This window comes from Ziziphus jujuba, chromosome 5 (assembly GCF_031755915.1).
Source record: "Ziziphus jujuba cultivar Dongzao chromosome 5, ASM3175591v1".
Taxonomy (NCBI): Eukaryota; Viridiplantae; Streptophyta; class Magnoliopsida; order Rosales; family Rhamnaceae; genus Ziziphus; species Ziziphus jujuba.
In genome coordinates, this window is record NC_083383.1 from 11,612,471 (window position 1) to 11,673,955 (window position 61,485).

Genomic DNA, 61,485 nt, shown 5'->3' on the forward strand with positions numbered 1-61,485 from the left:
CACATTGTATACCATTATATATAATTGATTTTATAACTAGTTCTAATAGAGAAATTATTGGATTCCTCTATCAATATGTATCCAGTAAGTTCTGTATCAATGGGTACTCAATAGATCACCATCAGGATTTAAAAAGTCTATTATAACTACTAAATTCCTTCGCTGATGAATAAAAAATAAAATGTGCTGAAAAAATGAGAATGAAATCAATATATATATTGCAAATTTGAAGATGATTGCAATTAAATAATAGATGGCGTGGAAAGAAAATTCTCCAATGTGTACTCAATAGATCACCATCAGGACTTATAAAGTCTATTTTTATTTATTTATTTATTTTGATAAAGGACTTATAAAGTCTATTATAACTACTAAATTCCTACGCTGATTAATAAAAAATAAAATGTGCTGAAAAAATGAGAATGAAATCAATATATATATTGCAAATTTGAAGATGATTGCAATTAAATAATAGATGGCGTGTAAAGAAAATTCTCCAATGATGATGATGATAATGATAACAACAACAACAACAGTAATAATAATAATAACAATAAAATTAGAGTAAAAAGATAATGGTCCTTTTTGTTATTTTTTAGATAAAAATGGCAAAAGTTTGACTAGTTCTTAGTTAAAAACTTCTTAAAATTGTATCCATTTTGCTTTATAATAAAATTCCGGTTGAAAACACCTTCTTTAGATTAGGACAGAATAAAAAATAAAAATAAAAACTTCCAAGAGTACATACACAAGAGTGGCGCCAGAGCTCTCAACATGAAAACTTAAATTTCATACTTGATTAGCATTTGAAAAGTAGGTATGAGAATTTTCAGCTAGGTGGCTTCTGCCTTATTATATTGTGTTATTAGTCCTGATCAAGAAGTTGTCAGACCATTCATTTATTATTATTTTTCAATGCACAGAAGACATGGAAATCTTGACTTTTACGTAATTAATTTTAAAGTTTTAAAAACAAAGAAGAACGCGTGTAAATCAGATCCACTTTTGTGTATTTATTTATTTTTTTCATACACATATAAATTGATTATTAATTGAATGATGCAAATAGTACTAACATACAGTTTGTATGAATAGCAACCAACCATTTCCATAATAACAATCCAAAGTCATGGTTTCCTTGTTAGCTAATCCATTCCTCAATAAACAACCATTGTTGATTTTGATAATGGTTCATATGTGTCTAACAGTCTATCTCTCTTATGTTTTTGCAACAAACAATATTGAGAAAACATTAGAAGAGACTGAAGCAACAGAGGCACTTATAAAATGGAAACTCAGCTTTGACAACCAAAGCAATGCAATGGCTTCATGGGTTGCGGGAGAAACAAGTCCGTGCAATTGGTTTGGAGTTGCTTGTGATGAATCCGGAAGAGTCGCCCATCTTAACCTTTCGCGCTCTGCTTTGAATGGTACGCTTCGAAATCTCAGTTTCTCGTCCTTTCCTAATCTTATTAGTATTGATTTGTCAAACAATGTCAACCTTTACGGAGATATTCCGCTTGACCTTTACAAGCTCTCCAAACTCACTTATCTTGATTTGGCCGGTAACCGTTTCTCTGGATTTCTTTCTCCGACCGTCGCAAATCTTTCCAATCTTTCTTTTCTTCGGTTATCTGCTAATCAGCTTTCTGGAACAATTCCAAGAGAGATTGGCTTATTGACAGGTCTTCATGATTTTAAGATTGCTATCAATCATTTCAATGGTTCCATACCTCAAGAAATTGGAATGATGAAGTCTCTTATAAAGCTTGGTTTAGATACTAACGACCTCACAGGCCTAATTCCTGCTTCTCTAGGAAACTTGACCAATTTAGCAGAGATTTACCTTTTTGGTAATAATCTTTCTGGTCATATTCCTCCAGAGATTGGAAACATGGTCAACTTAAGCATTCTTCTCCTTTATGGCAACCAACTTTCTGGACATATTCCACAAGAAATTGGAAAATTGGAGAAGTTAACCAAGCTTGAACTTTCTAGCAACCAACTTTCCGGTAATATTCCTAGAGCTATGGGAAATTTGAGTAACTTAGAAGAACTTGATCTTGGTGCCAATAATCTCTCCGGTTCACTTCCTTCTTCTCTAGGAAACTTGAGCAATATTTATTTTATGTACCTTTATGGCAATAACCTTTATGGACATATTCCGCCAGAAATTGAAAACTTGGGAAGGTTAACCGATCTCCAGCTCTCTGAGAACCAACTTTCAGGAAATATTCCTAGAGAAATTGGGAAACTGAGCAACTTAGAAATTCTTAGCATTGAAATGAACAATTTCTCAGGTGCACTCCCTAGTTCCCTAGGAAATTTAACAAAACTCAATAGCCTAATTTTGCACTCAAACGAACTCAGTGGTTCTCTTCCTGTGGAAATGAATAATCTCACTAGCCTGAAAAATATGCAATTGGCTTTTAATAACTTCATTGGCCATTTGCCGCATGAAATATGTGGGGGTGGATTACTGGAGCGTTTTAGCTCCAATGAGAACCATTTCACAGGCCCTGTCCCAAGAAGCTTGAGAAATTGCAGCAGCCTTATTAGATTAAGATTTGATGGAAACCAACTGACAGGAGATATAGCAGAAGCATTTGGGATTTACCCAAATTTGATATACATAGATTTAAGTGGTAATAAATTCCATGGTGAGCTTTCACCAAACTGGGGGTTGTGCCACAATTTGACAAGCTTGAACATCTCGGACAACAAAGTTTCAGGCTCCATACCACCTGCACTTGGACAAGCGATTCAGCTACAAGGGCTCGACCTCTCCAGAAATAATCTTTCAGGAACGATTCCAGAGGAGCTGGGAAGCTTGAAGCCATTGCTCAAGCTTATGCTAAGTGGTAATAAACTATATGGACAGATTCCTAACAGCGTTGGAATGCTAGCTAATCTAGCGAATTTAGACCTTTCAGGAAACAATCTAACTGGTACAATTCCAAAAGAGCTTGGGGGATGCTTCAACTTATTATTGTTGAATTTGGCAGATAATAAATTTGAGGGAACAGTTCCAATTGACATAGCGAGTATGTACTATCTTCAAAATCTTGATCTTAGTTCAAATTCACTGAACAGAGAGATACCACCGCAGCTTGGACAAATGAAACGGTTAGAAACCTTGAATCTCTCTCACAATTCTCTATCCGGTTCCATTCCATCCACTTTCGATGAAATGTCAAGTTTGATATGGGTGAATATGTCCTACAACCAGTTGGAGGGTCCCATTCCTGATTCCAAAGCCTTCCGAGAGGCTCCAATTGGCGCATTCAAAAATAACAAAGGCTTGTGTGGTAAGGCCACTGGTCTGAAGCTTTGCCCAATCACCTCCCAAAAACCAAAAGCCAAATAGAGCAACAAAGTCAACATATTGACTATACTTGTCTCTCTTTTCTGTACCCTGTTTCTTCTGTCCATCATTTTTGGAATCCTCTACATTCGTCACAGAAGAGGGAGGGGAGAAGACAACTTGCCCACTCATGAAACACAAAACAATAATCTTTTTGAAATATGGAGCTACGATGGGAAACTAGTCTACGAGAATATCATCGAAGCGACAGAGGAATTTGACTCCAAACATTGCATTGGAGAGGGAGGAAGTGGAAGCGTTTACAAGGCAGAGTTAAGAAGTGGTCAGGTTGTTGCCGTGAAGAAGCTTCATGCAAATGCCAACAGTGAGATATCTCATCACAAAGCTTTTACGAGTGAGATCAATACGCTCACACAAATAAAACATCGTAACATCGTAAAGCTTTATGGATACTGTTCGCATCCACGACACTCATTCTTGGTTTACGAGTTCTTGGAAGGAGGAAGTCTGCGAAGTGTACTACATAATGAGGAAAAGGCAAGAGCTTTTGATTGGAGTAAAAGGGTAAATGTTGTCAAAGGTGTTGCAAATGCCCTATTGTATTTGCATTTTGACAACTCACCGCCTATTATCCACCGAGATATATCAAGCCAGAATATTCTACTAAATGAAGAACACAATGAGGCTCATGTCTCCGACTTCGGAACTGCTAGATTTCTCAAACCCTACTCATCAAACTGGACTTCATTTGCAGGAACTTTTGGATATGCTGCTCCAGGTCACTTTTATCTTGGGCATTAATTTAATTTCATGGTTTTCAATATTAACATATAGTTTTAATGTATTTAAACCATTATGTTATTGATTAATTAATGCTGTTGATATGAGCTTCTTTTAAACAGAACTTGCCTATACTATGGAAGTGAATGAGAAATGCGATGTTTATAGTTTTGGAGTAGTGATCTTGGAAATACTTATGGGGAAGCATCCCGGAGATCTGATATCATCAATATCATCATCCTCATCATATGCATTAGGCCATGATGATGAAGCGGCACTAAAACTCAAGGATAGTTTGGACCAACGGATCTCAGCTCCAACAGCTGATAAAGAAGTTGCCAGGGAAGTGGTTTGCCTTGCCAAGATTGGACTCGCATGCTTAAATGGCAATCCAAGATGCCGTCCAACAATGAAAGAAATTTCCCATGAGATGTCGACTCAACTCAAAGGCTGTATTATTCAAAGTCATTCCCTCAAATTACATTAGGAGACCTACTTGGTGATCATCATCCCAGTGCTTCCACTTCCTGAGTGCCTGTGTCTTCTGTTTTATCATGTATTTCATGCCCATTTTGTATGTTTCTAGAAACTAGTTTTTGGTTACAATATTGTTTTTGCGGTAAGAAAAACTTACATATCTGTAATGTGTCCTTAATATTGTTGATTAATATTGCAATTGAGTACATTAGTGGTTTTTGGATTAACTAGATGCAATGGAAGCCTTTGGATTTGGGTTTTGTGTGTCATTTCTAAACTTCTTTTATAACTAACAATGGTTATCAACTCCTTACAAAAAAACAGTAGTTATCAACCGATACAATATACTTTATTAACTTAAAGTAAGTGATATATATATATGTATAAAGCTGTACAGCAATGTACAAAGCACAATTTATAAAAAAAAAAAAAAAAAAAAAAAAAGCGCTCTACAGCAATGTACAAAGCACAATATCTTAATAACTCATAATGTAACTTTCTTTATCGAATTTTTTTTTTTTTCAAGCAATGCATTGCTAAACAGCTAAGATAAATGGATAAAGAATTTGCTATTTCCTTGAAAGAAAAGTTAAAATGGTTAGTGCATCAAATTAATTTTTGAAACTAACCTTTACCGGCCCCTTGCTGGTTGTTGTATTTTAGGCTTTGAAGATCATCTTTTAAGCCGAAACTAACAATAATAAAAATTAAAAAAAAAAAATAATAATGAACAAAATAAAAACCCTTTATAATCCGATCCCAATATTGAACAATATAAGCCTGCCTATTACCGGACCAAATGGATGCAGGAATCGAAAACAGTCTATTGCCAAGCAGGTCCAAACTTCTCTTTTTTTGGATCAAAGCTTAACCGTAATTAAAAATTTTAAAGTGGTGTGACACTCCAGCATTTTTGGCATTTAGTTGCGGCAACAAATTAAGGACTTTGATTTACTTTTTCTTTTTCTTTTTAAATTTAAAAAATAAAAAGGGCACTAAAATTTGTTTTTATTTCACTTCTCGACAAAATTTATTTATTTATTTTTTTTTTCATCAAGAGCCAATCTTGGAGGCCAAATATAGAGGAAAGTAATAGAAGAGTTGACGGCGGAAAGAAAATCAGAGAGGCAGTATTAATTGTGAAGTCCAGCCGCACCACCACTGCACCGACAGTGTGAAGATTGCACAGCCACCATTTTTGACACCACTGCACCGACAGCCACCATTTTTGATAATGGCCATTGCTGCACCGAAAAAGGATTGCTCAACAATTGTGGGCTACTGTCAGAAGCTGTTGAAGATTGTGGCCATGCAACCGACTTTGTAAGCCTATAAATAGGCTCCATCCCGTTGCATGCAGGCAAGCCAAGAGAGCAAGCTCAATATTATCCCAAGTGAGGAATATTGAGAGAAAACTCCGAGAGAGAGAGTGTTTAAGTTCCAGAGAGAGCTTGAGAGAAGAGTGAGCAATTCCAGAGAGAATTTGAGAGTGTAGAGAGAGGTTCCACGTGAGAATCCTCCATGAGAGAAGTTTTTATTTTTGTATTCTATTTCTAAGAGAGTAATAGAATTTTTTTTATTTTTCTTCTCATATTTCTTCTCTAAAGTGGTCAGAGAACCACAACAAGTGGTATCAGAGGTCCAGGTCGAGAGCTTGGGTTCAAAATTTGAAGAAACAAAGCTACTGTTCTTCAAGTTGGTGTTTCGAAAAGTTGCTCAAATAATTAATTTAACAATACCAGGTGAAAGTACCCGACGCGAAGAGAATAACGAAGTTCGCCGGAGAGAAAGACAGCATCTCACGCGCCCGCACGCGCCGCCTGAAGTTTTCTGCAACAGTTCACGCGCCTCACGCGCCGTCTGGAGGTTGAAGACGACCACGTCAGCAGACACGTCAGCGCACCATGCCACGTCATCAGCCATGCCAGCCGACACGTCGTCAGCCACGCCAGTCGACAGGTCATCTGCCACGTGTTGACACGTCAGCATAGTCTGCCACGTCATCAGAAGTTTCTGAAATTACGGTACAGCCCCTGAACTATTAGAAATTACAGAAAGACCCATGTAGTTTCTGTATTTGCAGGTTGACCCAGAAATTTTGTGAAATTACATATTGGCCCTAAAATTTCTGGTAATTATATTTTGACCCTGGAAGAGTCAAGTCCACCATTTTCGGCCGTTCCAGACGCAACGGTTAACTCCGTTTTGCCAAATTCAGCTTCATTTTTGGTCAAGCCATAATGTAAATGGAAGAATCATCTTCGGGAGCTATGGTTAAGCTCACTGCCACAAATTATACACTTTGGAGACCTCGGATGGAAGATCTCCTCAATTGTAAGGATCTGTTTGATCCTATAGAAGCTAAAGGAGAAAACCTCGATCCCAGCAAAGTAGCAGAATGGAAGAAATTAAACAAGAAAACGATCGGTCAAATCAGGCAATGGATCGATCATAGTGTCTTCCATCATGTAGCGAAGGAAACGGATGCATATGCCCTCTGGACAAAATTGGAGGACATGTACCAGGCTAAGACTGCTCGGAACAAAGCCCTGTTGCTTAAGCGATTGGTAAATTTAAAATTACAGAGTGGAACTTCTGTAGCCGAGCATACCAGTGAGTTCCAGAGCTTGGTAAATCAACTATCTGCTGTGGATTATCAACTAGGGGATGAGGATCAAGCCCTCCTACTTCTAAGCTCTCTTCCAGACAGTTGGGAGACATTGGTAGTCTCTCTCAGCAATTCGGCCCCGAATGGCAAACTTACTATGTCTATGGTTAAGGATGCCCTATTTAATGAAGAGGCCAGGAGAAAGGACATTGGCATGGATCAGTCACATGCCCTCGTCACAGAGAGAGGAAGACAGCAAAGAGGTAGTCGAGATAGGGGGAGAGGCAGGAGCAAGAGCAGAGGCAGATCTACAGACGGTAGAAAATCATCATATAAGTGCTATCATTGTGGCCTGGAGGGTCACATGAAGAAGAACTGCAGAAAGTTGTTGAGAGAGCAGAGACTCCAAGGTAATCAGCCGAAGAAGGATGGAGAGACACTAGTCACTGTTACAGGAGAAGTGGCGCTCTGCTCCACCGAAGAAGAGACATGCCTTCATATATCAACCCAAGATGTTGAGTGGGTAGTCGATACTGCAGCATCCTACCATGTCACTCCACACAGAGATTTCTTCAAAATGCACAAAGCAGGAGACTTTGGTACGGTAAAGATGGAAAATTCCAGTTTCGCAAAGATTATGGGAACTGGTGATATTAGGTAAAAACGAATGCTGGTTGTACAATCACTTTGAAGGATGTCCGTCATGTTCCAGATCTTCGGCTTAATCTACTTTCGGGAGCAGCCTTAGACAAGCAAGGCTATGACAACTACTTCAGCAAAGGCACATGGAAAATGACGAAATGTGCCATAGTTGTCGCCCGAGGACATATTTGTGGAATGCTGTATAAGACTCATGTGAAGATATGTGCAGATAGCCTCAATATTGCAGAAGGAGAGGCGTCTCAAAATCTGTGGCACCAGAGACTCGGTCACATGAGTGAAAAAGGATTGTCCACTTTGGCAAGGAAGAAGCTTATCACTGTTTGCAAGGATGCTGCACTAGATCCTTGTAGTCACTGCTTATTTGGTAAGCAATATAGAGTCTCCTTCAATTCCTCTGCATTGAGAAGATCAGAGTTGCTTAGTCTGGTGCACTCTGATGTTTGTGGTCCCATGGAGGTGGAATCATTAGGTGGCAACAAGTATTTCCTAACATTCATTGATGATGCTTCTCGGAAGGTGTGGGTATATTTCTTGAAGACAAAGGACCAGGTATTGGATTACTTCAAACTGTTTCATACTATGGTAGAGCGTGAAACAGGAAAGAAGCTGAAATGTCTCCGCTCAGATAATGGAGGCGAGTGTACTTCCAAGGAGTTCGATGCCTACTGCAGAAGACACGGCATTCGACATGAGAAGACGGTCCCTCGCACCCCACAACATAATGGAATAGCCGAAAGAATGAACCGAACCATTATGGAAAAGGTCAGAAGTATGATTAGTATGGCTAAGCTGCCAAAGCCATTCTGGGGAGAAGCTGTTCGTGCCGCCTGCTATTTAATCAACAGATCACCGTCAGTACCGTTGAATTTTGAAATTCCGGAGAAAGTGTGGTCGGGTAAGATTCCCTCCTACTCTCATTTAAGAGTGTTTGGTTGTTTAGCTTATGTACATGTATCCAAGGAGCTCAGACAGAAGCTCGATGCAAGATCTACTCCATGCATCTTTATAGGATATGGAGATGAAGAATTCGGATACAGGTTATGGGACCCGAAAACAAAGAAGGTTATTAGAAGCAGGGATGTAGTATTCCATGAAAACCAGAAAATGGAAGACATTGAAAAGCCCAGAATGTCTCCTAATTGTAGTTCTAGTGCCGAGAATTTTTGTCCTAATCCAGCACCAGCACAAATAGCCACAGAAGATAATGAGGTGCATGAAGATATACCAGAAGCAGACCAGGAGGAAGAAGGGGATATTGAGCAGGGGGAGACTCAATCCTCTCAAGCAGCTGCAGGGCCATCACAGCGGTCAGATGATGGTACATCTCCTGAAACCAGTGGTTTACAAGTTCGGAGATCTAAGCGAGGCCGAATTCCATCAAAGAGATTTCCAGAATCTGAGTATATTTTGCTTACTAAAGAGGGGGAGCCAGAGAGTTTCTAGGAAGTTGTTTCTCATCAAGAGAAGGAAAAGTGGCTGCAAGCAATGCAAGATGAGATGGAATCCTTGCAGAAAAATCATACTTATGAGTTGGTTGAGCTTCCAACAGGAAAGAAGGCACTAAAGAATAAATGGGTGTTCAAGCTCAAGAAAGATGGCAGCGGAAAGGTGGTGAAACACAAAGCCCGATTGGTGGTCAAATGATTTCTTCAGAAGAAAGGAATTGACTTTGATGAGATTTTTTCACCAGTGGTAAAAATGACTTCAATTCGAGTCATTTTTGGTTTAGTAGCAAGTCTAAACCTAGAGCTTGAACAGATGAATGTGAAGACAGCATTTCTTCACGGTGATTTACATGAAGAAATCTACATGGAGCAGCCAGAAGGATTTGAGGTTTCAGGGAAAGAAAACCTCGTATGCAAGCTAAAGAAGAGCTTGTATGGCCTCAAACAAGCACCAAGACAATGGTACAAGAAGTTTGACTCGCTTATGGTGAGTCAAGGCTATAAAAGGACTGCAGCAGACCAGTGTGTTTATATTCAAAAATTTTCAGGTGGAAACTTCATTGCACTTTTGCTATATGTGGACGACATGTTGATCGTTGGACAAGATGCAATGAAGATTAGTCAGCTGAAGAAAGAATTATCTAAGTCCTTTGATATGAAAGACTTAGGACCAGCTCAACAAATTTTGGGAATGCAAATAATCCGAGACAGGAAGAATAGAAGGTTATGGCTATCTCAAGAGAAGTATGTTGAACGGGTGATAAAGAGATTCAACATGGATAAAGCCAAACCGGTCAGCATTCCACTTGCAAATCATTTCAAGTTGAGTAAGAGATTGTGCCCCTCATCCAAAGAAGAGATAGAGGAGATGGCTTCAGTACCATATTCTTCAGCGGTAGGAAGTCTGATGTATGCAATGGTGAGTACCAGACCAGACATTGCTCATGCAGTAGGTGTTGTGAGCAGATTTCTTTCAAATCCTGGAAAGAAACACTGGGAAGCAGTCAAATGGATTCTCAGGTATCTTAAAGGTACATCGAAGCTGTGCTTGTGTTACGGGGGAGGTGATCCAATCTTAGAAGGCTATACAGATGCAAATATGGCCCGAGACCCTGATAATAGAAAGTCTACATCAGGTTATCTCTACACTTTTGCAGGGGGAGCTGTGTCATGGCAGTCAAGATTGCAGAAGTGTTTTGCTTTATCCACTACTGAAGCAGAGTACATTGCCGCAGCGGAAGCGGGTAAGGAAATGTTGTGGTTAAAACGTTTTCTCACAGAATTGGGCATCAAGCAAGAAGACTACAAGATACATTGTGATAACCAAAGTGCCATGGATTTGAGCAAAAACTCAATGTATCATTCCCGTACAAAGCACATTGACATCCGCTATCATTGGATACGCGAAGTAATAGATCAACAGTTGCTGAAACTGATGAAGATCCACACAAAAGAGAATCCAGCAGATATGCTAACAAAAGTTGTTGCTCAAGAGAAGCTGAAACTATGCAAAGACATAGCTGGAATAGATGGCAGATGACCATCAGTTTTTAAATGCGGCTGGAGGGGGAGAATTGTGAAGTCCAGCCGCACCACCACTGCACCGACAGTGTGAAGATTGCACAGCCACCATTTTTGACACCACTGCACCGACATGCACCATTTTTGACAATGGCCATTGCTGCACCGAAAACGGATTGCTCAACAATTGTGGGCTACTGTCAGAAGCTGTTGAAGATTGTGGCCATGCAACCGACTTTGTAAGCCTATAAATAGGCTCCATCCCGTTGCATGCAGGCAAGCCAAGAGAGCAAGCTCAATATTATCCCAAGTGAGGAATATTGAGAGAAAACTCCGAGAGAGAGAGTGTTTAAGTTCCAGAGAGAGCTTGAGAGAAGAGTGAGCAATTCTAGAGAGAATTTGAGAGTGTAGAGAGAGATTCCACGTGAGAATCCTCCATGAGAGAAGTTTTTATTTTTGTATTCTATTTCTAAGAGAGTAATAGAATTTTTTTTATTTTTCTTCTCATATTTCTTCTCTAAAGTGGTCAGAGAACCACAACATTAATAAACAGTTTTGTTAATAGCTTGCAAGGGAGAGAACAAACAATTACTGTAGATAACCACTAACGTTGATCGAAGCCATGGCTTCCTTGTTAGATAACAATCCACTGCCTAATAGACCACCACCAATGTTGTTGCTGTGAATGTTAATGTTAACGGTTTTTATGTATCTGTTCCATCTTCCTTTTGCTAATGCTGCTAACGATAACCAAACAGCAGCAGAACAACAGGGGAAGGAAGCAGAGGCTTTTATAAAATGGAAACAGAGCCTTGATAGCCAAAGCCAGTCTCTCCTGTCTTCATGGGTGATTGGTGTTGGAGGCAGCAGCCATTGCAATTGTGTTGGAGTTGCCTGCGACGAGTCGTGAAGTAGAGTGGTCTATCTCAACCTTTGGAGCTCTGGTTTGAGTGGTACGCCTTTTTCGTAATAGTTTTTCTGGACATATTCCACCAGAAATTGGGAACTTGGGAAACTTGAGCTTTCTTCAGCTTCGTGACAACCAACATTCTGGAAGTACTCCTAGTCCTAGAGACATTGGAAAAGAGAGACAATTACAATTTATGTACCTTAACACCAACAATTTCTGATGCACTTCCTACTTCTCTAGGAAACTTGACGATGCTCAGAGAACTAACGTTACACATGAACAGATTAAGTGGTTCTCTTCTTCTAGGAATGAATAACCTCACAGGCTTAACAAATTTGCAATTGCCTTATAATAATTTAACTGGTCAATTGCCGCAGCAAATATGTGGTGCCGGATTACTTTAGAAATTTAGCATTGGCGGTAACATTTTTCAGGCCCAATCCCAAAAAAGTTTGAAATTAGAGTTAGGCTTGAGGGAAACCAAATGACAGGGAATTTCACGGAGGCTTTTGGTATATACCCACACTTGATCTACGTTTATTTGAGTGGTAATAAATTTGATGGTGAGGTTTCAGCAAAGTGGGGGACGTGCCAAAATTTGACATGTCTCAACATCTCCAAAGATAGAGTTTCAGGCTGCATATCCGCTGCATTTGGGGAGATTCCTTCTGGTATTGTAATGCTAGCTGATCTGGAGCAATTACACCTTGCAGCCAACAATCTAGGGGGGCCCGATTCCAAAAGAAGTTGTAAAGTGCTTCAAATTATAACAATTGAATTTGCAAGATAATAAACTTGAAGGAAGTGTTCCTTTTGAGATAGCTACCATTAACTCTCTTCAAATCCTTGATTTGAGCCTTTTGAGATAGCTACCATTAACTCTCTTCAAATCCTTGACTTGAGTTCAAACTTCCTAAACAGAGAGATACCCTCACAGCCTGGACAAAAGAAACGTTTAGAAACTTTGAATCTCTCTCACAATTATCTTTACGGTTCCATTCCATCCTCTTTTGATGAAATGTCAAGCCCGATGTTAGTTGACATGTCCTACAACCAGCTGGAGGGTCCAATTCCCAATTCCAAAGCTTTTTGCGAGGCTCCATTCGATGCATTCAAAAATAACAGAGGCTTGTGTGGTAGTGTAACTGGTTTAAAGCGTTGTGTAAAGATGACTAAAAATCCCCATGAAAGAAAGGGCAACAAAGTCAACATATTGATTGTGTTGATCACTATTTTCTGTAGCCTATTTCTTTTGTCCACCTTTTTTGCAATCTTATACATTCTTCGCAGAAGAGTGAGGAAAACAAAAAATATGCCTGATCCAGAAACACAGTATGAGAATCTGTTCGCAATATGGAGCTATGATGGAAAAATGGTTTATGAGAACATCATCCAAACGACAGAGGAATTTGGTTCCAACACTGCTTGGGTGATGGAGGGTATGGGAGTGTTTATGAGGCTGTGTTAAGCTCAGGTAAGCTTATTGTCTTTTTTTTTTTTTGGGTAGATGAGAATTATTGTCTTTTCACAGCAAGGGATGTCCCCTCCATCAACAATAAGTAGATCCCATCAGTAGTAGCAGCCTTTGATTGACTTATTGCATGCTTTACGTAGTTTTTTCTTCTTTTTTTTAAAATTTTTTTGGTTATGGATTATTGCTGTTGTTTCTTAACAAAATAAACAATTGGGCGTGTTGATGTGATGCCTTAGATAGGTGTTAAAATGACGCAATATTTGCATGTTGGAAAGTATGAAAATGATAGGGGGGCAAAAAATATCTGAAGGATGATTTGTACCAACTGTTGGACAAATATGAGGTAGCTAAAGGGTTTTAACACTTTACCTGACTTGAAAAAACAAAAACTGCTAGGAGCCGTGAGCCCCTCCCCATTCCTTTTGCTAGTAATTATCATAGTACAACAAATAAGCGTTGAAATAAAATTGACAAACGATTTTGGACCGTTCATCTCGAAATTTGGAAAGGAAGAAATTGATTTGGATCGTTGGATTTCTAGATTTTTTCATTTAAAAAACATTTTTTTTTATTTTTTTATTTTTATTTTGTTAAGATCATCCGAGTTTTTGAACCGCAAAGCCGAATGTATTTTCCCACCTTCTTCAATGTTTTTTCTTTTAAGGCCTCTAGGCCCAAAAAATCCACAACCCAAACCAATCTGTTAAATTGGGCTAAACAAGTACACTGGTTTTATGACAAGCACAATGGTCCCAAGTTTTTGACTTGTTATCTAGCAATTTTTATTTTTTATTTTACTAACAGATTACAGATCATCTAGCAATTTTAATTATGCGGTGGAGTTCAAATCAATTCTTAATTCTATAATAAAAGACTAATTAAACACACATAAACATATTTATAGTTATAAATTAAACCGATCAAAATAAACATAGTTGTAAACTATAAGTAGTAATAAATATAATATATATATATATATATATATATTTGACAAAATCATGCTATTAACTTCTAAACAAAGAAAACAAAAAATAAATAAATAAATAAACATTAAAAACAATTTACATGATTTTCTTGTGTATATGGAATTGACAAGAGAAAATAACAATAATAAAAAGACAAACCTGTAAGTATTGATATACCAAGAACTAAGAGAAGAACTACTTTGATTTTTTGTTTTTATTTTATTGTAGATTGTAGAGTATAAATAGGATAAAATATGTATTGCTTATCTAGAATTAAATTAAACCCACAATTACAAATGCTTTAATATAATATTCTATGAAAATAATTAATAGGGGAAACTATTCTGACATGATTTGAAAGTTTAAAATCTAGATAATATAAGAAGATAAATCAATATTTTATAAGGGGGCATATAGAGAAATAGCCTAAAAAAAAGTTTATATTTATAGATAAATTTAAAAAAAAAAAAAAAAAAAAAGACAATTGGGCTGGGAGCCATGGCTCCTTCAGGCCTAAACGTGATCGTTGATGCAATTATCCGGCAAGGGATATGGCCCAAAACCAACCTCATCATCTACTCGTAAACACAATTGCCGCTAGAGACATTTGCTTTGCATGAACGAATGTCAAGTTTGAAAGAAGAATGACTCATACAGGCACCAAACTGAAAAACATGTCAAAGTATAAAGAACAGATGAGCCAAATCAGAGAGTTTATACAGCAATATATGGTACAGAACTCTTGCTCTAATAACGGTACATCTTTTAGTAGGTTTCATTTTCCTCCACCACATCCATCAGTTGCTTGTTGACATTATTTATTATTGTTTTAATGTAGTAGATGTTATAAATTTTAGTAGCATGTATGTTCACATTTATTATTAATGTTGTAGTATGAATTATCTATTTTGTTTTATTATTTTTATATAGAATGAATTTTTAGATAGAGAGCCCCGGCTCTGAGGGGAGCGCTCCAATTGTCTAGGTAGAGAACCCCAGGTCTTGAGGTTCTATCTTTTAAGCTTTGATCAACTCCTTCCAATGCTTTCCAACTCCTTTTGCTTCCTCCTTCAATTCTACCTCTTCAAATACCATTGTACATCTCATAGCATCCATCAAGCTTGTATCCATGAATTTAGAGTCACAAACAACAAATTGAATGGATAATTGACTAGGCAGTTACCGAGGAAATATTTAGATATACCATTGTACATCTCTATGCTAACTTCAGTTTACATATAAAAAAACTTCAATTTACATATACTGAACAGAGTATGGGAGGCCATATCAATTGTACTAGCCACTCAATAAAATTGATTGATATTATTATTTACAATTTGTTATCTATGACAAATTTTCTCATATAGAGACTTAGAGATTAAGAATTATCCAAAAAAAATTGTAAATTTCCTTATGCAATTTCTTTTGAAACATATATTTTGTTTTGCACTAAGAAAATTTACTCTTTTAACTTATCTTTTTGGATTTGGTTACTAAGATCAAAAGCGTACCAAAAATACTATTTAATAAGGTTTTAACTTGTTAAGTTAGATTGGTTTAGTTAGTAAGCTATTCATAAAATTTTTGAAACACCAAAATGTAAATTTTTCGCTTTTCGTTATTTTTAAATATATATATATATATATATATATATTTAATATATTTAACAAAGTTTTGACGGATAAGATTGATCTATGGTATATGTCTCTCACATCCAAACCAAAAAATAAAAATATTTAAGAAACTTTTGGCCCTTTTTTTTCTTCCTTGTTCCTAATAAAATTGTGTTAAGTAACGCTTATGTTAAGCTATCCTTTTTGATAGAAGAGGTAGACTAGATGTCTTATATATAGGTGAAGAATATTAGGTATTTGTCCGGCTATTAGTTATTTAATGCTTTAATTAATTTATCTAAGTGTGAATTTCTCCTTATAAAACTCAATAGTTGCTTAATTTGCTTAATATACGTTTTTGAGATTGCGACAACCCAAATGTAAGAAATTAGGATTATTGAATTTATTAATTCCTAAATTATGTCCATAATTGCACTTTGATGCTTTTAACCTTTTAATTTTTTTAAATAACATTTTGGCCATAAACTGCATTTTTTATGCACTTTGGTTGTTATTTGATTTTTAACATAATTTTTAGTAATTTTGAAGCATGCAGTTTATTTACTGTAACAAGTAAATAACTAAATTACAATATCATGTTACATTAAATACATGCATGTTTAGAAGGGGAAAAAAAAAACCAAAAAAAAAACAAAAAAACAAAAAAACAAAGAAACAAAAAACAAAACAAAACAAAAACAAAAGAGAAAGAGACGAAAGGGATTTCATCCAAGCTTGATCAAACGCAGGACATGAATACCAAAATTAACTGTTGTTAAATAATATGAAATTAAATATAGATAAATGAACTTTCAAGTTGAAAAAATAAAATTCAAAGCCGGCCATAAAAAAAAAATTAAAAAAAAAAAAAACCGATACTTAATCTTTCATGCTATCACATCACCCAGTAAACAAGTTATAAACAACTTGGTCCATAGCATTATTGTTGTTGACCAAAGTCACTTACATCAGTCCATACATTTAAATCCAATGATGATAGAGGAAATGTCCTTGTATAACCAAAAACATGAACATCATTCACACACACAAAAATAAATAAATAAATAAAAATAAAAACCATGAACATCAGTTTGACCCAGTATTATATAGGTCAATTTTTTACTTTAGTCAAGCAACGATTTATAAGAGACAGCCAATTAAGTTGAAACGTGAAAAGCCAATTATGTCATCATGTGGAAAAACTATACCACTGCTGAGTACCCATTTGCTTCTAGACAAAACACATGCAGGACGGCAGAAGAGAAGAACACATTATTATGTTTGGATTCTTCTTATCCATTAATAAATCAATTTTCCTCATAGTGAATCTACTTTTAGTGATAGAGATTGCTCAAATTTTCTCATATATAAATTCCACTTTAGTTCAACTATATATGCACCATTAATAGTTTGTAATAGCCTGGAAAAAAGAAACAAATAGTCATTGCACACATGGTTTTATTGTTAGACAATCCTCTGTCCAATAGACAACCATTATTGTTAATGTTGTTAATGTTTTATATCTGTGTATTCTATCTTCCTCCTGCAGCTACTAACAATCACCAATAGCCAGAACAGGGGAAGGAAGCAGGGGCTCTTATTAAATGGAAACACAGCCTTGAAAGCAAAACCCAGTCTTTCCTATCTTCATGGGTTGAAGGGAGCAACCATTGCAAATGGGTTGGAATTGCTTGCGACAACTCAACCAGTATGACACGACTCAGTCTTCCCAGATCTGGTTTGAGTGGTACGCTTCAAAATCTCAGTTTCTCATCCTTTACCAACCTCATTACCATCGATTTAGTAGAAAATGACCTTCACGGAGAGATTCCCTTTAGCCTTTATAACCTTTCCAAATTGGTTCATCTTCACTTGGCATTCAATCATTTTTCTGGAGTTGTCTCTCCAGCACTTGCAAATCTTTCCAGACTCTCTTTTCGCAGCTTAATTTTTAGTGAACTCTCTAGCTTCATTCCTCATGAAATAGGAAAGTTGAAATCTTTGACAGTGCTTGCTTTACACACTAACAAGTTCACATGTCTCATTCCTACTTCTATAGGAAACTTGACCAATTTAATTCAACTTTTCCTTCATGATAATCATCTTTCTGGACCAATTCCGACAGAAATCGTAAACTTGAGAAAGTTGACCAATCTTGAGCTTTCATTCAACAAACTTTCTGAAAATATTCCTAGAGAAATTGGACAATTGACAAACGTAGCATATTTGGTCCTCAGTGACAACAATCTCTCTGGTGCAATTCCTGCTTTCCTAGGAAATTTGACCAATTTAATTCGCCTTTATCTTTCTCATAATTATCTTTCTGGAAATATTCCCCCAGAAATTGGAAACTTGGGAAAGTTACTTGATCTTGTTGAAGTGTGGCAATTTTGCCACTTGATGGTGCATGTCACCGGCTAGCATGCACACCTTGGTATCAAATCCTTTCCTTTTATGAGTTTATATTTTTTGTTTGTTTTTAATTTATGCAAGGTATATTTTGATAATGTTTTGTGCCTAAGTTATGTATGCAAAAGTATAGGCAAAATTATGCACAAAAGAGTAGGAATGTTATGCTTGAAATGCCTATGGTGCTGGATTCATAATTTCCAGCAACATAGTTCCACTATTTATCTTATATCTCAGGTTGCAAATGGAGTTTTGGGCTGAAATTTTGAGGGATGTATACAGACATATATAGAAGACTATGGTTCAAATTTCAGGTCCAAATGACATGGGAAAGTCCATTTTCTATTCCAAACAGATTGCTGTATCTGATGGGCCCAGTATGCAGAGTATGGGTCAGCTTTGGAGCTGTTTGGCCCATGATCCGGTTCCAGAACTTTCCTAGCTCTTGGAACAATATTTATTGATGACCAAGGATGCTTCAAACCAAGTTTCATAAGCAGATACAAAGGGGAACTAAGTAGGTGAAGCTAGTTTGGTTGTTTACCCAAACTAGTTAAACAATAGGAACTTAGTTCAAAACCATGTGCCACTTTTTACTATATTTGGAATAGACATGTTGCAGCTGGTTTTTGACTCTTTTGTGTATGAAAAGTTAGGTGTTGACCATTTTACTTTTTTAAATTTCAAATACTTTACTCATTTTGTAAGCTCACATGCTTGGCATGTGTGAACTAGTTGTAATTTCAAGCTTATATTGTAAAATGAATGAAATGGCTAGACATCTAAGCCTCATTTTCAAAACCCAACGTGGTCCCCTTCTTCTCATCTCTTCTTCAACACCTTAGAACACTCTAGGAACCCTAAAAACCAGAAAACACCATAACCAAAACCTAAAAACACAACTCACACACAACCATTCCCAAGAGCATCACCAAAAGCTTGCTTGTTGCTAACACTTCAAGCTAGCTTGCTCTTGGTCATAACCTTTTCACCCCAACAGATCTTGGGCTTTCTACCAACCAACTTTCTGGAAACATTCCTAGAGAAATTGAAAAAATGAGAAAGTTAAATTATCTTTCCCTTGATACCAACAATCTTTCTGGTGCACTTCCTACTTCCCTAGGAAACTTAACCAATTTAGTTGGTATTTACCTTTTTAAAAATAATTTTACCGGACATATTCCACTAAAAATTGGAAACTTAAGAAAGTTAAGCAATCTACAGCTTAATGAGAACCAAATTTTTGGAAGTATTCCTATAGAAATTGGAAAAGCGCAACAATTACAAGTTATTTCACTTGATACCAACAATTTTTGCGGTTCACTTCCTATTTCTCTACGAAACTTCACAAAGCTCTCAGTACTATCTTTACACAGAAACAAGCTAAGTGGTTCCCTGCCTTTGGAAATGAATAAACTTATTAACTTAACAAATTTGCAGTTGTCTTATAATAATTTTACTGGCCAATTGCCGCAACAAATATGTGGTAATGGATTACTTGAGAATTTTGCCATCATCGGTAACCATTTTAGAGTTAGGCTTGAGGGAAACCAACTGACAGGGAATTTAATAGAAGCTTTTGGTATATACCCATACTTGAACTACATCGATTTGAGTAATAATAAATTTAATGGTGAGCTTTCATCAAAGTGGTGGCAGTGCCATAATTTGACATATCTCAACATCTCCAACAACAATGTTTCAAGCTCCATTCCACCTGCTCTGGGGGGGCAAGTTGTAACAGCCCGTCCTGAACCATGTCGGAATTTTTGCACGTTAACCGAGGTTGACTGTTGACCGTTGACTTTGACCGTTGACCAAGGGGTCAAAAGTTGACTTTGTTTCGGTTGGAATTCTAGGTTGACTGAGGTACCGTTACGAAATACACATTGGCACGAGTTCATAGACTAGTAGCACGTTGAAAACGGAGCTACGGTTTGAAAGTTATGGGCAAAACAAGTTGAGGTCCAAACTGTCCAAGGGATGCCGGAGTTGACTTTTTATTCATGCAAAGTTGAGCTTTAACTCATGCATGGTTGTGAAATACTAGTTGATACGAGTCCGTAGACTAGCGGCACGTCCGATTTGGACATGTGATTTGGAAGTTATGGACCTGTAGAGTTTTAAATACTGTATTATTTTAATATTATTTTTAAACGCGTAACGATGTGCCACGTGTGACTTAATGAAGGTGACCATGTATCACCATGTTGAGAAGCCACATGTCAACCATGCTTATTACCAAATTATTTTATTGTTATTTTATGTAATAATATTATTTTTAATATTATTTAATTATTTAATTTTATTTTATTATCTTTTTTTCTTTTTCTTTTCTTCTCCCCACGTGGGGAAAAAAAGAGAGGGGGGGGGGGGGGGGGGGACACGGGGAGAAATTTCCCTTTTCTTTCTTCTTCTTCTTCTTCTTCTTCTTCCTTTCCTTTCCTTTCTCCCTCTCGACCTCACCGTGTTTATCTTTTCCGGCCACCCATTGCCCACACGTGCCGGCCACCGTCCAAGCCCACACGCCGGTGAGCTCACCAGCCAAATTTGGCTGCTGGCCAGCCGACGACGCGCCCAGATCGGGCCGGTGAAGTCGCGGTGGCGGGTTGAAATTTTTCCGGCGATTCTCGCCATTTCCGGCCAACCCAGTCCGAATTGCCACCCCTCTCCCCCTATTTTGGGTCCTCTAAGTCCAAATATGGCCTCCAATCTCCAAAATTCGAAGCGATTTGCGAGATACGAGGAGATCAAAACCTGCCAAAACTTTCCGGCCACCTCCGGCGGAATTGGAGTCGATGGAGACCGGTAATGCAATCCTCGTTCCACGAGCTTCAATTTGGTATATTATTCGACCATTTTGGTTAACGTTTGTGTTTGACCCCCGGGTACCGGGTATTATTTACCTGAATAAAATATTAATTTATTGACTGTGTGTGAATTGTGTTCTAGGAGCACGGGTGAGTCGTGGAATTGATCCCATGGTGGATCTTGGATTAATTGCGTACTCCAGGTGAGTGACCCACCTTTAAAAATATTTTGGGCAATTAATTATATTTAATCGGTGTTTAATTGGTATTTGAATTATGCTCATGTGGTGCGATTTAATTATGAATTTTATTGTGGTTTAATTTATTTATTGTGCATGAGTAAAGTATATTTCAGTAATAATCGTACGTGGTTTTAAGTATTATTTTTCGGGCATAATTGGGTTAATTATTTTAAGAAAATTATTTGTTTAAATTGGTGGTTTAATTTTCATAATTATGCCCGTGGTATATTATTCGTTGAACCGCGTGTTGCGAGAAAAATTATTGTTTTACTGTTATCGATATTTTCGTACCGGGTTTATTAAATGAAAATATGTGGGATGGTAAATGTGAAAATTGGTATATTTCCCACGGTAATTTTTGGAAAGAACGGTACAGTTGATTTAATAATTATTTTAGACGCACTCATACAGTATTGGTGTTCTGGTGTATGTACACGTGGTTTAGCGCGCAAGTATTATGTCTTCCGTGGTTGCCATTGGACCGTGGGTAGGCAAGTTTGATATTGGCTACAGCCGCCCCTCCCTTGGCCGGGATGACGGTTTCAGCAGCGGTACTGTCGAGACGCCGAAGTGCCGTTTGCAAGTTTCTCTCTTTAATCTCCCCGCCAGTCGATGCTCGGGACGCTAGGTATCGAAGGGCATCACTGGTATATGGTGTGGTGCGTCAAGTGTAAATTTTCGGATAGAAATTTCAAACCCCAAAGAGTACAAAAATTATTTATTATAATTTATTACATTTTATTTATATTTGGGGTATTTATTTATTTGTTGTTGGTTATTAAATTATTTGATCCCTTGGTTTTCGGGAGGTACGAATATCGGGTTTTGTGAAAATGTTTTAAAAGGAGAACATTTCCAACGGAGTGAATAGTGAGGGTTTTGAGAGAAAATATTACTTCCAATGTTTATGATTTATTTATTATTTAATTGTTGGTATTAATTAAATCCCTTTATTTGGTATACTATAAATATTAAAGGTGTTCGATAGTTAGAGTCACTCACTGAGATGATTAGCATCTCACGTTTTTAAATTCCGTTCCCCTAGGTCTAGGTTGGGAGACGTTAATTGTCCGGGGCGAGCCCAACGTCTCAGTTCGTTGCCGAAAGTCCAAGAAGTATTTCTTCCCTTTTTCCTCTCCATCCTGTATTACTTCTTATCTGTCATTGTATAAATTCCACATTTATCTGTATAATGCTCTGTATACTGTATTAGACGTGTAGTTATTACTTATGCACTGAGTTGCTGTTATTTTTGAAGAGCTGAACTTTGTGGAATCAATTTGTAGTATTGTGGGAGGAATAAGGGGATGTTTATAGAAGTGTGTTTTCAGTGCAGGTAATTTTTTGTTAGTCCTACCCTTAGGAGAGGTGCTGCCGGATTTTCCGTTGAAAGGTTCGGTGGTATTTTCCTGGGATCAAGGCTTGTCTAGGGTTCCGGGAAGGAATTCTGGACGGGTCTTGACACAAGTCGTCTACAAGAGCTTGATCTCTCCTCAAACCATCTCTCAGGAAAGATTCCAGAGGAATTTCAAAACTTAAAGTTATTGCTCAAACTTATACTAAGTGGCAATCAATTATATGGTGAGATTCCTTCTAGTATTGGAATGCTAGTTGATCTAAAGCAATTACACCTTGCAGCGAACAATCTAAGTGGCCCAGTTCCCAAAGAGGTTAGAGAGTGCTTAAAGTTATGGCAATTGAATTTGGAAAACAACAAGCTTGAAGGAAGTGTTCCTTTTGAGATAGCTACCATGAACTCTCTTCAAATCGTAGATTTGAGTTCAAATTTTCTAACCGGAGAGATACCCTCACAGCTCGGACAAATGAAACGTTTAGAAACTTTGAATCTCTCTCACAATTATCTTTCTGGTTACATTCCATCCTCTTTTAATGAAATGTCAAGTTTGATGTTAGTTGATATGTCTTACAACCAGTTGGAGGGTCCTATTCCTGATTCCAAAGCTTTTCGTGAAGCTCCGTGTAACAGTCCAGTCCACCCACATGCGATATTGTCCGTTTTGGGCCGAGCCCGCACGGTTTTATTAAAACGCGTCGCAATGGTTAGGGGGAATCCGCTTACAACCCCTACCTACCAGTCCCACTGGCACGGGCTTCCAAGCCCAATCACGATATTGTCCGCTTTGGGCCCAGCTCGCACGATTTTACTTTCCCTCATAGGAACGCGTCGCAAGGGAAAGGTATCCACACCCTCTTTAAGGCATACTTCATTCTCCTTTCCAACCGATGTGGGATCTCACAATCCTCCTCCCTTGGGGCCCAGCGTTCTCGCTGGCACACCGATCCGAGTACTGGCTCTAATACCAACTGTAACAGCCCAGTCCACCCGCATGCGATATTGTCCGCTTTGGGCCCAGCCCGCACGGTTTTGTCAAAATGCGTCGCAAGGGAAAGGTATCAACACCCTCTTTAAGGCATGCTTTATTCCCCTTTCCAACCGATGTGGGATCTCACATTCCGTTTGATACATTCAGAAATAATAGAGCTTGGTGTGGTAATGCGTCAGGTTTAGAGCTTTACGCAACGATGACTAAAAATCCCCATGGAAGAAAAGGCAACAAAGTAGACATACTGATTATATTGATCCCTCTTTTATGCAGCCTTTTCCTTATGTCCATATTTTTGGATTCTTAAACATTCTTCGCCGAAGAGTGAAAAATACAGAAAATCTACATGATCCTGAAACACAAAACAAGAATCTGTTTGCAATATGGAGTTATGATGGGAAGTTGGTGTATGAGAACATCATCCCAGCAACAGAGGAATTCAATTCCAAATACTGCATCGGAGAGGGAGGATATGGGAGTGTTTACAAGGTTGAGTTAAGCTCAGGTCAAGTTGTTGCTGTGAAGAAGCTTCACACAAGTGTCGATGGTGGGATGTCTCATGTCAAAGCTTTTACAAGTGAGATTCGTACATTAATAGAAATAAGACATCGAAACATTGTAAAGCTATATGGGTTTTGTTCACATCCACAGCACTCACTTTTGGTATATGAGTACTTGGAAGGAGGAAGCCTTGGAGATGTATTGAGAAATGAGGAAAAAGCAAGAGCCTTTGAATGGAGCAAAAGGGTAAAATGTTGTGAAAGGTGTGGCAAATGCATTATCTTACATGCATCATGACTGCTTACCACCTATAGTACATCGAGATATAAAAAGCTAGAATATTCTACTGAATGTACAACATGATGAAGCTCATGTTTCGGATTTTGACACAGCTAGGATTGTTAAAACTGAGTCATCCAATTGGACTTGATTTGCAGGAACTTTTGAATATACCGCTCCAGGTCAGTTCATATCTTTAGTAGTAAATTTTTTATTTAAGGTTTTGTAAACTGTTAAAGATTATCATTTTTTTTCCCTGGAAATGAAATTAATGTGCTTTTTATTCACATAATAAGTATATAAATGTAAGTATAGTCTTTCCGCCTTGAAATGGAAATTGAGAGATCGTCTACCAATTAGTATATATATTCTATCAGATGATCTAAACCGGCCATGTCCGTTTAATTTTTTTTTTATTGTTAGAATGATTTATTTATTTTGGCAACCAAATTATATTGGTTTTCCATAACATACTGGCTGCCTTAGGAATTGTTTACAATATTAAATTATGTTATCGATAATGCTGCTGCAATGAATTTCTTCTAAGCAGAATTTACTTATACAATGGAAGTGAATGAAAAATGCGATGTTTATAGCTTTGGAGTATTAACATTGGAAATACTTATGGGGAAGCATCCAAGGAATCTAATCTCATGAATATCATCAACATCGTCGTCGTCTTCATCCTCACCGCATAAGGATGTGGCTCTGGTGGATATATTGGACCAACACATATTGCCTCCTAGACAGGATAAACTTGCAAGGGAAGTGGTCTCCCTTGCCAAGATAGCATTGGCATGCTTAAATAGCAATGCACAATGTCATCCAACAATGAAAGAAATTTCTGAAGAGATGTTGACTCACAAGCTGCATTTGTCAAAGCCATTCCCGCTCATTACACTTTCTGCTTCAACATTAAGCTAGGATCATTATTGTGATAATATATCTATATATATATATATATATAGATATTTACATGTTTCTACTTTATTATTGTTGAAGTTAATAGTGTGTCTAAAATGAGAATAAAGACATTTTGTGTTGTCGTTTTTGTCTTGACCTAAAGATTTTGGATGTTCATCTTTTATATCATACAATAAATAGCTAATGGCATTGCTAGCTATTTATCAACCGGTATAATAATATTTTATTGGCTAAAAGTAAATGAGGTGGGTGACTAATACTAAATATGTTCAAATATTACTAATTCATTGATTTTATATAATTTTGTTCTTCCACCAAAAAAAAAAAAAAAAACAAAAAGAAAGAAAAAGCTAGGTTTTGGTTCAAATACTAATTTGTGGTGTATACAAAGAGTTTATTGCTTTTGTCTTGACCAAGACAGGAGCTATATAACATGTATGTAGATTTAACAAGACCACCCTGAAGTCCTTCTCAAGCACCCGAAGTGGTCCCATCTAGGATAGCCTTGTCTGGAACTCAACAAGGTGGGGTCAAAGTATTCGAGAGTAAAAATTTCATGCTTAGTACTAGTGTATCTTCTCAACAATTTAGACATTACTTTTTACCACATTCATTGCATTGGATGGTATAAGCGAATTCCATTTGGTATCTCCTTTCCAAGCCAATTATATTAGGGAAGCTAGCTAAATGGCACTACAATTGTTTGAGTTTGACATGCATAACACCAACAAAAGGCAAGGCAACAGAGATTGAGTTATGTTCTTTATTGAAGAAAACTTGCTAGAGAATGAATATAATCCTTGATAATTATTGGAAGCAATATTTGTGACAACCTCTACCTTGGCTTAATGGATTCTCTAATTTGATGGATTTTCAACCTAAACTATGAGAGGAGTTGAGATTGTGCTAACCAACCTAGAAGGCCACACAACTATCTCTCACTTAAGCAAGCTTCCCTTGCACACAGACAATATTTTTTAATGTGAAGCTTTCTAATTTAAACTCATTACAAGACAAGTAATATGAGTTAAAAGACTCAAGGTCCTGGGAGATTCAAGCTTGGTCATCAAACATGTGAAATGTTTTTTTTCCATTAAAGAACCATCTCTCACACTGTATAGAACTCTTGTATAGATCCTTATGGCCACTTTTGAAGTTGTGAAGATGAAGCATGTAATAGATAAAACTATCTTTTAGGGATGCATTTGCAACATTTGACTCGAAGATTATCATTCAATGGGAAGATGACATCACATCTTGATCAATAGAAAAGTCCAATTAATAGAGACATTGCAACCCAAATAAAAATGAGCTAAATCTTTAAAGAGGAATGCATGATTCCCATCTTGGAGGCCTTGCAGTCACCAGATCAACCATTGAATTTCAACGTCCACAAATCGTACATCTTAATCTTTTGCAAGCTACATTGACAACTTCCTAGACAGGTGTTCAGCAAATGTGTTGGAGAGAAAAAAGGATATAACAATTTTTATGAACTTAAGCTTGCCAGATGCATGCAACTCTTAGTCATGAGCTCGTAATAGCTTTTTAAGACATGATGATATTATGCCCTTTCACACTTAGAGGCTGGACCTAATAGGTTTAGTTTCCGCTATTATCCAACAGCTATATGGATTCTGTTCTCATCCACAAAACTCAATTTTCGTTTACGAGTTCTAGGAAGGAGGAATTCTGAGAAGTGTACTAAACAATGAGGAAAAGGCAAGAGCTTTTTTAATTGGAGTAAAAGGGTAAATGTAGTGAAAAGTGCTGCAAATGCCCTATTATATATGCACTTTTGACTACTGACCACCAATTAGCCGTCGAGATATATCAAGCCAGAATATTCTTCTGCTTGAACAACACAATGAGGATTATATTTCCGACTTCAAAACTGCTGCCATCGAACTAGATTTCATTTGCAGGAACTTTTGGATATGGTGCTCCAAGTCAGTTTTATTTTAGGCATAAATTTAGTTTCATGGTTTCCAATATAAGATATAGTTTTAGTTTCTCTAAATTGCATATTTTACTTACAATGATGCTGCTATAAGCTTATTTGAAACAGAGCTTGCCTATACTATGGATGCGAATGAGAAAATGCAATGTTTATAGTTATGGAGTGGTAACCGTGGAAATACTTTTGGGGAGCATCCAGGAGATCTGTTGTCATCAATATCATCAACGTTATCATCAACATCATATGCGTTAGGCCATGATGAAGTGCCACTGAAAGATATTTTGGACCAACGAATCTCAGCTCCAACAGCTGTTGACGACGCTGCAGGAGAAGTGGTTTGCCTTGCCATGGTTGGACTTGCATTCATATCAACTCAAAGTCAAAGGCTGTTCTAGTTATATTACGAGACCTACTTGGTGATCCCTATGCTTCCACTTCCTGAATGCTTTCTTCTTCTGTTGACATGAATTTCATACACAATTTATATGCATGTGGACTCTAGTTTATGGTTAGGATATTATCCTTTTAGAGGTAAGACAAACTTGTATTGTCAGAGTTATATTGTGCAATATTTCCATTAAGGGCTTAGTTGTTTTGAGACTTGTTTCATATATAGCTAAAAATATTTATCAACTGAAACAATAGTATCTGTTTTTTTGTTTTTTCAACTGAAAAATTTAAAATGTAACATGCATCAAATTAGTTTTGAAAATTGACACTTCAATATTTCTGAAAAAGATGTGTACATAGAACAACAAGCTATATTTAAGCTATATATTGCCTTAGCTAAGATTGCCTTTTGAATGGACAATTCAATACAGAGAGATAGATGGAATTTTTAAATTGGATATTATAGGCAACATTATTTATGTTTACAAAACAGAGTATAATCAGAAAATCACATAAAATTGTTGCACAGAATAAAATGTCTGATATAATTATTTATGAGGCTAAACAAAGTGAAAGCATAGAGTTCATTACCTAAAAATAAAAAGTGAGCATAAAGTAATGATTCGTACAAGACGAGAATAGAGGCTAAACTATATTAGTCACGAGTAGATCCTTCATTCCTTTCTAAGTAGAAGTTCCTTATTTTTTAGATGATTCAAATTGAAAAGGTTTAAGACGACTCAAAATTCACTTGACAATGATCAACTTTGAAAGCCAACTTGAGTATCGAGCATGTACATATAAAAATTGAATTCCTTGCAAGGGATGCCTTGTTGAAATCCAAGAATGAAAATCTGATAAAATTTTTCTTACTTTATATATAAAATCAATCATATAGTAGTGAATACCATTAAATAAATAAATCTATTGCATTGGTAATTCCGTTTGATGCATAAAGATTAATAGAAATTTTATATTTCACGAGAAAAAAATAAAAAATAAAAGCATAGAGTATACACAATATTAATTATTGAACGTTGACTATTAAATATTTTCCAAGAAAGATGTATAGGTCAGGAAAGCTGTATCGAAACTACTTTTAACTGCAGAAATTAATGAGCTGACTAAGAAGTTTAGAGTGTCTATTGGGCAACTGCAATCCGTTTCTCAATTATGAATATTGTTTCCAGGAATTTCGTCAGGCCCTGGTGGTTTTGTACCACCCCTTTGGAGAACTTGGGATAAATAATAATAATAATATAAATAATTTTTTTTTTTTAAAAGGAAGGATAAATGTGGCATTGCAATATGCAACATATGTAGACCAAAAAATAGGATTGCAAAAAACAAGACAACCTAAAATATGGTAAATATTTGAAATGGTTATGGCAAAGCTATTTATAAAGATTTTAATGGGCTTTTAGTCAATGAACTCATCTATTTTTGAATTTATTAGTGGTTAAAGGTTTTTATTATAGTGGTGATATAATCTCATACAGGCACAAAGGTATAGAAAATTTTTAAGGTGATCTAAAAGTCAAAAAGAAGAGTGTAGAGAATGGTATCGTGAAAGAAAAGGCAAAATGGGCGTGGCAGGAACGCCACACCGCTCTCAAAAATGCAGATGAGTTCAAACGTTAATGCATGTGGCCCTGATTCAGTAAAGACTGAGGATTCATCCCGAGAAAGACGTATAAGCATCGGTTTGACCTGGCTACTCGATATTATTCGTCTTTTAAGTCAAGCAACGACTTATAGAAGACGAGTGTATATGTAGAGCCTGTTAGGTCACCATCAATCATGCCAATTGATGACTTAGTCAATTAATTGCAAATTTTAAATACATGTATATAATTTTTCTCCCATGAAGTCTTGACGATTTTTTTATTTTTTATTTTATTTTATTTTATTATTATTATTATTATTATTTTTTTGGGGAGGCAATGCAGTATCCTTTTAAGAATACACGTTGAAATATGCCCGCATGAGAAAATTACCAGGGATACAGTCAGGTCCTGTTGCTTTTGTATCACCCCTTTGGAGAACTTGGGATAAAAAAAATACATATATTCATAATAATATAAAAAATAAAAAAATAAAAAAATAAAAAACAAAAAAACAAAAGCAAGGATAAATATGGAAATTGCAATACGCAATATATGTGTGGACCAGAAAATAGGATTGGAAAAACCAGGACAACCTAAAATATGGTTAGTATCTGAAATAGTTATGATAAGGCTAGCTTTTGTTCTGTGAACTCATCTATTTTTTGGACTATTAGTGGTCAAAAGTTTTTATTATAGTGGTGGAATAATCTCATACAGGCATAAATGTATAGAGAAATTTTAAAAACTAAAAAGAAGTGCAGAAAACGGTACCATGAAAAAAAGGACATAATGGGCGTAGAAGGAACGCCATATTGCTATCAAAGAGGCAGATGCGGTCGACCGTTAACGTATGTGACCCTGATCAGTAGAGGATTCATCCTTGTGATAGAGAAAGACATATAAACATCAGTTTGACCAAGCTAGTCGTCGGATGGAATTAGAGTTGTCAAGGACTGGTGGAAAGTTACATAACTTCTAAAACAAAAAGATATATATATATATATATATATTTAAATTATTAATAAAAATAAAAATATATATATATACATATATATTAAGTAATTCTATAGAAAAATTTCAATTTTATCATACATATATAATTTAAAAAAATTATCCATAAGTCAATTTTTTTTTAAATCAAAATAGAACTCTATTTTTTTCAAATCATGAAACTAATCTATAGTTGAATTAATATTATACATTTTACCATTTTTCCTTTTAATATATAAAATTAACGAGAAAACAATAAAGAATTAACATCTTCTATCAATCTCTATATGTTTATTGGATACTAAAAAACAAAAAGAAATAAAATGAAAAAAACGAAAGAAAAACAAATTAATGTATATACGTCTAAAGAATATATGATTAGACTTATGAATTATTAATCGATATTAAAAATAAAAAAAATTTACATAGTCTCCTTGAGAACCATCCCAATATGTTTTCGTTTCGTAATTGACCATGTAAAATATTATTGAATATTTGTGTATTATGATGGATGAAAGAAGGTTTAATTTTTTTGTTTTATATGCAAGTTTAGATTAATTAGGATTAGGCTAAATAGATAACATCTAGTATTTATGAATTTATAAATTAATAAGGCAAATTTAGAAATTGAAATATAATTCGCATTCAATACAAATATTGAAAATAAATTGACAAATTTCTTAGGGGGGCCACATTTAGATTTACATTCAATTATACAAATATATTTACATAAAAAAAAAATCAAAATGTTAGGGGATCCTGGGGCCCATGGGTTGTTCGATAATGCAAGTCGATGTTTTTCGTCCTTTTAAGTCAAGCAACAACTTATAGAAGACTAATGCACGTAAAGCCTGCTATGTCACCACCAATCAAGCCAATTGATGACTTAGTCAATTAATTGGTGCTGGAAAAAAATCTAACATCAGACGTCTTTGATTGTACGAGCGTGTTACGTTTTAGATTGAAAAAAATAGAAAAAATAATAATAATAACAATTGCAAAAATAAAATAAAATCAGATGATGGTATTTAATTACAGAAAACAAACAATTAAAAAAGTTCAAATGCCTTAATGATTAAAGAATTTTAATCAACTAAAAAAAAAATAAGAACAATACTAATAATAATAAAAATTAAAGCCAACAAAATAGGGCCCAAAGACCAGCACAAAATTAAATGGCTAAACTAAATAATAGGTGGCCTAAAGGTCAACACTAAATAATAAGCTGCCAGAAGGTCTGCTCTGTAATGAAAATTATAATTAAAAATGAGAAAATTATTCTAGTGTAAAAAGATGTAATAGAAGTTCAAGTCTATTTCATGAGCAAATAAGGCTTCAATATATAGTAAGAAAAATAATACACAAATCTCTTACTTTTTTCAATGTGGGATAATGGAAAAACTTTAATTTTTAAAATCCAATTGGTTTTCTTTCTCATAATCCATGTGGGATATTTTTCCTTATGCTTCCTTATTACTTTAGGCCAAAAATATTGGTACAAACATTGCCCCTCATGTTTCATTAAATTAGAATAATTTAATGAAACATGTAAAATTTCAATTTTTCAATCTCAGCTCTCTATATTAGTACCCTACGATAGCCATCGGCATGATCATGTTGGTCTTCTGTCTGGACCAGAATCCCTTTGGATCATGCTTCATAGTCACACAACCAGTCATCTTTAAAATGATTTTTTCAATAGTTCCTAGATCCATGTAACACCCCATCCCGAATCATGTCGGAATTTTTGCACATTGACCGAGGTTGACCGTTGACCGAATGGGTCAAAAGTTGACTTTTTGATCCGATTGGAATTCTAGGTTGATTGAGGTACCGTTACGAAGTACACGTTGGCACGAGTTCGGAGACTGGTAGCACGTTGAAAACGGAGCTATGGTTTGAAAGTTATGAGCAAAACAAGTTGAGGTCCAAACTGTCCAAGGGGTGCCGGAGTTGACTTTTTATTCATGCAAGGTTGAGCTTTGACTCATGCATGGTTGTGAAGTGCTTGTCGATACGAGTCCGTAGACTAGCGGCATGTCCGATTTGGACATGTGGTTTGAAAGTTATAGACCTGTAAAGTTTTTCAAATACCGTATTATTTTAATATTATTTTTTAAAACGCGTAACGATGTGCCACGTGTGACTTAATGAAGGTGACCATGTGTCACCATGTTGAGAAGCCACATGTCAACCATGTGTAAAATCAAATTATTTTTATTATTATTTTAAATAATAATATTTTTATTTAATTAATTTGAATTTATTTGTTTTACTTTCCCTTTTCTTTTTCTTTTTCTTTTTCTTTTTCTTTTTCTTTTCTTTTCCCCACGTGGGAAAACACCATTTCTTTTTTTTTTCTTTTTCTTTTCTTTTTTCCTTTTTTTTCCTTCTTCTTCCCCGAGCATGAAAACACAAAACACGCACAGTTTTTTTTCTCCCACCGCCCGTCCCTCTCTCTTTCCTTGCTGCACTTTTTCCGGCCACCCATAGTCCTCACGTGCCGGCCACCAAGGAAGCCCAGCCCGCCACGACCTCAGCCACCAAATTTCCCGACCTGTCGCCGCCTGACGCGCCCAGATCGGGCCGGCGGAGCCGGTGGCGGCCGGTTATATTTTTCCGGCGATTCTCGCCGTTTTCGACCAACCCAGCCCGTCCCATACCTCTATCCCACTATTTTCGACCCCTCTGAGTCCATTTGCGGGGTTAGATTGCCCAAAATCCCCACCGTTTGAAAGATCCCTCAAGTTTAACACCGGCCGAAACTTTCCGGCCACCTCCGGCGGAATTGGGGTCGATGGAGACCGGATTGGTAATCCTCGTCCCTCAAGCTTCGATTCGGTATATCATTCGCCTATTTTGGTTAACGTTTGTGTTTGATCCCCCGAGTACCGGGTATTATTTATCCGATTAAAATATTAATTTATTTGACTGTCTGTGAATTTTGTTCTAGGAGCACCGGTGAGTCGTAGAATTGATCCCGTGGTGGATCATAGGTTAATTGCGTGCTCAAGGTGAGTGACCCACCTTTAAAAATAGTTTTGGGGTAATTAATTGTATTTATGTGGTATTAAATTGATATATGTAAATTGTGCTCATGTGGTGTATTTTAAATACAATCGGAAAAAATATTATTTTATATATATATTTACCCATTGGTGCTAAATGAAATTTTGGGGTCATTAGAAATTCCCGATTTTTATTTTATTGTGATTAAATGGTATTTGTTACACATGAGCAAGTATTTTCAGTAATTAATTGCGTCTGGATTTTATGTCATTTTTGGGCAATTAATTATGTTTAATTGGTATTTAAATTATGCTCATGTGGTACAATTTGGTTATGGTTTTATTGTGGTTTAATTTATTTATTATGCATGAGCAAAGTATGTTTCGGTATTATTTGTACGTGGTTTTAAGTAATATTTTTCGGGCATAATTGGGTTAAATATTTTACGAAAATATTTGTTTAAATTTTATAAAATTATGCCCGCGGTATTTTTATGGTTGCATTTCGTATTTCGAGAAAATTGTGGTTTGTTGTTATCGCTGTTTCTTACCGGGTTGTTAAATAAAAATATGTGGGATGGTAAATGTGGTAATTTAATGTACTTCCCACGGTAATTTTGGAAAACGGTACGGTTGGTTATTAATGTTTATTTTTAGACGCACTCATACAGTATTGGTGTTCTGGTGTATGGTGTATGGACACGTGGTAGTGCGCGGTTATTATGTGGTTTAGCGCACGCTTATTACTTCACCCGTGAGTTGCCATTGGACCGTGGGCAAGCAAGGTTATTGTTGTGCGCAGCCGCCCCCCTCCTTGGCCGGGTTGATGGTTTTAGCAGCGGTACTGTCGGGACGCCGAAGTGACCGTTGCAGGTTTCTCTCTTTAACCCCCAGCCAGTCGGTGCTCGGGACGCTGGGTATCGGAAGGCATCACCGGTATGTGGTGTGGTGCGTCGGTGTAAATTGCAAATAATGTTTTAAACCCCCAAGGTGTTCTAAAATTATTTATTATAATTTATTGCAGTTTATTTATATTTGGGGTATTTATTTATTTATTTATTTATTTATTTGTTGTTTATTAAATTATTTGGTCCCTTGGTTTTCGGGGAGTACGTACATCGGGTTTTGTGAAAATGTTTTAAAAGGGGAACATTTCCAACGGAGTGAATAGTGAGGGTTTTGAGAGAAATTATTACTTCAAATGTTTATTTATTTATTTATTTAATTGTTCGGTATTGATTTATTAAATCCCTTTATTTGGTATATTATTTATATTAAAGGTGTTCAGTAGTTAGGGTCACTCACTGAGATGATTAGCATCTCACACTCTTAAATTTCGTTCCCCTAGGTCCAGGTTGGAGACGTGGATTGTCCGGGGCGAGCCCAACGTCTCAGTTCGTTGCCGAAGGTTCAAGAAGTTTTTCTTCCCTTTTTCCTCTCGAACTTGTACTGCTTCTTTATCTGTCGTTTTATAAATTCCACATGTATCTGTATAATGCTCTGTATACTGTATTGGACGTGTAGTTGTTTTTATGCACTGGGTTGCTGTTGTTGTTTCTTTTGAAGTGTTGAAATTTGTGGAATCAATTTGTAGTATCGTGGGAGGAATAAGGGGATGTTTATAGAAGTGTGTTTTCAATGCAGGTAGTTTGTGGTAAGTAAATCCCTTAGGGGAGGTGCTGCCGGATTTTCCGTTGGAAGGTTCGGTGGTATTTCCCTGGGATCAGGGCTTGTCTAGGGTTCCGGGGAAAGAATTCTGGACGGGTCCTGACATCCATGCTCTATTCATATTGTTTTTTTATCTTTGGCTATCCAAAGTCTCGGTTAGTCTGAAGGTTATATTGCCCATTCCTCCATCTAAGATTGTTGGGACTGGCCTAATATGGTTGAGAGATTCCATATCAACAATGCTTCTAGTTACGGTCTTGGTACATAAACGGTTGCCCCTCAACCTGAATTCGATTTGTGGCAAGTAGAAAAACATACAATTGACTCTTTTGTTCCACGTTTTCAACGTGTTTCATCATTGTTGATGCAACCATAAAGGACTACACTCTAGAAGATGCAGTCTGTGGAGTCACTATCGTTTTGGATACAGCTTGAGGGGCTAGCACTATGGTAGATTGAAAGTGCTACCGTGATGGATGGGACCCTAAAGGCCTGCATTCGAATAGGCGTTGATATAACTTGAGCGGCCTACATCGGAATGGATCTAGCCTCGGGAATAGTTTTGGGGCAAAGGCGGCCTTAGAGGTCAGCACTTCTGTAGGTGTTGGTGCAGCCTGGGGTCCCTGCAACTTAAATAGATGCGACCTGATAGGCCAGCAACCGGATAGAGGCTGCCTTGGAGGCCAACACGTCTGTAAACGTCGATACGGCCTGTGGATCCTGCAGCTGGATGGATGCAATATGGGGGGCCAATATCAGGGCTAAGGCAGCCTTGAAGGCCAGCACTCCTGTAGGTGTCAATAAGGCTTGGGGTTCCTGCAACTGGATGGAAGTAGTCTAGAGAGCCAACATCGGGGCAAAGGCAGCCTTGGAGGCCTACACTCTTGTAGGTGTCAATGAGGCCCGGGGTTCTTGCAACTGGATGGATATAGCTTGGAAGGCCAGCATCAAGGTAGAGGCGGCTTGTGGAGCTAACATCGGGATGGATGAGGCCTGATTGGCCAGCATCGAGGGAGAGGCGACCTTGGAAGCCTGCACTTGATACTCATTCTGATCATAAATTGGTCACATGCCTTTTAGTGTGGCTTGAAGGGCTTGTAACTGTTGGTGTATGAATTCGAATGATGCTGCCATCTTTCTGTTATGCTCTTTTACATTGTTACTCATCTGAAGTAAAATATCTCGAATGACTTTATCATCATTTGAAGTCATCTCAGCCTTTTAGTTGATGAGTCCCACCGGAGATGCCAAAAAATAATGCTAGGAAAAAATCCAACACCAGAAGTCTCAGATTGTGCAAGCGTGCACCTTCTAGATTGAAGAAAATAGAGAAAATAATAATAATAATAACAATTGTAAAAATAAAATAAAATCAAACAATTATATTTAATTGCAAAAAACAAACAATCAAGAAGCTTTCAATACCTCAATGATTAAAGAACTTTAAGCAACTAAAAAAAATAAACAAAAACAATACTAATAATAATAAAAATTAAAGCCAACGAAATAGGGCCTAAAGATCAGCATAAAATTAAATAGCTAAAACTAAATAATAGGTGCTTAAGGGCCAACACTAAATAAAAACTAAATAATAAGCGGCCAAAAGGCCTATTCTATGTTGAAAACTATTATTAAAAATGAGAGAATTATTCTAGTGTAAAAAGATGTAGAAGTTCAGGTCTATTCCATGAGCAAATAAGGCTTCAATATATAATAAGAGAAACCATCCATAAATCTCTTACTTTTTCGATGTGGGATAATTATAAAACTTTAATTTCTAAAATCCAATTGGTTTTCTTTCTTCTGATTCATGTGGGATATTTTTCCTTATACTTTCTTATTCCCTTAGGTAAAAAATATTGGTACAAGCAATTGGATATTTTAGAATCTCTAAAAAATTTTACTTCAAATTATTTCTTTTATTATAGGTTTATATGTATTTATATATATAAATACAATTTTTCTTTTTTGTTTTTGTGAATAGGTTTATATATATTTTTCTCCCATACAAAACTCTTGGATAAATTTTTGTATGGAATAATGTGTACCTTTTTAAGCATGTTGAAATAAAAATTCCTACTTATATATTCTGTAAAAAACAAATTTTGTTTCAGAGAAACTTTATCCAAGATATCTATATGTGAAAATGAGTATGTACATATTTTTAGTTACATCCTATAAGGTTCGTTAATGTATAAATAATCAATTCTCAATTTGGTTACCTTCCCTCGGAGAATATATATTCTTCATGTATCCAAACATTGAAGAATATTACTTACCTTGCCTATCTATCTATCCATAGACTAAACAAATTACGCATGTATAACTTTGTATAACTTGGATGTATAACTTTGAAAACGATTTTGTTTGACTATGCCTTCAGCAAAAAAAAAAAAAAAAAGAAAAGAGTTTGTTTGACTATGTTGCGAAGCTTATTAAAGTGGTTTACACACACTTACATTATCGGTACTTCTTACTTGCATTTAACATCTCTTATCATCATTTATAGAACGAATAATTTTTTCTTCTACTATAAAAAAAAAGTGGATAAGTAAAATCATGATTTGTAAAGACAAACAACTGGTTTGGATTTTATAAAGAATTATCTGTTTCCTTAAAATAATAAGTTAAAACGTAACATGGAGCAAAAGTTGAGCGAGCTCAGGCTGGTGGTGTAAGGGACCGTAATTAGAAGGTAGTGGAGCATTTTAAAGTCCATTTTGCAAACCAATCAGAAGCCATATATTTTTTTTCTTTGGATAGCCATATAATTTGATCTGAATTTTAAATATCTTTATTTTAATATATTTTATACTATAATTAATTAAATTTGTACGTAGTTTTATCATATATTTCATTGAAACTATTTCAAAAGTTAAAGTCAACATGAAAATACCTCCAAAATAAATATCAATTTTTTTTATTAATTACTTTATAAATCATATGAATAATTGTATTTGTGTTTTATAGTTTGTAATTATAATTTTATTTTTTTAGAAGATATTATCTATTGGTGCCCTTAAAAAAAAAAAAAAATTCTTGGATCCAACACTACTTTTGGGCTCTCTAGTTTGCCTCTATATTTAATTGAATGAACAATTTTTTCAATTGAGAATCTTATTTTTCATTTTGGTTTCAATTTAGACCCTCCATATTCAATTTTTTCAATTGAGATTCATTATTTTAGATTTTTCTTCAACATGTGTAAATATTAATGAAAATTTTGGTAAAAAATAAATGTCTCATAATAAATCCCATAAAATTTTGGTGTCTCCGAGTGAACTCTTATCGGAATTTGAGACTGCTTGCGACAGAAAGGAAAGTTTATTATCATTGAAAGTCTAAACCCTACCAGGCTACTACCACACAAAGGTTGAGGACGAGTAGCTAGGACTCTAATTAATTTTCATTTTTTTATCATAGATTCTAATTTTCTTTAAGTCCTTCCAAGCAGACTCTACGTAGCTTCTCTAAAAGCCATTACAAGAGCTTTCTAGCGTCGTTTATGCTTTTGACACTAGTCTGCAAATGACTCTGGCGAGCACTAGATCCGTGCCCCATGACCACAGTAACTGCGAAGTTGGTGGAGGAAGCTACAGGCGGCGACTTTGTGCATCCACACCGGTTGAAGTCCATGTTAAGTAACTCTATTCATCATCTTTGATGTAACCTAATTTTCTTCTCTCTTTTTATTTTTTAATCTTTCTGATGCATTATTTAACAAATGAAAGTCATTTACCAAAAAAAAAAATTAATAGAAAAATCAAATTTATAATAAATATGTTGAATTATAAACGAGACAAGTCTGAAGGTATAAATGAGCCAAATCGAGTGGAATATTAGCATTTTAAAATTGAGCTCATATAATTTTATGAGTGTTTAAGATTACAAAATTTTGAATGTTCAAGCTCATAAAATTTTGAATAAACTTGCTCAAGTTTGGCTTGGTTTGTTCATGAAAAACTTGAGCTTAACTTGGCTCAATTCATTATGATATAAAAATTTAAAAATTTGAATATTTGTTATTTTTAAAATAAAAATTTTAACATTAATTATTAATAAATTTCATTAATTCTAATAATTTTATTATAAAAATAAATTAAATTTTATTTTAAAAATTATATTATAAATTTAAGTACATTGAATATTTATAATGCATAAAAAATATTATTTATTTATTAAGTTTATAAATTTTTAAAAAATAAATTACTTTATTGTAAAGAGTAATTATTTATTGAAAAATATAATATAACAAGTAATAATAAAGAATGCTGTTGGAGTTGGATTAAAAAAAAAAATGTTACTTATTATTTTTTTAGATTCTCCAAAATTCCATGTGAAGATTAAAAATAAAACAAAATTTAAAAAAAAAATCTCAAAAAATTGATAAAGAGTGTTGGCAAAAAAAAATCTGATTGAATGGAATTGCAACAAATTATAAATTGAAGGTGCCAATTGCAACATTTTAAATCAACTTTAGTACTAAAATACAATTATTTCTTAATAAAATCACAATAACAAAAATTAAATTTTTGTTTTATTAGTTTTGCATATTTACTTTTTTATTATTATTATTTTTGAGAATTACATAAACACCTACTCATTGTATGCCATTAATTTGATCCAAATTCAACGTTGCAGTTTGGGGAGCACCAACCCCTTCTCAGTTCTCTCTCCGTTTGCTCTGATTTTTCATGAATGATGGGACAGGTAATGAGACATCCTGATGGGGACAGAACTGGTGGATTGAATTAATAATTAAGGTTAAATTCTTCTTCCATATTGTAAATTTCATTTTACGTGAATTATACGCGCAGCATTAATAGTTTGTAATACATATAGCTCCGAATCGGGGAAGAAACGAACAGCCATTGCAGACAACCATTAGTGTTGATCGAAGCCATGGTTTCCTTGTTAGGTAATCCACTGTTCAACAGACCATCACGATTGTTGATGATCATGTTAGCACTTTACATGTGTCTACTCCATCTTCCTTTTGCTGCTGCTGCTGCTAACAATAACCAAACAGCAACAGAACAACAGAGAAAGGAAGCAGAGTCTCTTATAAAATGGAAACAGAGCCTTGACAACCAAAGCCAATCAATCCTGTCTTCATGGGTGGTTGGAGTTGGAGACAGCGGCCAATGCAATTGGGTTGGAGTTTCCTGCGACGAGTCGACAAGGAGTGTGAGCCATCTCAATCTTTCGGGCTCTCGTTTGAATGGTACGCTTCAAAATCTCAGCTTCTCATTCTTTACCAACCTCATTAGCATCGATTTAGAAGCAAACCAACTTTATGGAGAGATTCCACTTAGTCTTTTTAATCTTCGCAGTCTGGTTTATCTTGACTTGGCAAACAACAGTCTTACTGGATTTCTTTCCCCAAAACTTGCAAACCTTTCCAGTCTCTCCCATCTCAGGTTATTTATGAATAAGCTCTCTGGCTCCATTCCTTCCGAAATAGGAAAGATGAAGTCTTTGATAGAGATTTCTTTACAGATTAACAAGCTAGAAGGTCCGATCCCTGCTTCTGTAGGAAACTTGACCATTTTAGAATCACTTTGGCTTTATCAGAATCATCTTTCTGGACATATTCCAACAGAAGTCCGGAACTTGGGAAAGTTAACCCTTATCGACCTTGGATCTAACAATTTTTCTGGTCCTATTCCTCGAGAAATTGAAGGAATTAGAAACCTTCAATCTCTTACCCTTCGTAACAACAGTCTCTCTGGTGCAATTCCTGCTTCCATTGGAAACTTGACCAATTTAAGTTGGCTTGATCTTTCATATAATTATCTTTCTGGACATATTCCAACAGAAGTCCGGAACTTGGGAAAGTTAACCCTTATGAGCCTTGGTTCTAACAATTTTTCTGGTTATATTCTTAGAGAAATTGAAGGAATTAGAAACCTTCAATCTCTTTACCTTCATAACAACCGTCTCTCTGGTGCAATTCTTGCTTCCATTGGAAACCTCACCAATTTAGTTCAACTTGATCTTTCATATAATTATCTTTCTGGGCATATTCCAACAGAAGTCTGGAAAATTGAAGGAATTAGAAACCTTCAAGTTCTTTCCCTTCGTCACAACAGTCTCTCTGGTGCAATTCCTGCTTCCATTGGAAACTTGACCAATTTAATTCGCCTTGACCTTTCATATAATTATCTTTCCGGAAATATTCCCCCAGAACTTGGAAACTTGGAAAGTTTAACTGATATGGCGTGTTCAACAAACCAACTTTCTGGGAGTATTCCTAAAGAAATTGGAAAGATGAGAAGCCTGGTATTTCTTGCCTTCGATGCCAACAATCTCTCTGGTGCACTTCCTGCTTCTCTAGGAAACTTAACAAATTTAATAGGTATTTACCTATTTCTAAATAAGCTTTCTGGACATATTCCTAGAGAAATTGGAAACATTACAAAGTTAAGTTTTCTTCAAATTCACAGCAACCAACTTTCTGGAAATATTCCAAAAGAAATGAATAACCTTGTTTATTTAACAAGTTTGCAATTGGCTTATAATAAGTTCACTGGCCAAATTCCACAACAAATATGCGGTAGTGGATCACTTGAGGGTTTCGGTGCCAATGACAACCACTTTACGGGGCCTGTCCCAAGAACCTTGAAAAACTGCAGCAGTCTCCGCAGAGTCAGGTTGGATGGTGGAAACCAACTGACAGGGAATTTAACAGAAGCTTTTGGTATATACCCACACTTGATCTACATTGATTTGAGTGGTAATAAATTTGACGGTGAGGTTTCACCCAAGTGGGGGCAGTGCCAAAATTTGACTTATCTCAACATCTCCAACAACAGAGTTTCAGGATCCATATCGCCTGCACTTGGGGAGGCAACTCGTCTGCAAGCGCTTGATCTCTCCTCGAATCATCTCTCAGGAAAGATTCCAGAGGAACTGCTAAACTTGAAGTCATTGATCAAACTTATACTAAGTGGTAATCAACTATATGGTGAGATTCCTTCTGGTATTGGAAAGCTAACTGATCTAGAGCAATTGCAACTTGCAGCAAACAATCTAAGGGGCCCAGTTCCGAAAGAAGTTGGAGAGTGCTTAAAGTTATTACAGTTGAATTTGGAAAATAACAAACTTGAAGGAAGTGTTCCTTTTGAGATAGCTACGATGAACTCTCTTCAAATCCTTGATTTAAGTTCAAATTTGCTGACTGGAGTGATACCCCCACAGCTTGGAGAAATGAAACGTTTAGAAACTTTGAATCTCTCGCACAATTCTCTTTCCGGTTCCATTCCATCCACTTTTGATGAAATGTCAAGCTTGATGTTAGTTGATATGTCCTACAACCAGTTGGAGGGTCCTATTCCCGATTCCAAGGCTTTTCGTGAGGCTCCTTTTGATGCATTCAAAAATAATAGAGGCTTGTGTGGTAATGTTGCTAGTTTAAAGCCTTGTGCAACGATCAATAAGAATCTCCACGGAAGAAAAGGCAACAAAGTCAACATATTGATTGTATTGATCCCCATTTTCTGTAGCCTATTTATCTTGTCCATCATTTTAGCACTCTTATACATTCTTCGCAGAAGAGTAAGGAAAACAAAAAATCAACCTGAACCTGAAGTGCAAAATGAGAATTTATTTGCAATATGGAGCTACGATGGAAAAATGGTGTATGAGAACATCATCCAAGCAACAGAGGAATTCGATTCCAAACACTACATCGGAGAGGGAGGATGTGGGACTGTTTACAAGGCTGAGTTAAGCTCAGGTCAGGTTGTTGCAGTGAAGAAGCTACACACAAATGTGGATGGTGGGATGTCTCATCTCAAAGCTTTTACTAGTGAGATTCGTGCATTAACAGAGATACGACATCGTAACATTGTGAAGCTATACGGGTTCTGTTCACATCCACGACACTCATTTTTGGTCTACGAGTTCTTGGAAGGAGGAAGTATTCGAGATGTACTGAGCAATGAGGAGAAAGTAAGATCTTTTGACTGGAGAAAAAGGGTAAATGTCGTGAAAGGTGTGGCTAACGCGGTGTCGTACATGCACCATGACTGCACACCGCCTATAATACATCGAGATATATCAAGCCAGAATATTCTGCTGAATGAACAACACGATGAAGCTCATATTTCTGATTTTGGGACGGCCAGGATTCTTAAAACCGAGTCATCGAACTGGACTTCATTTGCAGGAACTTTTGGATATGCTGCTCCAGGTGAGTTTTAATCTTTCGCCAGCCTTAAATATTTTATATATGATTAGTTTCTAAACTGTTGAGTTGAGGATTATTGGTAATGTTTTATTTGCTCATTTGTTTGGAAATGTAACATATTTTTATTACTCATATAGATGTATACAAGTTCGTCTTTTCACGTTGAAATGGAAATTAATTGTATAATTGACATATCTTTATTAAATATTAGTACTTAAGCCTTCAGATGATCAAAACCATGTGATTTTTTTTAATTTTTTGTTTATATGATTTATTTGGCTTGACATCAAATTATACTAGTCTTCCATGCATGCCAGATTTCTTATCGAAACTGTTTTACAATACTGAATTATGATAATCGATAATGCTGCCATACAACGACTTTCTTTCATGCAGAACTTGCTTATACCATGGAAGTGAACCAAAAATGCGATGTTTATAGCTTTGGGGTGGTAACATTGGAAATACTGATGGGGAAGCATCCAGGGGATCTAATCTCCTCAATTTCATCAACTCCTTCCTCATCATCCTCACAGCATGGCGAAGTATCTCTTGTGGATATTTTGGACCAGCGCATCTTGGCTCCTAAACATGACGATGAAGTAGCAGGGGAGGTGGCGTCTCTTGCTAAGATAGCATTGGCATGTTTAAACCGCAGTGCACAATGTCGGCCAACGATGAAAGAAATTTCTCAGGAGCTAATGTTGACTCGAAGGCTGCATTTGTCAAAAGTACCATTGCATCTAATTACACTTCCCGCTTCCTCAATTTAGCTAGAAGCTTTATGGTTTGAATATGGAATAATATTATATTATATATAAATGTTTACATTTTCGTTAATCTTGCAATAGATAGTGTAAAATGCGAATAAGGGCAGTAGTCTCATATTTGTCTTCACCGAGGAATACTATATGAGTATTTTGAATGTTTGTCTTCTTATCATGCGCAGCGTCTTTTTCAAGCCATAATGACATTTATCTACTGGTACAATTCTATTGGCTAAATATGACCGAAAATACTAATTCATTTTATTTTTGTTTTTGTTTTAAATATATATGCTAGTTAGCCTTATATCCAAAATGTTGATATAAAAAAAGAAAAAAAAAAGATAATATCTATCCCATGATTTGTTTACTAAATAAATCTGATGCACTATTGTTATTTAGGATTAATGCACAAAAAAAAAAAAAATGTTGGATTTGCTGGAAAGAAAAAATTAAAATAGGAAGTGCCCCAAATTAATTCTTGAAAATTTAAGCACTAAATGTAGATCAAGCATGCTGTCACTAAACCCTCAAAATGCTGGAACCTATGGGGCAGCTGCATGCAGTCCCTTGCTTTTTCGTGAACATTATTGTCACCACAAATGGTGTTAATATCCTGGGGCTTTTGCATTACACATACGTCGTGTTTTCGTTCTATAACCCGTTTGGATGGCCATATAATTAGACCGGATTAAGACTGTCGGATTGGATATATATTCGTACTATTTTTCGTTGTTAGCACTAAAAAAAGTTGGCTAAAAAAAGTTGGCCTAGATAGGATAATAAAACTTTTTATTTAAAATAATTTGTAATATAATTTAAAATAAAATTAGTTAAAAATATTGAACAAAAAATTTATTTCCAAACTTTTGAGTTCCATCCAAATCCAGTCTATGATAGGTCAACCCGAATTAGGAGTTGGTCAATAAAAGTCAATATCAGACAACCATAGCTATTATTAATTTAGAAATCTAAATTTTGAAGAAAACTACTTATCAAGAATTAGTTTTACCAAAATAAGTTTTCTTAAGATTTTATTTTTTATTAATTATTTTTTAAAATGTCTAGTTTGTACATAGATATTTAAGACTTATAAATAATTAATTTATTTGGATTTCAAAATTTGAAGATAATTTTTTTTTAATAAAATACATAAAATTAATTTTCCAAGGAAACTTAAAATGATACATTTCTTGAAACATTTATTTTCCACATTATTTTCTTAAATTGGGAGATTTAATTTCTCTTGATACCTACAATTTAAAAAAAAAAATTATCCAAATACAACAAAAAAAAATTCATTTTTTCAGAAAATTTGAAAATGTAAAATAATTTGAAATATAAATTTAAAATAAAATTAGTTAAAAATATTGAACAAAAAATTTAATTCCCAGCTTAGCGAAACTCCAACAATATTCGAGTTTCATCCAAATCCTGTCAATGATAGGTCAACGCGAATTGGGTGTTGGTCAATAAAAATCAATATCACTCAACCATAGTTATTATAAATTTAGAAAGTGTCAGAAATTTTTAAGAAAACTATCTCAAGAATTGGTTTTATTGGAATTAGTTTTTTAACATTTAATTTTTCATTAATTATTTTTTAAAATGTTTGGTTTGTACAAGGATATTTAAACTTACAAATAATTAATTAATTTTTATTTTAAAATTTAAAAATAAAATTATCTTTTAATAAAGTACATAAACTAATTTTCTGAAAAACTTAAAATGATATATTTTTTTAAAAATTTATCTTCCATATTAATTTTTTACATTGTGATTATTTTGAGACACATAATTTTTTTCTTTTAAAAATCATCCAAACACAATAAAATATATATATATATATATATATATATGTACTCATTTTTTCATCAAATTTTAGAATGGCAAACATCGCCTCAGGATAAAATGATTTTAGAATGGCAAAGTTTGTTTGGCAGGTAGGATGAGGATAGAACAGGATTAAATACTGCTATATCCATTTTTGGCACCATTTTACAGGAGATTAAAAAAAATCCAAGATTACAAAAATAATTCTAAATACATCATACAGATAAATTGGTTGGTTAAAGTTATTTCAGTACGGACAGCTTGAATACACGCCCTTTATTATTTTTCTTTTTCATTTTAATTCTTTATTTTTGGCTTTTTGTTTTGTTTTGTACGGTCATTCTTCTTCTGCTTTCATTTTCATTCTTTTTCTAAAATCTTTTTATCATCATTTATTATTAAATTATTATTTTGCATCAGTTTTGGTTTCAATTTTTTTTCTTACTATCTTTCATTTTCTTACTTTTCCTTTTTTTTTTCTCTCTCTTCTTTCTTTTAGCTTTTTTTATTTTTATCTTTGTTTTTTTTCCTCTTAAGTTTTTTTTTTTTTTTTTTGTCTTTTTTCCCTTTATATTTGTTTTTTCTCCTCTTTCAATTTTTTTCGCCTTTTTTTTTATTATCTTTGTTTCTTCCTCTTATCGGTGGTTGATTTAAGTTTTTACTTAGAAATATAGCAATTGTATATGAGAAAATTTTTTTATGTCTTAGTATATACAATTTTGATAAGTAATATTTATAATATAATAAACTAATTAGATAAGCTTTTGAAAAAATTATTGTATAAAGATTTATCTAATTTAAATAATTTTACTTAACTAAAAATCAACATACGATAAATTATGTTTATTTTAGTAATATTATCAAACACAGAATTAAGTTAATTTTTATCCAATCCAGTCATAGTCCTAATCCGAAATATAATCAAGTCATGTCATGTGTACCAGTTAGAGGCGTTTTCTCTGGAGCTTTGCAAAAATTTTTGAAAATATTTTTTGGTAAGAAAATCACCTATTAATAATTTTGAAAAGAGCATCTAATATGTGATTTTTACATAACACTTTCTTTTAAAAAAAAAAAGTGTTTTCTAAAATTTATTTTTTCTTTGATACTAATTAAAAGCCATAGGCCTCCGTATTTAAAGTAGTTTGACTAACATAGTCCATCCAAAACAATTATTTTAAATTCAAAGATGTGATTGAACCGCAAATTGTAGATTTAGGAAGTTCGGATTGAAAAGAAACAAGGAAACGTACAAAACATTAAGCATTAGGTTGCTATTTTCAAAATCCAAGAATTAAATTAAAGGAAACCAATTATAAATCAAAATCTAAAACTGGAAATACAAATAGATTGGTCTTTTTCTTTTGGCTCCCTGGAAATTAATTGATAGAAGGAAGTTCGTAATTGACAGAAATATCGTGTGCCCTTGCACTGGGTCTTCTTTTTTGGTCTTCTTAGCTGTAGTGTGGATTGGATTACTTTCTCAATCTTCATCATATACGTATAGCCTCTTCGAAATTTCCTGCAGTTGAAAAAAAAAAATTAAAAGTTCTTCGATTCCTTTTTTGGCATTGAGACGTAGAACTTCTAGGTATTTAAAATTTAAATATTAAAAAATAAAGTTTAAAATTATTAAAATAAATATAAAATTAATAAATTATAAATATTTAAATTAACAATAATGTTAGAAATGTCAAAATGTTCATATTTAATTAGTTTATTTTTCATTTACCTATATTTAAGGGTTCACTTGTATGTATTTATAAAGTATATAAATAATTCAACTAATAATATATTAAAATATTTCATTTGGTAAATAATTTTTATGAATATTTGGTGTCACTATTAAATTAATATATAAAACAATATAGATTTCTAATTTATAATTGTAATCTAAAATTCGAAATAAGGGTAAAATATATATATTTTTTTAAATAAAAATAATAAATGGTTTTAACTATCACAATATTCAATTCAAAGATGTGACTGGACTAAATCTAATAAAATCCAGTCCATGACATGATTCAAACGGCCCTAATAGAATAAGAATAAACAGAGGTACAAAACTACAGAAGCAACAGAACATAGATATACTGTAAATTGTTGATTCAGAAAGTTTGGATTGGAAAAGAAACAAGAAAACGTACAAAAAATTAAGCATTAGGTAGCTATTTTCAAAATCTAAGAACTAAACTAAATGAAACCAATTATAAGTCAAAATCTAAAACTGAAAACACAAATAGATCAGTCTTTCTTTCGTGTGGCTCACTGCTTTGATCTTGGAAATTAATTGATAGAAGGTAGTATGTAATTAACAGAGGTACCGTGTGCCCTTGCACTGGGCCTTTTTTGGTCTTCCTAGCTGTAATGTGGACTTGGATTCCTTTCTCAATCTTCATCATGAACGTACAGAGTCTTGGAAATTTCCCTAGGTTGAAAAAAAAAATTAAAAACAAATTAAAAGTTCTTGGATTACTTTTTTGGCATTGAAATGTAGACTTTCTAGGTATTTCAAATTTAATATTGTTTAGAATTATTAAAACTAAATATAAAATGAAATTATAAATATTTAAACTAACAATAATGCTAGATATGTCAAAATGTTCATCAAATCTATTTATCAAATAATGTAACAATATTTAATTAGTTTATTTATGATTCACCTATATTTAAGGATTCACTTATTTATATTTATAGATATTTGAATATGTTAACCAATAATAACTTTAAACGTGTCATTTAGTAAATATTTTTTTATGAATATTTGGTGTTGCTATTAAATTAATATATAATACAACATAGATAATTTATAATTGTCATCTAAAATTTGAAATAAGGGTAAAATATGTTTTCAAAAAAATAAAAATAATAAATCGCTTTGACCATGCCTGTGAGGCATACATTGTAACACCCCGTCATGAAGTACATCGGAATTTTTTTTTTCACGTTGATCGAGGTTGGCCGGGTTTGACTACTATTGATCGAGAGGGGTTAGATTTTGACTTTTGGTTCCGGATGGAATTTCTCTTTGACTGGGATACCGTTACAAAGTACGCATCGATCCGAGGCCATAGAATAGTAGCACATCAAAACTGAAGCTACAGTTTGAAAGATATGAGTAAAACAAGTTGAGATCCGAACTGTCCAAAGGATGCCAGAGTTGACTTTTTGTTCATATAAAGTTGAGCTTTAACTCATACATGGTTGTGAAGTACTCGTCGATACGAGTTCATAGACTAGTGGCACGCCCAAAACGGATATGTGGTTTACAAGTTATGGATATGCAAAGTTTTTTTTAAATACTGCATTATTTTGATATTATTTATATATATATATATATATTTGTTTTCTTTTTCTTTTTTTCTTTTTTTTTCTCTCCCCCACGTGGGAAAAATGCCCCATGGGCCTTCTCTTTCTTCTTCCTTCTTCTTTCTTCTTTTTCTTCTTTTCTTTTCTTTGCCCTTCCTGTCGATCTCTCTCTCTCGGTCTGCACCATTTCCGACCACCAGTGAGGCCTAGTCTTCGGTGAGCTCAACTGCCAAGCTTGGCGGTCGGTTGACCAGCAACATGCCCAGATCGACAGATGAAAACGATGGCGACCCATTTTGATTTTCCAGCAGTTTCGTTGTTTTCCGGCCAACCCTGACAGGATCCGGCCCGAGAACCTTCCCAGGATTCCCCCGGGTGGTCCTGCCGAGTGAAGTCCCACTGGACAATCCCTAGAGAATATCCAATGGAACCTCATCTTAAAACGTGGACAACAAACACAAGCGATAACAATACTATCTCAATATGTATATAAAAAAATAAATAAATAAATCCACAACAGCGTAAAGTCTACAACCAGCCTACTGTACTACAGGGCATAACTACACGCATAAGTACCATGGTCTCTACTGAGTCTCATATCTAAAATCAGAGCATTCTAAGAGTATCAACGAAGTCCAGGAGTACAAATAAGTAATAAATAAATCCAAAAGATAACAGTAGATAAAGGAAAGATAAATATGGCTACTGTCGTGGAAGAAACAAAACGATAAGCTGTGCGCGAGGTAGACTGATACTAGCTGCCTGGGCCTAGGGGAACGAATTTAAAACAATAAAACGTGAGATAAAAAAATCTCAGTTAGTGGCATAGTATAATAGAAAAATAATGATTTATTTCTGAAAAATCTTTCTCTCAAGACCTCTCGTTCCACTCGTTTGAAAAATTCCCCGTTTAAAAATCATTTCACAAAACCCAAACTTGTAGCCCAATTAATATCATAAAAACAGATGCTCAAAAGTGTGAATGAACGATCATTATAATATTACGAACTGTCTCAAATCAAGATATAAACATTTGAGCATAAAATATAATAAATACAGTTCCACCAAATAAATATGAAAATGCATAAATCACCACAATATTTGTAAATCAACAATATATACAAACATATACAATGTACCATACGATGTACCAATCTGTAAACCGTGGGATACACCCACCTCACGACCCTCAATATATGAACGGTGTCGTGGAAATAATAAATAACCGTCGGGACATACCCAATCTCACGGTCTGTGGCAATAATAAATCGTTGGATGATACCAACCTCACGGCACTGTAGTAATAATAATAAACCGTCGGATAAATCCGACCTCACAGTCTGTGGTAATAATAGATAACCATTGGATGAAACCAACCTAACGGCACCGTGGTAAACCCAGCACGCTGTAATATAATACTAAACCAAACTCTGGTACTATACGGTACATCATTTTAAAATAACCGATACAGTATCTTACCGTATCATAAATCATAATTTAATATTCACGCTCAACCGCTTGTCTAAATATTCAAAAAAAAAAAAAACTTCAAATCATGATTTCTTAACAAAATAAGAAAATATCACAGTGAAATATATTCACCATAAACCGATTTTAAGCATCTAAAAATTTATAAAATATTTGAACATGCTTAAAATCATATAATTTTCAATATGCCTTTTCAAATCGATTAATTTCCAAAGTGATTTAAAACCTCAATTCAAATACCAAAATATTTAAATACCACAAGTTCATTCATGAACTCATTAGAATTGCCAAACGTTTAAATATTGACAAGAATCATATAAAATGATAACACATATATATAAAAGCAGATCCTCATGCATCCATAGAATGAACATTCAAATCAAACGATAGGTATAAGTAAAATACTCAAACCACATATATATATATATATATTATACTATATACCCAAAACATTTTTAAAACTAATAACCACTCACAGTACTGTAGATGCTCACGCCTGCTCCTCTACAGGATCGCCTCCAGGCTCAACTCGAGTGCTTGTAATATAATAAAATATTCCTCAGGCTCCAAACAACTAAACCAAAGACACTTGTATAACTAAATCTCTCAAAATGATTTATAATACTAGAAAATTGCATAAATTGGACACCGGACAGTCCAATTATACCGTGTGTCTTTAGGACCCGGTACCCAAAATTGGGGATTTTCACCCGAAGCCTAATATTTTGAAATCGAACCACCTAATGAGTCCTAATAATATCCAATTTCACTAATTCAACTATAATTTTAACTAATTTGACAAATTTTGTCCAAACACAGTCCTCAACTTACTCAAAAATTAACTAATTGCTCCAAAAATGAAAAAATTATCGAACGGCCTCCAAAATTCACAAACTTTATATTGACAGAAAGCCCAAGAGACAAGGAACTCATTAGTATGCCCACCTTGGTCTAAAGTTTCGTCCGATGGCCGAAAAACACTATTGAAGCATCGGCCGAACTTTCCGTTGTTAGATTTTTCAAATGGTGAGGAATCTGGAAAAAATAACCACGGAAATGAGCTCAGAGGGGTCAAAAATAGTGGAAAAGGTGTATGGGTTGGCCTAAAACGGCCAAGAAATGAAAAAATCTGACGACCCACCTCGCTGGCAGCCGCGGACTTCGCCGGCCCGATCTAGGCGAGTCCGGCCACTTCTTTCCATGAAATTTCACGGCTGAGCTCATTTTCAAGTGATCTTTCTAGTTGGCTAATGCGTGTAAGTGGTGGTTGGCCGAAAATGGGCAAAACAGCGGTGACCCGGTTCGACGGTAAATGGGTCGAAACGACCCAGTTCGGACCCACGGGTCTGAGGAGAGAATTTCTCAAGTTTTGGGGAAGAAATGGATATTTTGGGCTTTGTTTCCTGTTTGACATGCTTACCTAGGCTTATATAAAGCCTTGGGTCACTAACAGACAAAAACTGGGGACTGGCTTGGACACTGATTTAAAACTTATGCTTAAAACTTCTCAGAACCATAACTTTTTATCCGTAACTCAGAATTTGGAGTGCCGCCAGTCTATGAACTCGTATCAACGAGATTTACACAATGGTACCTCAGTTAAACCAAAAATATTGGCTATTGAAAAAGTCAACTTGAACCCATATATTGTTCACTTGGTCAAACTTGGTCAAACTTAGTCAATTTGGTCAAACTTGTTTAAGCATGTATATTTTTTGGTGCGGGGTGTTTACAACCTACCCCCCCTTAAAGAAATTTCGTCCACGAAATTTGTACTTTGGTTTTGGAAGAGGTAAGGATACTGACTCTGCATTTTATCCTCTCGCTTCCAAGTCGCCTCCTCGACAATTTGGTTTCTCCAAAGAACCTTCACCAAAGCTATAGTCTTGTTGTGAAGCCTTTTCTCTTCCCTTCCTAAAATCTGCACTGGCTGCTCCTCATGAGACAAGTCATTACTAAATTCAATCTCCGGTGTCTCCAACACATGTGATGGGTCTGAGATATACTTGCGGAGCATGGAGATGTGAAAAAACATCATGGACTCGAGAAAGCTCCTCCGACAAGTCAATCCTGTAAGCCACTGGACCTATCCTCTCTACTATCTCATACGGTCCAATGTAGCAAGGACTTAACTTCCCTCGTTTTCCAAAACGTACTACACCTTTCCAAGGAGAAAGCCTTAAGAATACTCGATCGCTAACCTCAAACTTGAGATCCTTCTTACGCACATCCGCATAGCTCTTTTGCCTGTCTTGTGCTGCTTTCAAATTGGCCCGTATAATATTGACCTTGTCCACTGTCACCTGTACAATCTCAGGGCCTAGAAATTTCCTTTCACCCATCTCATTCCAACATAATGGAGTCCAACATTGTCTCCCATACAACGCCTCATAAGGTGACATCTCAATGCTCGAGTGATAGTTATTGTTGTAGGTGAAATCTGCTAAAGGTAGATACTCATTCCAATTCCCGTTGAACTGTAGCACACATGACCTCAACATGTCCTCTAAGGTCTTAATAGTCCTCTCAGATTGTCCATCGGTCTAAGGGTGAAAAGCGGTACTCAAATTCAACTTGACACCAAGTTCATTCGTTAATCTTCCCCAAAATCTCGAAGTGAACCGTGGATCTCTGTCAGATATAATCGATATTGGCACTCCATGCAATCTCACTATATAATTCATAAAGAGTTCTGCTAACTTTTAAGGAGAAAACTTCTCACGAGTGGGTAAGAAATGTGCAGACTTAATGAGTCGATCCACGATCACCTAAATACCATCATGCCTCTGAACTGTGGGGGGAAGCTTGAATACAAAATCCATCGTGATACACTCCCATTTCCATTCTAGGATGGGTAAGGGCTGTAGAAGTCCAAAAGGCTTTTGTCTCTCTACTTTCACTTATTGGCAAATCAAACACTTGGATACATAATCAGCAACTTCTCTTTTCATCCCTGCCCACCAATAATGCTTTTTCAGGGTATGGTACATCTTGATGCTACCGGGGTGCATGGCATATGCAGAACTATGCGCTTCATCTAATACTTGCCTTTTCAGCTCTTCATTTGCGGGAACATAAAGCCTGGAACCAATCACCAATGCTCTATTGCCTCTGATAGTGAAATCTGACTTCCCCCTTGTTTAACTTTCCTTCTTATGCTCATTAAGTAAGGGACTTCAAATTGGACCTCAAAAACACAATCCATAAGTATTGATCATAGTCAAAAGCTAGTAAAAAGTCCTCATGAAGTATGCATGCACAAATTAACACCCAACTGTGCAACTCAAACATCAAAGAAATAATGCAATCATAATCCTTGAGCAATCTTATCCATCTCCTTTGCCTTAAGTTTAACTCCTTCTGAGTAAACAAATATTTAAGGCTTTTATGATTGGTAAGGGTCCGACAAGCAACTCTATACAAGTAGTGCCTCCAAGCTTTCAATATAAAGATCATTGCAGGAAGCTCTAACTCATGAGTCGAATAATTTAGCTTGTGCTTCTTCAACTGTCTAGAAGCATAAGTATCAACTCATAACTTGCTAAAAGAAAATCCATCCATCAATTCAAAAAGAAGGCTTATAACTTAAATCTAATTTCCTCAAACCAAATACTAGTGTCACAAAGTTAAAATATAAATTATTCTCTTTGCCTCCGATTACACTCCTAGTACTTGCAATTATACGATCCATGTTCCTCATTGATTATCCCATTTCCTTAACCTCGACAAACATCTTTTTTTTAACCAAATTCATCAAAGTCAAAAACAAGGTTCCTTATATTTATTCCAATGGAGAGCTTTAGATTGCTTATAAAGCCTAAAAGAAATCCTCAAGATTGTCAACACCAAGAAATATGAAGCCAAAAGATCAAGTCCGAGTCCTCTCATCATCTCAAATATCATTCTTGAAGATACCTTAAATTCTTCCAATTGCAAACAAACTCCAAGAATACATACCTCGAGCAATAAAGAAATTTAAATCTTAATTCGAATATCACAACCAAATACTATAAACTGGTTACTAGATTCTCAAATCATAAAAAAACATTCATTACTTGCTTATATTGTAGTTATGCCCCAAAAATCATATTCCTTAGGAGATTAAGTTATCATCAAGAATATTAACCACCTTAGATCCATAAAACATCATCGATATAAAACCCTCAATCTTCAAGAAAACAAAATATCAAAACCAAGATCTAAAATCATCATCCAAAAGCAGATGCTACAAAACCAACTTATGAAATTCACCGCCTAATTCTCAGCAAATTGTCCTACACGAGATCACCAAAATGCATAAACAAACTTTATCTATACTAGATTCTAATATTAAGAACCTTGATTTCCATGCAACGAAGATAACTACTCTTAAACACCTGACGAGGTTAAAAGAATCCTCCTATGGATGTGGAACTTTTCAGGTAACACCCCTAACGAACTTGAGTCATCTCGACTAGTGTAACACATTCACGTAAAATAAAATAGCGTGTGGTCCTTGAGTCAATAAAATATGTCCGTCACCACCAAGCATAGATAATGTATCTGTCACAACATCAGAGTGATCCTCCTAATTGATCATAGCATATACCTTACCTCTGGTGAGTTGTCATCCCTTCTGACCTCTGCCTTTGGCTGTGGAAGGAGACCGTTGTCCAACGTTGGTAGAATCTCTTGAAGTCTGGCCTGTTTATGTATCATGTACTTTGTACCCATCAATTAGCTAAAATTGTGCACCCGATCAGAAAGCTCTAGCATGACCATATTCTCGATAAGGTTAATCATTTTTAAAGTGTTCCGACTGCTTGTAATGAAATCATGATCCATCCCACTGGCACTACCCATCATGAAACCTGCCATATAAGCTACCTTGGACTACAGATCTCTAAAAACAAAAAAGGCTGCTATCGTTGTTCACTATCCATTGTCCTGAACCCTGAGTGGTGTCTCAAATTTAACCTCTTAATCTTAATAAAGGTTGGAGAACCAAGTTCAATGTGAAATGTAGTCTTAAACTATGTTCAAAGGTGATGTCTCCTAGTCCTTTCATACGTCCACCACTTCCTCGAGTTTCCTTCTAGCATAAAGCTAGCTAATGTGAACTTGTCCTCATCTGGACATTGCATAGGATCCATGGAGCCATCACAACCAACTGCTCCAAGTCTACAAGCCTACTTAACAAAATACCTAATAAACCCACTCCTCTCGAGTGATCAAGCCAGGCGCGCGACAAGATGCTCCAAATAAGTGGACGCATTTGTACCTCCAGTTATAGCATGCTGGCAACCACATCTACCTCCTCGCGACATCAAGAAAAAGTCCTATATGATAGAATAAGCCAAAATATATTTAACAACCAACAAAATGGTAGGTATGGAAGGTAAAATATAGGATGAGTTGTACAGCAATGTACAACCCGGGGAATTTAGAACCTAAAGCTCTGGTACCAAGCTGATAGGACCCGGCCTGGGAACCTTCCCAGGATTCCCCTGGGTGGCCCTGCCGAGTGAAGTCACACTAGACAATTCCTAGAGAATATCCAATGGAACCTCATCTTAAAACGTGAATAACAAACACAAGCGATAACAATAATATCTCAATATGTATATAAAAAATAATAAATAAATCCACAACAGTGTAAAGTCTACAATCGGCCTACTGTACTACAGGCCGTAACTACACGCATAAGTACCATGGTCTCTACTGAGTCTCATATCTAAAATCAGAGCATTCTAAGAGTATCAACGAAGTCCAGGAGTACAAATAAGTAATAAATAAATCCAGAAGATAACAGTAGATAAAGGAAAGATAAATACGGCTACTGTCGTGGAAGGAACAAAACGATAAGCTGTGCGCGAGGTAGACTGCTACTAGCTGCTTGGGCCTAGGGGAACAAATTTAAAATAATAAAACGTGATATAAAGAAATCTCAGTGAGTGGCATAGTATAATAGAAAATAATGATTTATTTCTGAAAAATCTTGCTCTCAAGACATCTCGTTCCACTCGTTTGAAAAGTTCTCCGTTTAAAAATTATTTCACAAAACCCAAACTTGTAGCCCAATTAATATCATAAAAACTGATGCTCAACAATATGAATGAACGATCATTGTAATATTATGAAATATCTCAAATCAAGATATAAACATTTTAGCATAAAATATAATAAATACAGTTCCACCAAATAAATATGAAAATGTAGAAATCACCACAATATTTGTAAATCAACAATATATACAAACATATACAATGTACCATACAATGTACCAATCTGTAAACCGTGGGATACACCCACCTCATGACCCTTAATATATGAACGGTGTCGTGGAAATAATAAATAACCGTCGGGACGTACCCAACCTCACGGTCCGTGGCAATAATAAAACATTGGATGATACCAACCTCATGGCACCGTGATAATAATAATAAACCGTCAGATAAATCTGACCTCACAGTCCGTGGTAATAATAGATAACCGTTGGATGAAACCAACCTCACGGCACCGTGGTAAACCCAGCGCGCTGTAATATAATACTAAACCAAACTTTGGTACTATACGGTACATCAATTTAAAATAACCGATACAGTATTTTACCGTATCATAAATCATAATTTAACATTCACGCTCAACCGCTTGTCTAAATATTTCAAAAAAAAAATTCAAATCAAGATTTCTTAATAAAATAAGAAAATACCACAGTGAAATATATTCACCATAAACGAATTTTAAGCATCTAAAAATTTATAAAATATTTGAACATGCTTAAAATCATATAATTTTCAATATGCCTTTTCAAATCGATTAATTTCCAAAGTGATTTAAAACCTCAATTCAAATACCAAAATATTTAAATACCACAAGTTCATTCATGAACTCATTAGAATTGCCAAACGTTTAAAATATTGACAAAAATCATACAAAATGATAACACATATATATAAAAGCAGATCCTCATGCATCCATAGAATGAACATTCAAATCAAACGATAAGTATAAGTAAAATACTCAAACCACATATATATATTATACTATATACCCAAAACATTTTTAAAACTAATAATCACTCATAGTACTGTAGATGCTCACACCTGCTCCTCTACAGGATCGCCTCCAAGCTCAACTCGAGTGCCTGTAATATAATAAAATATTCCTCAGGCTCCAAACAACTAATCCAAAGACACTTGTATAACCCAAATGTCTCAAAATGATTTACAGTACTACAAAATTGCATAAATTGGACACCGGACCGTCCAATTAGACCGCGTGTCCTCAGGACCCAGTACCCAAAATTGGGGATTTTCATCCGAAGCCTTATTTTTTGAAATCGAACCACCTAATGGGTCCTAATAATATCCAATTTCACTAATTCAACTACAATTTTAACTAATTTGACCAATTTTGTCCAAACAAAGTCCCCAACTTATTCGAAAATTAACTAATTGATCTAAAAATAAAAAAATTATCAAATGACCTCCAAAATTCACAAACTTTATATTGACAGAAAGCCCAAGAGACAAGGAACTCATCAATGTGCTCGCCTTGGTCCAAAGTTTCCTCCGGTGGCCCAAAAACACTATTAAAGCATCGGCCAAACTTGTTGTTGTCGGATCTTTCAAACGGTGAGGAATCTGGACAAAATAACCATGAAAATGAGCTCAGAGGGGTCAAAAATAGTGAAAAAAGGTGTATGGATTGCCCTGAAAAGGCCAAGAAATGAGAAAATTCGGTGACCCACCTCGCCGGCCACCGCGGACTTCGCCAGCCCAATCTAGGCGCGTCCGACCGCTTCTTGCCGTGAAATTTCACGGCTAAGCTCTCCTTCAAGTGATCTTTCTAGTTGGCTGGCGCATGTAAATGGTGGTTGTCCGGAAATGGGCAAACAGCGGTGACCAGGTTCAACAGTAAACGGGTTGAAACGACCCAGTTCAGACCCACGGGTCTGAGGAGAGAATTTCTCAAGTTTTAGGGAAGAAATGGGTATTTTGGGCTTTGTTTCCTGTTTGACATGCTTACCTAGGCTTATATAAAGCCTTGGATCACTAACAGACAAAAATTGGGGACTGGCTTGGACACTGATTTAAAACTTATGCTTAAAACTTCTCAGAACCATAACTTTTTATCCGTAACTTAGAATTTGGAGTGCCGCCAGTCTATGAACTCGTATCAATGAGATCTACACAATGGTACCTCAGTTAAACCAAAAATATTGGCTATTGAAAAGGTCAACTTGAACCTATATATTGTTCACTTAGTCAAACTTAGTCAATTTGGTCAAACTTGTTTAATCATGTATATGTTTTGGTATGGGATGTTACAAACCCACTCTGATTTCATACCCTATTCCCCCTATTTTGGACCTTCTTAGCTCAATTTTGAAGTCCATTCAGCTCAATTCCTTACCGTTTGGGAGACACGACAAGTTGAAGTTTAGCCAAAACCTTCCATCCACTTTTCGGCTACCTCCGGTCGAGTTGAGTCCAACAAAGGTCGGTAATGTGATCGTTATCCCCTTAGCTTTCTGTTGATATCTTATTTGTAAATTTTGGACACCGTTTATGTTAAAGCCCCCCGGGTAGATGGCATTATTTATCCAAATAAAATATTAATTTATTTGACCCTGTGTAATATTGTTATTCTAAGAACATGTGTGAGTCATAAAATTGATCTGATGGAGGATCTTGATTGGATTGTGTGCTCGAGGTGAGTGACCCACCTTCAAACTTAATTTTGGGTGTTTAATTATAAGTATTTTGTGATAATTGATTATTTGAAAATGTGATATTTCATGTGTTAATTGTTTAGTAAAATTATATTTGCAATTTTGATGGCACAATTTGAATAAATTGAAATGTATATGTGCATTAAAGCATATTTTGATTTTGATAAATTATGGAGATTTTATTTTTATGAAATTCAATTTTAAAGAAATTGTGAATTAGAATTGTTGTTGAATTTAATTGTGAATTTATTATATTTTATAAAAATGTATTTATATATTGATGAATTGTGGGATTTAATTATATTTTGAATTTTGAGGAATTGAAGGAATATTTATTTTAGATTATTGTTAATTTTATTGATGGATTTATTATGTGTTTAAAAATGTATATTTATGAGAATTTTGATTATTATGGATTTTATGAGGTTTAAATGACATATTTGATTCAAATTGGTTTTTGAAGATTTGAGAAAGAAATATTGATTTAAATTATTATGTTTCAAACATATTTATGCCATTGGAAAATTTGTATATTTAAATTGATGGAATTGAGAGTTGATGGATTTGAAATTGATGGATTTTATGCACATGTGGATTTCTATGCGGATTTCAATGCAGTTTTATTTGTATTAAATTTGGAAGATGTGAAGAAAATATTTATTTAAATGTTATCACGCATTGAAACAATGGTGGAAAAATTATTTTATGGTATTGACAAATATTGGATATATATATATATATATATACCACTAGATATTAAGATGATGGATTATTTGATGAATTGAAGTTGTGGGTGTTATCCCTTGTTTTATAAAAATTGGGAATTGGTATATATACATACATACATATATATATATATATATATATATATGTATGTGTGTGGTTTTTTTTAGACGCACCCATACAGTACCGGTGTTCTGTAGTTGTGGATGTGATTAGTGTGCTGGTAGAGTATGATGACCGCACAAGTTTATAATCTCCCATGGTTGCCATCGGACCGAGGGCAGGCAAGTTTGATATTAGCCATAGCCGCCCCTCTCTGTGGCCGGAATTGAGTTTTAGCATCAATGTTGCGGGGATGCCAAGGTGGCCTGGATGCCGGTTTTCTCTCTATAACCTCCCCGCCAGACGGTGCCTTGGGATGCTGGGCACTGTAGGGTAGCACTGGTACATAGTATGGTGCGCCAAGTTATTTTTCTCCCACCTAATTATCAAAGTTAAATGTTTTTCAAAATGGTAATTGAAATAAACAGTGTATATTGTGTTAAATCTTGCTTGGTTAATTTGATTATGCTGAATTCATCTAATATGAAATTTGTTATTTATTTATTCATTTATTTAGATATGATCTTATTTATCTTGTGGTAATTATTGTTATTGACATATTCTTAAGGTAAATTTCAATTTTAATATTTGCTGTTGTTTGCATTTATTCATTTATGATGTCCTTACCTTATGGGGTATATAAATGTTGGGTTTTGTGAAATGCTTTAAAAGAGGAACTTTTCCAACTGAGTGAGTTGTGAGAATTTTGAGAGCAAGATCATCTTCAAATAATTACTATTATTATTATTCTAGCATTATTAATATTATAGTATAGTAGATCAGATCACTCACTGAGACTATTAGCATCTCACATTTTTAAATTCGTTCCCCTAGGCCCAAGTTAGTAGAAGTTAACGTCCGAGGCGAGCTCGACATCTTTCCATTGCGAATAATTCGAGGAGCTCTATCTTTCTTCATTTTCCTATTTCCTATCCTATAATATTTCTTTCTTTTCTCTGTTGTCACAAATTTTATTTTCGTGTTGTAACTCAAATGCTCTGTATACTGTATTGGACATTATTAATTAGTGTATTGCACGGATCCCTCGTTAATTATTTATGAAGTGCTGTAAATTTGTAGAATAAGAGGACATCTTTAGAAGTGTGTTTTTTGTACAGGGAATTTTATAGTAAGTCCAACCCTTAGGGAAGATGCTGCCGGATTTTCCTTGGAAGATTCGGTAGGGTTTCCCTGAGATCAGAGCTTGTCTAGGGTTCCGATGAGGAATTATGGAAAATCCAGCAGAATCTCCCCTAAGGGTTGGACTTACCACAATTTTCCTGCGCTGAAAACACACTTCTATATTCATCCCCTTATTCCTCCCACAATACTACAATTTGATTCCACAAATTACAGCACTTCAAAATAAATAACAGTAAATCAGTGCATAAATAACAATTAAATGTCCAATACAATATACACAGCATTATACAAATAAATGTCGA

The 61,485-nt window shown here is 35.3% G+C and overlaps 4 protein-coding genes across 4 annotated transcripts; all 4 read left to right on the forward strand.

Moving 5' to 3' along the window:
- The first annotated feature begins 1,071 nt into the window (after window positions 1–1,071).
- LOC107420830 (probable leucine-rich repeat receptor-like protein kinase At1g35710) lies at window positions 1,072–4,836 on the forward strand. The gene is made up of 2 exons (XM_025074983.3): window positions 1,072–4,103; window positions 4,228–4,836. Exon 1 carries the CDS (start codon window positions 1,130–1,132, stop codon window positions 3,365–3,367), a length of 2,238 nt encoding a protein of 745 aa, XP_024930751.3. The 5' UTR covers window positions 1,072–1,129; the 3' UTR covers window positions 3,368–4,103; window positions 4,228–4,836.
- LOC132803754 (MDIS1-interacting receptor like kinase 2-like) lies at window positions 3,681–17,495 on the forward strand. Its single transcript, XM_060817266.1, has 4 exons — window positions 3,681–3,719; window positions 3,815–4,103; window positions 4,228–4,454; window positions 17,331–17,495. Exons 1-4 carry the CDS (start codon window positions 3,681–3,683, stop codon window positions 17,493–17,495), a joined length of 720 nt encoding a protein of 239 aa, XP_060673249.1.
- On the forward strand, window positions 17,492–27,646 carry LOC132803755 (probable leucine-rich repeat receptor-like protein kinase At1g35710). Its single transcript, XM_060817267.1, has 6 exons — window positions 17,492–18,160; window positions 19,631–19,772; window positions 22,752–23,233; window positions 23,861–24,334; window positions 24,481–24,549; window positions 27,407–27,646. Exons 1-6 carry the CDS (start codon window positions 17,492–17,494, stop codon window positions 27,644–27,646), a joined length of 2,076 nt encoding a protein of 691 aa, XP_060673250.1.
- A 12,099-nt stretch (window positions 27,647–39,745) lies between these two features.
- On the forward strand, window positions 39,746–43,945 carry LOC132803707 (probable leucine-rich repeat receptor-like protein kinase At1g35710). Its single transcript, XM_060817070.1, has 2 exons — window positions 39,746–43,108; window positions 43,502–43,945. The coding sequence occupies exons 1-2, from the start codon at window positions 39,817–39,819 to the stop codon at window positions 43,876–43,878; spliced, it is 3,669 nt and encodes a 1,222-aa protein (XP_060673053.1). The 5' UTR covers window positions 39,746–39,816; the 3' UTR covers window positions 43,879–43,945.
- The last annotated feature ends 17,540 nt before the right edge of the window (window positions 43,946–61,485 follow it).

Excerpts from the sequence above, each read along its gene's own strand:
- LOC107420830 (XM_025074983.3), top strand. The coding sequence starts at position 1,130 with ATGGTTTCCTTGTTAGCTAATCCATTCCTCAATAAACAACCATTGTTG.
- LOC132803707 (XM_060817070.1), top strand. The coding sequence starts at position 39,817 with ATGGTTTCCTTGTTAGGTAATCCACTGTTCAACAGACCATCACGATTG. Across the intron at positions 43,109-43,501 it reads TTTTGGATATGCTGCTCCAG|AACTTGCTTATACCATGGAA; the intron begins GTGAGTTTTAAT and ends TCTTTCATGCAG.
- LOC132803755 (XM_060817267.1), top strand. The coding sequence starts at position 17,492 with ATGACACGACTCAGTCTTCCCAGATCTGGTTTGAGTGGTACGCTTCAA. Across the intron at positions 19,773-22,751 it reads GAATTTAATAGAAGCTTTTG|GAAAGATTCCAGAGGAATTT; the intron begins GTATATACCCAT and ends ACCATCTCTCAG. Across the intron at positions 24,335-24,480 it reads CCTTTGAATGGAGCAAAAGG|CTAGGATTGTTAAAACTGAG; the intron begins GTAAAATGTTGT and ends ATTTTGACACAG.
- LOC132803754 (XM_060817266.1), top strand. The coding sequence starts at position 3,681 with ATGCCAACAGTGAGATATCTCATCACAAAGCTTTTACGA. Across the intron at positions 3,720-3,814 it reads TCATCACAAAGCTTTTACGA|TTCTTGGAAGGAGGAAGTCT; the intron begins GTGAGATCAATA and ends TTGGTTTACGAG. Across the intron at positions 4,455-17,330 it reads AAGAAGTTGCCAGGGAAGTG|CTACTAACAATCACCAATAG; the intron begins GTTTGCCTTGCC and ends TTCCTCCTGCAG.